The sequence below is a fragment of the Sander vitreus genome, chromosome 7 (assembly GCF_031162955.1).
Source record: "Sander vitreus isolate 19-12246 chromosome 7, sanVit1, whole genome shotgun sequence".
Taxonomy (NCBI): domain Eukaryota; kingdom Metazoa; phylum Chordata; class Actinopteri; order Perciformes; family Percidae; genus Sander; species Sander vitreus.
In genome coordinates, this window is record NC_135861.1 from 3,633,351 (window position 1) to 3,705,439 (window position 72,089).

Below are 72,089 nucleotides of genomic sequence, written 5' to 3' on the forward strand. Positions count from 1 at the left end.
TTCTACCAGCCAGCCCTCAAATATATTAGCACCTGTGATATTATGTGTGCAGTAGGGGTGTCACGATTACGATTCCAAATCGAAAATCAATCGAAATGAGGTTCCAATTTCTATCATCAAAATTAAAAGCAGGATTAGCGGTTCTCCTACTATTCTTTTTAAATAAGAATTTGAAAATGTAAATGAATCAAGACTTTATAGTATAACAATGGCATAGCTGTCAGTGCTAACATTTAAAACAAAAAATCAAATCAAATCATGACCTTAAAGGCATAATACGAAGTGAGTATCACTAACTGTTTAAAAACACACAGCGTTCAAAGTTGGCCCCTCCTCCCTCAACAGCCAGAGAAAAAAAGTGTGCAGCAGGAAAGCCGAAAAAAGCAATGAATCAGGAATAAAAGCTATTTCACAGAGGTTATGATTGTTTCTGATTGTTTCACGGCAGTTATGTTCTGCCGGAGAGTGCAGCATTGTTGGATTATGCAGAGCTTCTTCCTGTCTGTTTCTGTGTCAGTTAAACTTGTGCGTCAATATGAGACGCTGAGGGGCAAAGAGACGTTTGGTAATGAGAACACTGTCATTGGCTGGGGGTTACCCATCCACGTTGGGCCCAAAGGTTCTTTGCTGACGCCCATAAACGTCCCGTACTCACAAAAATAAAAATAAAAGAGAGAATCCAGGCAGAGGGCAGGGTCTCTGCAGATACAGACACCACCCCACACTTCTAGTGAGTCATAAGTGATGATTGAGAGGGATTGCTTTTGTATTAGTGTATAATAATACTAATTTTGTCAAATTCTTCATATTATACCTTTAACATTTAAAGTCAAATCGAATCATAGATTTGGAGAATCGTGACACCCCTAGTCTCCAGACAGCCAAGAGAACTTATTTGACTTTTATACTGTAAAAGAAATTCAAGACTTTTTAATACCTTTGGAGGATTTCTTGAGGAAAGTGAATTCAATGCTTTTTAAAACTGTTCAAGACCAGCAGATACCGTGTCTTTGTACCGATTAAACTAACAAAATTGAATATGGTAATTAGTAAGCTTTAGAGGTGCTGTTCGAGGTGCAGGTTTTTTTGGGTTCCTTTAACGTACCCCAGTCAACTAATTGAATATCATGATGATGGGGAATGCACTGTGTTTTGACACATGGACATGACACATAAGCTCTCATTGGTCGGACCTGATTGAGTGGGCTTTGGGCCTAAAGCTAAAACTGAACACTGACATAAGACATGTGCCTCATAGCTCGAATGGTTAGTTTTTTTTTTTAACATCAAACAGTGATTTCTTTTTTCTCCTTTCTGTAAAAATTAAAATGAAACAATCTCTTTGTCCACAAAACTCATGGAGAGGGCACTGGTACATGATGGAGACGACCCAATGGCATTTGAGCAGGAGCGGGTTTGAAGTGAGTGCATGTAAGTCTTAAAGGGCCATCGCCTGTGCATTGTGTGTTTGATGGCATTTAAAGGGTTAATGCTTCCAAAACAAAAAAAGCTGACACACACACACACACACACACACACACACACACACACACACACACACACACACAAACCAACACCAACGAAAGACCAGAAGGGTCAAGACAAGACAAAGTGAGCAAAGGAAACAACAAAAATGGTTTGAGGAACAGCAAGAGAGAAGATGATGCAACACATAACAGAAATTAAGTGGAAAGGACTTCACCCATGGGCTCGGCCCATAAATATTACTAATATATACTCATCAGTTCATCAACATGGCAGGAGGCTGTTAGTCCTGTATGGGGCTAATGTGTGTATCCATGTATTCATCACATTTAATGTGAGATCCCACACACTGTATCCTCTCATAGCAGGGTGGACAATATTACAGATAACAGCTCATTTGGATTTTATGGGGCGGCATTCAGGGATTGGGCAGGTTGGGCTGGAGAAAGAACAGTGATTAACATGACGAGTTCTGTGCTGTCGCTTCCCAAACATTCAAATTATATATACATATACATATACTGTATATATATGTATTCCTCCCCCACCTTTAGTTGTTTTTTTTGCAGCCATACTATTGACTATTAGGTTTAAATGAACAGTATCTTTGTTTGCAATTTCTATTTTTGTTATGTTTTTGTCATTTTTTTTCAGAAGAGACAAGACAATACACATACACACACTGAAAGAGAGAGAGGAATGAAAGAAAAGAAAATGTTTGGATCGGCTGTAGATTCCAGCTAGATGAGTGATGGTGGCGGTGACTATGGTGCTATGGCAGGTAGGTAGGTCGGTAGGTGGGAAATGACAACAACACTAATGATGAACACCAATAGAAACAGAGCCCTGACATGGTCCTGTTCTGCTGAAGCGTTGAAGGATGTGTCGTGTTTTTTTTTGTTTTTTTTGGATGTCCGTCCCCTTCCCTCCCCAACCCACCGTCACTCAGGACAACGCAGCGAGAGCAGACCTGTGCGTGTGGGTGACACGTGTGCAGTCAGGCAGGGTGGGGTGGGCAGGATCTTCAGGTAGGGCGGACGGGATGTGCCGGTGGATTTCGAGGGTGGAGGGTGGGGGGGGGGGGGGTGTTGTCAGCGGGTCAGATTGAGAGGGCTGGAGCAAGGGTAAAACGAGGGAAAGTCGCAAATGTTCTCAGGGAGTTGCGAACAGAAGTCTCCAGCCATTGTCCCTCCCCCGTCCTTTGCTCCCTCCTGTTAGCTTGGAGATTGGATGGAAATGTCATGTGTGAGTCCTCAGCCCTCTCTTCCGCTCCCCTTTTCCTCCCAAAGACTCCCCCGTCCCCCTTCTCCTCTCCCCCTGACCCACGTTCAGCTCAGTTATACGGAGGTCTCCACGCAGTAGAGATGGGCCAGGTGAGGGGCAGAGGGTTTCCCCGGCCTGTCCCTGCCATGATGGATGTGGTGGTGTTGGTGGTGGTGATGGGGGCTCCGGTTGCTGGGGGTAACTGCGTTGCTGCTGTTTCTGTTGCTGTGGGTGTCTGTTGAGCTGCTGCTGCTGCTGCTGCTGCTGTTGTTGTTGTTGTTTCGGTTGCACGGGGTCACCGGGAGGCTGTACTGGCGGTAGGGGCGGGTGGGGTGGGTGCGGACGGGGGGGGGGGGCTGAGCAGGAGGGGGTGGCGGCTTGCGGAGGGCCGGGTGCAGGTGCTGGTATCTGCTGAGCTCTGATTCGTCGTCCACGTCAGTGTCGTCGATCAGCGGGATGTTGTGGATGAGGTCGTTGATGAGGAACTCCGGGTGGGCCATGAAGTTGTGGATGGAGTTGCGGGATTCCGGTTTCTCCCGGCCCTCGTACAGGTTACTACGGAATGCTTTCACCACTCGCATCTGCCAAAAGAAAGGAAGACGAGGGAGAGACCACAAGAAAGACAGAGGTGATAGTTAGACATAACAAAAAGGTAAAATAGGGACAAGGGAAACCCAGCAGACAGACAGACTTGTGTCCTCCAGCAGACAAACAGAGTGACAGACGGACGGACGGACGGACTCAGGGCCAGGTGGCTACAGTCAGTAGTTTATACAAGATAACTTATTTTGGTCACATTAGTGTTTCAGTTAATTTTCTATAAACATTTTGACTGAGCTGAAAATACTGAAAAATAATCTCATTGGCTGGATTAAACCAAAATGGGCGGGTTAAGTTAAAAGACTATTTTGACATTTGGGAAAAACGCTTATTTGCTTCTAAGAGTTAGATTAGAAAGATTGATACCACTCTCATGTCTGTGTGCTAAATATGAAACTATAGCCACTAACCAGTTTTTCTTAGCTGAGGGTAAAGACTGGAAACAGCTGTCTTGGCTTTGTCTGAAAGTAACAAAATGTCATATCTCTTGGTTTAATGTGGAAAAGAAATTGAGGTTTTACAGACTACGTCTAGACTAGATTACAAATGTATCTACAAACATTTCTTCAATGGGAGTATTGACTCCCTGAAGTCTCCAGAATTGTAATGTCTTAACTGTTAACGCTTTATGGTGCGTTTACTGCATCTGAACTGCTTGTCGGATTTGTCAAATAGCTTTGGAAACCCACTCCCCCTTTACAACATCCAATTAGTGTTGCCTGTGTCCGACAGTTTCTGAAACCGACAATCCCACATTCACACTTCATGCTGGGATTGGCCAGCTGTGTGGCGGTGAGAAAGTAAGCAGGGTTTGTTCAAACTCAAACTCTCCTTTTTTCATGTTTTTTTAATAATTACTTTAATTACTTTTCATGTGAGAGCCAGTTTCCTGAGTTATGGCGTTGAATAACGACCAGAAAAGTGTTTTTGCAGAACATTATCATGTCGCAGTGAAGTTGACCTTTGGGATATAAAATGTCATCACTTCATCATTTTATCCTGTTAGATATTTGTGTGAAATGTCATAATTAGCGTAGGCATTCTGTGAGGTCACAGTGACATTGACCTTTGACCTACAACATCTAATCAGTTCATCCTTGAAGAGGATTGTTGTTCCAAATTTGAAGAAATTCCCTCCAGGGGGTCCCGAAATATCGCATTCACAATAATGGGATGGAAGGACGGACAACCTGAAAACATTATGCCTCCTGCTGTCGCCATAGGCATGAAAAGCAGAAAGGCGCACTCATCCACTGGCAGTGGGAAAGGAGTAGCCTAGTTTAAGTTTAAAGTTTAAAACACCTGCATATACAAGATCATTTTGGTAGAAAACAGGTATTGGAGGTGCCAGTACGTGGATTTTGTTGCCTTTGGACAGAGCCAGGCTTGCTGTTTTCGCCTGCTAACCGGCTGACATCTGGCAAATCTAAATGCCAAAGACTGACAGTTCTGAAACACAAACACCGTAAAGAGTGTCCTTCTCACCATAAGGGTTATGTGTTATTAGGCAAGACAGCTTTGGACAAGTATCTGATGTATCTGGTAATGAATAAACAAAACGTTTTGGCATGAGTTTGAAACTGTCACCAAATTTAAGGGCAAGTGTATTCACAACCTCACTTTCAACATCAAGATGCTGTCTATTTTTTAGTCACGTCTCCTCCGTGTTATTCTTTCAGGAGGGACATTTCATCAGTCCTCACTTATTTTGTGCAGAGTGCATGATTTCATTGCAAGATATCAAAGTAACTTATACAACTTTGAAATGATATTGCACTGTAACTTTAGGAACACAAATATCTCGACTAATTCAGTATCAACAGGGCGTCCACCTGATCCTGTCCGTCTCCACCAGACAAAAAAAAAAAAAAAAGAATTAAAAATGAGTTGGCTAATGACATATATTTTTGTCAGTTCTCACACACCAATCAAACCTCACGAGACTAGAGCATTCAGTAGCCACCATCACAAACACCAGAAACACTGCAGACGCTTCACATTAAACACACATGGCATATATGTGTGTGTGCATGTGTGGTGAAAACACTCATACCTCAGCACACACTGGATCACATGCATTCACACACACAAATAAGGGAGGTTATTAGGCACAGATGGAGAAAAAAAGCAGGAATGGTGAGTTTGTTGTACAACATAAAATAAATAATGGCAAGAACCTATAGCAGTGACCACACAGACACACACGAACAAACACACGCAAACGTCCATGCAGCAGCAGTGTAACTGAGTGAGCCAACAGTTCAGTTGTTTCCGCATCGTGCGGCTTGGAGGTTGACATCTGCATGCATCGGACAGTTGTCAATCATGGGTGCTGTTTTTTTAAAGTGAGCTGGTTTATACATGCAAACGCATCGACAGTCAGACACACACACACACACACACACACACACGGACATGTGCAAAATGTACTGCAGCCATGCAGCAGTGAGGGACAGAGAAGAGCAGAGTGATTGAAATGCTGATGCTGATTGTGAAGTTGCTGCAGGATAGGAAAAAAAAACAAAACAAGTCTTGCAAAACAGAAAGATGACATCACAGAAAATCAGCAGGTTAGAACAGTATGTGATTGGTTATATTACTAGAAACAGAAGATGATTGGTTCAAAGGCCAGAGAGATGCTTGGGCGTCAGCCCTGTCGCAAAGAGAGAGGCAGCCAGGTCATGCTGAATCACATCTTTGTCACTTACACTCCCTTTCTTTCTCTCTCTCTCTCTCTCTCTCTCTCTCTCTCTCTCTCACACACACACACACACACACACACACACACACACACACACACACACACACACACACACATAAAAGTGAGGTCTATGAGTGTACTTGAAGGTGCATTATGCAGTGTATGCGTGCGTAAACACATTCCTTTGCCATGGCAGTTGGTCCATGCACCCTCCTCCCAAGCCCAAACAGAGGAAAAGAAGCAGCATGAGCTCAAAAGAAACAGATACAGTTCTATGCAAATACACTGACAGGCACAGGCAGAGTCCTACATAGAGACAGTTTGGGCCGAATGAGATCAACAGAGAAGAAGCTGCAACACCAACTAGAGTCCAAACTGTGATTATGAGTGGTGGATGGTCAGACAGCTGAATGGAGATCGGTGCTGCAGTCGGCCAAACTAAGAGGAGTCTCTATATATGACTCTGCCATATATGATAGACTGACTGACTGACAGACAGACGTACAGACAGACGGTCAAGCAGTAGGTTCAGTGCTTTGTGTGTTTTTCCAAAGAGCCTGTCAGACAGTAGAAAAACACCTCATGCAGACTGAGAAGGTGTCAGAATGTTACTTTCTCACTTTGTCAGCGCTTGGTTTGTTTTCATTTTGTCTCCATGGAAAAAGTAAACTTTCGAGTATATAATGTCCCCAGTGTGACCAGAGCGGCCTGGAGGTCAGGGCACTTCTGTGTTACTCATGTCTTTCACTTTCTTTCTTTCTCTCTTTTTTTTCCTTTCTCTCTCTCTCTCTCACTGTCGGCTCTTTCAGCAGTGCTTAATGGAAAAACAAGGATGGTTAAAGTACGAGAAGGAAATAGGCGCTGGAAGGTAGAGAGGCTGCTGAGTGCAAAACAATTGCTCATGAGAAGAAACTGCAACATAAATACAGGGAAAAGCTGTGAGGTAGATGACTTGTTAATGGCTCCCATTTCCCACAGTGTGGTCTGACTCTGAGTAGCACCCACCCTTTGATATGACTGACTGAGCTCTAATCCAAGCATCGCCTCAGCAGCACCTTCCTCAATTCAATGCATCTTCTCTTCATGTCTCCTACTCGTGTCCTATTTAAGGAGCAAAAACTGAGAAGGGAGGCTTCTTTTGTTTTTAATATGAAAGATCTTTAGCAAAGAATTGAGGAGCTGAGGATGGATTTAACATTTAGCCTAAACATCCCATCATTCCCCTTAACGTGTCCTGACCAACGCAGACCTTCATATTCATCTGTTTTCTTAACCTAAGTGTAATTGCCAGTCTGAAATGAAAACAAACTGGATCCATAGATCGGTTCTGAAGATCCAGATGGATCACTAAAGGTCCAGCACAGCTCAGGTGGATGAAAGCATGAAACAGAGACATCTACTTACAGCATTTTGATATCTCAATTTAATATTTGAGATGTTTTTTCTCAGATATCGCTAGGCTCTTTTCTTAGCCAGTGATGATAGCTTTGGCTGTAAAAGTCAGGGAGGTGATGGTGTCGACGTCAGAACTTACGCACATCATACTGCAACGGGGCACAGTGCCAAGTCTGAGGGCTGGGTCTGCTTTGCAAAGACCAATGTAGTAAAATAATGACCCTGAAGCCGAAGGGACAGGTCATTCTGTCTTGATAACACATAGGCAATCATTTGTAGTGTGTGTTTGTTGCTCTGGGATTCCCATATCAGACCATTTCATCAGGCTTTAGGCGATCGGAAGAAAGTACTGAAAGTAGTACTACGACAAACTGTGACTTTCTTTACTTGCAAATTTATCTTTTAAATTGATTGTGATTTATGGCTCAAATGGTCCACCGGAAGGGGAGGGACTTCACCTCTCTATACTTTCTTTTTTTTTGTGATCAACTTTTTATTAGCACCTTCAGACATACAAAATAAATTCCACAATGTGTGACAGGTAATATCAGATGGTGCACACCTCTCTATACTTCCTGACTTCCCTACCTGTACCTGTATGTGGCTACCAGCCCTAAGCTCATTGGTTCCTACTGAAGATGGAAATCTTCCAAAACGGGTCATCCCAATATAGGTCATTACATATCTCGATAACGATATATATCATGATTTATTACACGGCCTTGTTGAATACTCAATTCTGATTGGTCAATCACGGCATTGGACAGAGTTTGGATCATAGAGTCTGGCGGACCATTTTAAATCAATAAAAATCGCTTTTGAATCAATATTTGTGCTCATACAGCTGATCAGCGGATCACAAAGGGAGAGAGAGGGTGGAGGAAACAGGGAGCGCTGACAGCGTTAACGGCTGCAGAGCAAACAAAGCCTTAGTTAGCTCCATGTTTAGCTCACTCACTGGGTCGACCTGGCTTCTCGACCGGTACGCAGGTGTCATCAGCGGTAAAGTTAACCATATTGCTGTAACCAGTTAGGCCGCTGGTTTGTCAACATCGCGATAGAAAGGATATAGAAAAATATATATGGTAGACATTTTTATATCGTTTTGACGATACAATTTTATTTTCTCTAATATGACCAAATATTACCTACACAATGACATTCCCATCAGCCTCAGTTGTACTTTGAATTTAATGTTTATAAGCAAATTAGCATGCTAATGCACTAAACTAAGATGGCGAACATGGTAAACATTAAACCTGCCAAGAATCCGCATGTTAGCATGTTGACATTAGCATGTAGCTTAAAGCACTACTGTGTCTAAGTACAGCCTCACAGAGCTGCTTTAGCTAGATACTCTTTAATAGCTTTTGGACAACAAAGAAGCTCTGTGACCAGAGGAATAACGATACTTGTTAGGAGGATCAATTCATACTTTTCTGTCGCTGGAAGTGTATTTGACACGATCTGAATTTGGCTTTTTGAATAAACTTCATCCTAAAAGCGCAAGCAAAAGGGAACAATTGTACTTTTAATTTGACACGGGCTGCCTACATACAACGTGAAGTGATTGAGAGAAGCAAACCTAAATCACATTCAACTTTAAGTTCATGCTTGCTTCTTCACATTTCCTCCTTGTCAAATTCATTTGGTTTCAGGAAATGAACCACAAGGGGATGACTTCAAAATGTGAGTGTGTGTCATACGTTGGACACAACAAGCTCTTCAAATGACGGAAAAAGAATTGGAAAAAGAATTGGAAAAAGCAAGCAATGAGCTAGCAGTGGCCGGACCTGAACCCTAGTTCCATAATTTGACTGTATTTTGTATTTTACTTTTAGTATTTTGTAATTTAGTTGTTTTTTCTATCAGGCAGCAAATGTTGCAGCAATGTCCAACTCTGAATAATAATATAATACATTGTATTCCTTATTATTATGATGATGTTGCAAAGTGATGGTGAGAAGTATGTTTTTCCACAGTACTTAAACAAAGCCCAGGTAAAGTTCTAGTGTCTGTTCAGGATATGATCACAACAATGCGGTGTCAGCGGCGCCTCTCTGTATCTATACCTACAGGTGATGGAGCAGCGTGGGGAGGAAGGCAGCGTGGAATGGAAGGAAGGATGGACTAAAGGGAGCAAGAAAGGTAAGGAGAAGCAACTGAGAAGACGGATGAAGACAATCAAATGAAGAGACCGCACAGCCACACACATGCACGCACAAACTCTCATACACAAGCACACTCGCACACTGACAAAGAAACACACACAAGTCAAACTACGGCTCTCAGATATGTCAGCAAATGCACACACATAAACACACTTGCAAACAGACACGTGCGGAACTGACATACAAAGAAATTAAGAGAAAACATGAAGAGTGGACGCTACTCCAGTAAGGAGATGGGAGGATGACAAAAAGGGATGAGGTAAAGGACAAAGTAAGATTTTTTTTTTATTTAAATGGAGAGAAAACCTACTAAAGAAATCTTATCAGTATGCTTTACAAGAGCCCGTATTTAGATCTGGTAAAAATCTAAATACCTCGACAAAAGAACAACTCTACTTATGAAGAACAATTAGAATACATTTCACAGAATATTTCTGCAAACAGGGAACCTGTAATATCTCATAAATATAGAAGAAAAAGGAGAGAACTTTGATGGAGAGAGAGAGACAGAGAGAGAGAGAGAGAGAGAGAGAGAGAGAGAGAGAGAGAGAGAGAGAGAGAGAGAGAGAGAGAGAGAGAGAGAGAGAGAGAGAGAGAGAGGAAAAAAACAGACTGCACAGAGAGAAAAATCCGGACTTTTTGGAGACATCGGGGGGCCAAACTTGTGGCGTCGGAGCTGGAAATACTGTTACAGAAACAACCAGTTGACAACAATTGCAGCACCGGACATAAGTGAGAGGAGCAAAAGAAGGAGAAAGAAAGCAATAGTAATAGAGAAAGAGGGAACTTATTTTTCTTTACTGTCGTCTTGGAAACAGCAGAGTGTTATGGGGCTTTTATACTCGAAGGTTTACAGTTTAGAGACTTGAAGAAGCCATATGAAAGCCATTTGGTAATGAGCATGAATTCTATGGCAGTGAAATCTAATCGTAGCATTTTCTACGAATAATAGAAGTCACAGAATTGTTACAGCAACACTATATATTCTCTTGTTTTGTTTAGAAAAAATAAATGACACCGCTCCTTTACATTAGCGATGTTCACAGCAGGGCTACCACAGTAACCACGCTTGACCTCATTCACAGACAGGAAATAACACATGGTGCAGGAGGAGCAGCCATTTGCTCTCTGAACTTAAGGATGCGTCCGTGCCTTGTCGGAGTAATTTAAACTGTGTACGCGGATTCAATCTCTTCTTTTAGTTCTTTTAAAAATCGCTTTCTTTCTTTATGAAGAATGCTGCTCCATTTCTGCCGGGACACCTCAGACAGAGAGAGAACAGCAAGCCGCCTCCTGCACCGACCAACACTCAACGACAAAAAAAGACTCTGGACTGGGACCGGGAGTGGATTTGGACCAGACCAGATCAGACCAGAACTACACAGCCGGTCAGGACTGGGTGCTGAAAGGGGGAATAAGAGAAAAGAATAGAGGAGACATTGCACACACACGAGCAGCGAGCGAGCCGGAGGGGACACAACCAGAGAGAGTAAAAATACTGCAGTCCACGTGCCGTGCAGCAGTGTGTACGAATGAGTGTGAGAGGGAGAGAAGGTGACTGCAAGTATGTTTGCAGGTATACGTGTGTGTGTGTGTGTGTGTTTGTGTATGTGTGTGTGTATGTGTGTACATGCGTTCGGCGGACTCACTCCCAGGGGCTGGGCTGGTATTGGCTGTTGCGGTGGAGAGAGCTACGTGAGAGGGGGTAGAGATAGTGTTTACGTCGTGGAGCTGACTGAGCACGGAGGAACGCCGTCTCACCGCTCCCTGAAACGAACCGCTTCGCTTGAACGTGCTCACTACCTCCATCTGCAGGACAGAGACAAAACAGCAGCACTCAGTGAGGGCAGGAGGCCAGTCTGAGTGTATGTGTTTTCGTGTCATGTTTGTGTGTTTCATCATTTCCTCACAGCAGAAATGATAGAAACAGCATTCAAATTTCCTTTGATGTTCCTGACCAATAGGGCTGCAACTACTGATTATATTCATTGTCGATTCATCTGTAGATTCATATGTTGATTAATCGATTAGTTGTTTGGTCTATAAAATGTCAGATGTAGTGAAAAATGTCGATCAGTGTTTTTCAAAGCTCAGGACGACATCCTCAAATGTCTTGTTTATATATATATATATATATATATATATTATTTTTTATTTTATTTTATTTTTTTCATTTTACTGTCTTAGGGGAGTGAAGAAACTACAAAATATTCACATTTCAGAAGCTGAAATGTTTTCCATAAAAAATAACTCAAACCAATCGAATATCAAAATAGTTGCTAATAGTTGTTAATTTAATAGTTGACAACTAATCGATTAATTGATTAACCTTTGCAGCTCTACTAACCAACAATAATTCTAAATGATGACCGTACATGTATATGTGGTTGTGTGTGTGTGTGTGTGTGTGTGTGTGTGTGTGTGTGTGTGTGTGTGTGTGCGTGTGCGTGTGTTTGCATGGGCATTTGTTGTCTGCACACTCAAACCCTCTTAATGAAAAATTGACCACTTTACGCCAAGGCACTTAAGCAGAGACTCTTGCCTGGATCTCTAACACTGCTTAGAAGGCTGTTAGCAGCTTGTTGTTCATGTTGATGCTGTTTTGCTGTCTCAATGTACATTCTCACACAAAGCAGTGCAAGAAACAATCAATTAAAGTAATCAAGCAAGTCAAAAGCCTGTCTACTTAGCATTAGCCTCTATACAATGTGTAAACACTCACACACACACGCATAACAAGTGCCGCTGCAGCGATATACACACACACACACACACACACACAATCACAGCATTTATCCTCTATCGTGATGTTTATCAGCCTCTAAAATGCCACTTCCAAGTTAGATAAAGCCATTTCATGAGGTTTGAGCAGAACAGAAAAGTTAGCTGTGTAGGAGAGAAACAACTGGAATTATTATGTTTGGCACAAGTCAGAAGAAAATCACAGACAGGATGAGATAAAGACTGACTATTGATGAGTAAGAACAAAACAGATACAGTGTTTAAACTTAACTTAAATTGTATATCTGTCATAGAAGAGTCAATATTGCAGTAGATCTCTTAAAGGACTTTCTTTCCAAAAGTCTGTTATGTTAGTATGTAACGGCCATGATACTGGCAGTTTATTTAGGCAGTGATACTAAACAATTTAGGAACAATATAACCCCAAATTGATTTACATTTAATCATAAAGCACTTCATTAAAAAAGTGCAAACATTAGGCATTCAAATTCAGATTCCTACTTTCTTTGTGATACATCATTTTGTCTTTTGGTTTTCATCATACTTAGGGGTAGATTCCCCATTTATCTCTAATTCACCTTAAACAAACTGCTTGTGTGTCATGACCAAGCGAAGCTTCTGGTTGAGGTGTTGTGTGTCTATTTCTGTGAAAGAGGTTGGTTAAGGTTTATTTTGGTGGTCTGGTCAAACAGTACCTGGGTCTGGATGCGGTTGAGGCCTCTGAACCAGAGGATCTGTCCACGGCGCAGCTCTCTCTCAGCACAGTCAATCTCCTCCTCATCCTCTGCCATCTCCTCACCTTCCTCTTCCCCAGGCTCGTGGCCCATCCCCGCCTCCTTCAGGCATGGCAGCCGCGCTGTCGGCACCGTGGCAATCACCTGGAAGCCACGTTTCTTAAATTGTTATTTACCAGAAGACGCTAGTATGGCGTTAAACTGAGCAGCTGTGAGATTTACCAACCATCTAACACAGATGATGGATCAGATAATGCCAGATTATTCCAACAGAATTAAGTAGAGGGTAGAATAGATCAGAGGTGTTATCTAAGTCAGTGTGAAAATGTTTGCACACTAGAGGATGTTCAAATCTTAACAGATTTTAAAAATCATCTGTGGGAGACCACAGATGTAATAACAGATTTAAAGCTGCAGTTGGTAACTTTTATTAAAACTATATCACAGTACTACATGAAGCAAATCATCTATGAAAAAATCACATTCCTCTGACTCTTCCTGGTGCTCCTTATGGCATAAGAAAACAAATCTGTTGTTGATCTAAAATTAAGACAGATTCAGCAACAGGCATAGCCTAAAATAAGCCTAAAATAAGCCTAAAATAAGTGAAATTAGCCAAACAAGTCGCCATGTTGTTTTTGTTTTTTTTAAATCTGGGAGCAGACAGTCCACGAGTGAAACGTTCGTCCAATCAGGTGTAGCCATCGCAGTTGTAGAAGGCTGTAGTCTGTTTTCTTTGCTTATCAGTGGTCATTGAAGAGAAACTGATAACTGCTAGTTGCAAGCCCATCAACCGTCTAATGCTGGAAAGCAGGGCAATCCCTCCTGACAAAAAACGCCACGGTGGACACACACCGAGAACGCACATCCCCGGACAATTCAGTTAAGATGCAGGACCAAACACTTGGCATTCTCCTGAACAAATTAAAGCGTGGCAATTCCAGGGACTTGGGATCTCACAGAAACCTGCATGATCAAACTGTTGCTGTCAGATGGTAGCACTTGTGTGTGACATTTTTTGCACCGAAAAACAAACAAAACTAGAAAATGCATTTCCTGCAGAAAATGCTTGTGAATAAAAAAAAAGCTCAATTGCTAAAACTATACTGGATTGCTGGCATAATTGAGTGTTAATTGAGAATAATTGAAGTTGTGAGAATAGTTGGAAAAGAGGGAATGGTTTCAATTTGTATGAATTTCATTGAAATGTTGAAAAATACGAATAATGTATGTACAAAAGTGGAATATTTTAAGTTACAAAAAAAATGAAAAGTGTATGTCGAAAAGTCATAGTATAGCATATGGGAAAAATGGAAGGTATAGCACGTCGACAAAAGTGATGAAGTCCAAGTATAGTATGTCGAAAAAAGTCATAGGATAGTATGTCGAAAAAAGTGATAAAAAGTCACAGTATAGTATGTCGAAAAAAGTCAAAGTATAGTATGTTGAAAAAAGTGATGAAGTCATAGTATAGTATGTTGAAAAAGTGATGAAAAAGTCATAGTATAGTATGTCGGAAAAGTCATTAAAAAGTCATAGTATAGTATGTCGAAAAAAGTCATAGTATAGTATGTCGAAAAAGTGATGAAAAAGTCATAGTATAGTATGTCGAAAAAGTCATTAAAAAGTCATAGTATAGCATGTCAAAAAAAGTGATAAAAAGTCATAGTGTAGTATGTCAAAAAAAGTCATAGTATAGTATGTTGAAAAAAGTCATAGTATAGTGTGTCGAAAAAAGTGATAAAAAAGTCATAGTATAGTATGTTGAAAAAAGTGATAAAAAAGTCATAGTATAGTATGTTGAAAAAAGTGATAAAAGTCATAGTATAGTATGTTGAAAAAAGGGAAAAAAAAGTCATAGTATAGTATGTCGAAAAAAGTGATAAAAAAAACATAGTATAGTATGTGGAAAAAAGTCATAGCATAATATGTCGAAAAAAGTGATAAAAAGTCATAGTGTAGTATGTCGAAAAAAGTAATAAAAAAGTCATAGTATAATACATTACTTTTCTTTTCATATATTTTAATTCGTCATTCCTGTAAAGTAGGTTTTGAAAATAATTGCACCCTATAAGATTAGAACACTCTGTCTTTCAATCAGGCGCTCATCACCCTAGGCAATCTGACTTCACAGAAAAGTTTATGTTTTCGGCCTATTTGTCTCTTTCACTTAGCATATTGGACCTCAAAACTTATAAAGGATTCAACCACTCAACCTTCTGTCTTCCAATTAGACAGACAAGTAAAACAAGTCATAGTATAGCATGTTGAAAAAAGTGATAAAAAGGCATAGTATGTCGACAAAAAGTGATAAAAAGTCACTGAGCAGCCCTTAAAAATGCAGAAAATGCCTACAGAAGCACTAAACTTAAACAGTGATCACACAAAAACTGTAAAAGATGTCAAAAAGCTGAATAATTTTCCAATAGCTGAAGGTTTTGTGAATAGTTTAAAGTTTGAATAACGTCTGTAGGTGAAAGTATGTGGGAGGAGTAGCATTTAGAAGTGGGAAAAGCCTGAACAGGATTTAAAGATTGCTCCATGACTTTCAATGTAAAAAGAAAATTTTATATTTTAAAAAGTATATATGGTGGAGAAAAGTTGAATACAAGCACAAATGTCAGTAAAGAGGTGAACATTTTAATATTTTAAAGTTTTTTCTAGCTGAAAGTATGCAGATGTAGTAGGCGACCGAAAATCGTACGAAAGAATCGAATAACAATTTTGTGACAAAAACTGTCCACCTGGCTCGGGAGACAAAAATTATATTCCTGCTGTTTGCAGCCGTGTTTCTGTTCTACACAAGTATGCAACATCCGGCTGGTGACGCTTCCCAGTCAGCTCGCTCTCATTGCTGTTGCAGGTTTCTGCTCAATATTCCATAGCGGTTCCTTTCAGACTATCATATGATTTGGGCAGATAATCTGTTCAGACCAGCCTCGAATCGGGAACACCCATTCGATTGTTGGGAATGGTAAATCAGACCCCAAATCTGCCCATTTATCCTCGAGTTTGGGGCTAGCATTAGCCTCCCCTCAGAGAAAACTCTAGGTAAACCAGGCCTGATAGTCTACATTTCAGCTTAGTAAGGTTTGACTCAGCAGGCTGAAGAGCTGCTTACCTGCCCCCAGAGAAGCTCTCCAACTCCCACGAACAGACACCAGAGCCACTGCTCCACGTTGAGAGGGGCACAGCTGAAGGGCGTCCCTCCCCACTGCACAATCACGATCTGCAGCAGAAACACAGCGAGGGACATCATTATTGTCACACATACAAACACAGTGTTGAGGGAGAAACCGGTACTGCAAAAAACCTAAAATAATGCCAGTATGTGTCAACATTCAACACCTCTATCTTCTAGTCTGTCACAATTTCAAGTAGGAAAGTACAAGGTGGCATTTTCACTGTAATCCCTGCTGCATCGAATAAACATCAAACCAAGATGTGTAATAACACATGCAGACATTTAGTGTTTGAGTATTGTATTTAATTATTCATGAGGTATAGCTTACCCTGAATGGCTATGAAGATCATGAAACGTCCTTTCACAATCTGACCTGACCAACATCAGGTCATGGAAATGTATCTGTGTGTATTTCAACCTTATGTCTATCTTTCTGAATGAGGGATATGGTGTGATAAAAAAACCTGCAGTTCTTTCCAATGTTCTCTGTGTCTCTGGGGCTCAGCCGTCCACAGAGAGCTGCAAAATCTGCTCTACTTCCGTACACTAGTGACGTCACTGGTGTCTCCAAAGAAGGATTCTTTCATCTTACGCTGTGAACTAAAGATTTATTCCTACAAAAACAGTTGCTGATTGTTGGAACAGTGGAAAGACTAATTAAGATGGATTCTGTGAAGTTTATTCAGTTCAATTGAATAAGTGTGTTGTACAATGAGCAAGGGTAATTCATCTCGTCTCGTCTCAACTCAGAAGGTGTACGGTTTGTATTTTCCAAGTTGAGGTGTAAGAATATTACCTTTGTTGACAGTTTGCAAGTTTATTTTGTTATCTAAAAAATCTACGAGAGCTTAGCAAAGTCACCACTCGTGTGCAATGCATCCTGGTACATGTAGGCACAGCTGACACAGCTCCTGCGAGCAGAATAACTCACTTTTTCAGTCAATATAGCACACACTGCGGAATTTATTTCTTTAATGGACTACATGTACCATAAGTACTGATTGGGAATCCACATTAAAGGTGGCTGGTTTCCTGTCTGCGTTTTCATAGGTGGATCACAGTAACACCATGCTCCTATAGGTCTATTTGCCTCAGTGGATGTAGCGACAGTATTTTAAATAGCAACATGATCATTTACAACAAGAGTGAGGTTTATCAGAGTGACACTATCATCTTGACACCAAACTGCACAGTCATAAATCTCACTGGGATCACATACAGTAATAATATCTTTCTACAGGGAGGGAAGAAACATCTTTCTTACTTATCTCTCTCTTTCATGTCTCTCAAGATGCCTCCAGTCTTCAGCTTTCTCTCATCTCTAATTTTCCATATCCCTCTGAACTGTCTCTTCATCGCTCTCACACTCCAAATCACTGTCACCTCCTCAAGCTCTCTCTCTCTTCTCTTGGTTCTCCCCAGAGTAACACCCAGCACTAAAGAGCTTTGGAAAATATCCCTCTTTTTCTCTCTCTCCGTCCCTCACTCTGTTTTTGCTTACTTGTCTGCGTCTTTGTGTCTGCTCACTGCATTTGTTTTGTATTCATTGTGAGTCAATTTAACAAAACCCTCCTTTTGTTGGTTTGTTGGGACGGGTTACAAAGTGAAAGAAAATGTGGCGATTGACAAGCTGTCAAGGCCTTAAAATCACATTCATTTGCTTTACTTTTAGAGACTAAGAAGTTGACCAAGACAGCACAGGACATCAGTGAAACGCAGCGCCCATCTGTTGAAGACATTCAAGTTTGTATTGCATTAGAAGTATAGTACAGTCACCCAATAACCACAATCACCTTTGGAACGGACACAGAAGTACTGAGTTTGTATTACTGCAACAGCATAATTCAGTAACAAAAATGTAACATGGCAAATGGGAGCAGATCAAGAAAGAAGCAAGATTTTAGACTAAAACATGAATTTACCAAATATACTTATCAAACAGTAAATTAGACATTACAGACCTGTCTAATAACTACATACAAGCCCAATAAACATACCACACGGCAAGATCAATTTTGTTGATCCTAAAAGTCACTACCTTAAACAATCTGGTCTGTTATTGTAGCCAAATATACTTTTTAACTTTAACTAAAATCTTTTTAACTTTCAAAATGTTTAGTCGGGTTGAGTTTATGTACAACTAAATTACAACAAGATACCACAAATCACAGGGCATCTGGTAGCTGAGTGGCCAATGTACCCGGTTCAATTCCAGTCAGGAAATCTCTACATCTCTCCCTCCCTGCATTTCCTGTCTGTATCTCTACTATTACAACCGAATAAAGGCAAAATGCCCAAAAAATAATCTAAACAAAACTCCAAACGTTCTCTACCAAACAGTAGAGGGTTAACCTCACCTGCACGGCGAAGGTCCCCAGAACAATGGCGCAGAAGATGGGGTTGGCAAATATGCCGTCAAAGACATTTCTCTCTCCGTGGATCTTGCGAGCGTTGATCTCGTTGAAAAGTTGCATCAGGACGAAGGTGTTGAAGATGATGGTGTAGTGCTCAGAGGGAGGGGAGTGGAGGGGAGCATTGCGGCCACTGTCAATGTTAAAAATGCGCTCGCCTGGAGGGTTAAGAAAGGATGAAGAGGAGATGAGAGGTGTGAAAAAAAGAAAAATGATCAGCTCTGTTCATCAGGAGGAGTGTTTGGTCTGCTGCAAGACAAATAAACAGTTAACACTGCAGCTGCTAGGGCACCTGTTTAACTCACCTGGTAGAGCGGGTACCCATATATAGAGAGTCAATCCTCAATGCCACGGGTTCAACTCCAACCTGCAGCCCTTTGCTGCATGTCATTCCTCTCTCTCCTTTCAAGTCTAAGCTGTCCTATACAAATAAAGACCTAAAATGCCCCACAAAAAACTGTAGCTGCTAAGGTGGCTGTGTATTTTTATGTGTATCCACCAAAGTGCCAACGGTGGAAGAAGTATTCAGATCATTTACTTAAGTAAAAGTACTAATACCAAACTGTAAAAATACTCTACTCTCCTATCATCAGGAAAATGTACTTAAAGTATTAAAGTAGTAAGTACTCAATGCAGTAAAATCCTCCCATTTTAGAAACTGGAAACAATCCAAACAGTTCTGTCAATCAACTCAGTGTTTAATTGGCTAATCATTTCAGGTGGACTTGTAGGCAGTTATAGTGTTGCGTATCATATTTTAAAAACTAAATGTGTTTTGTGTGCAAAAATCTCAGTTAGTAAAATAACTAAAGCTGTCAGATGAATGTAGTGGAGTAAAAATAACAATATTTCTCTCTGAAATGTAGTGGAGTAGAAGTAGAAAGTGGCATGAAAAGAAAAGACTCAAGTAAAGTACAAGTACCTCAAATTTGTACTTAAGTACAGTACTTGAGTAAATGTACCTAGTTACATTCCACCACTGCAAAGTGAAATTTTTGTTCTTTCTTGTCTTGGAATTTTGGTTAAAAGCATCCTGAAATAAAGCCTGATCACCCTAATTTCACAAGAAATCTATTGATGAAAGCCAGCTACTTAGGCTGATTCAATAGTAGATGAAATTGCATTCCCGGTTGTCTGTGTGTGTGTGTGTGTGTGTGTGTGTGTGTGTGTGTGTGTGTGTGTGTGTGTGTGTGTGTGTGCGCGCGTGCGTGCGTGCATGCGTACATGCGGTGCATGCGTGTGTGTGTACCTATGAACAGTAGGGTGAAGATGATGATCAGCTGGTACACTCCATGGCCCAGGATGTTCTTCATCATGGTCAGTGAGATGAGTGGGTTGTTCCGACCATAGGGTTTCCGTAACAACAGGTCCTCAGTGGGGGGCTCGGTGGCCAGGGCCAGAGAAGCAAACGTGTCCATGATGAGGTTCACCCACAGCATCTGCACCGCCTTCAGAGGAGAGTCCTGCAGAGAGATTTGCAACGATTATTTTCATTGTCGATTAATCTGTCGATTATTTTCTTAATCAATCGATTATTTTCTTAATCAATCGATTATTTTCTTAATCAATCGATTAGTTGTTTGGTCTATAAAATGTCAGAAAATAGGTGGTGAAAAATGTGGATCAGTGTTTCCCAAAGCCCGAGATGATGTCCTCAAATGTCTTGTTTGTCCACAACTCAAAGATATTCAGTTAACTGTCACAGAGGAGTGAAGAAACTAGAAAATATTTACATTTAAGAAGCTGAAATTACAGACTTTTTACTTTTTTTCATAAAAAATTAATTGATTGAATAGTTTGCGATTAATTTAATAGTTGACAACTAATCAATTAATCTTTGCAGCTCTAGTCACGGACCATCTTCAGATGAGTCTGGCTTCACTGACACAGACACTGGTGACACGGTTGCTCCGCTCCTTTTTCACAAGACCCTGAGTGCCACATTTTAATGTATGTAAAAAAATACTTTTATGATTAATATTTTGTTAACATGGCTTTCCTACATAAAATGTTTTATAAAAAAACTCTGAAAGGGGCCGGAAGCGCATCTACTCTTTCTCCCTCATTGAGAAATTATGGATCTGGCCTGGCCCCGCCCCCTATCGCTGCTCGTACCTGCATTATGTTACTCATGTGGTGACTACATTTTAGCATCTGGTTGACCGGCGAAAGAGAAGTGTGCATCAAGATCGCTAGAACAGTGGTGGGATTAAGCCATGGTCTACATGTTTGAGCCTCACGCCTGGGTTATACAGGAGGCGGCTAGAGCCCCTTTTTTATGTTTTATCTGATAGTGTTCTGGGTGGGGAGGTGATTACTTTACTCTATTACTCGATTACTTTATTCCTTGCATATCAAATATATGTCACTGTTTCCATGTGTGTCAGGATGGCTCTGCTTATATAAGCTTGATGTGAAAAATGCATAAAAAGCATTTTAGCATTTGCTTTGTCATAGCAGATAATGGGTGAGTGATATTTACAGCAGTGACGTCTTTGCGTCTGTTATAGTGTGTGTGTGTGTGTGTGTGTGTGTGTGTGTGTGTGTGTGTGTGTGTGTCAGCATGTATGTGTATTAATAAATCTGTCAACCTGAGTGATGCAGGCCCCGGTGAAGGCCACTATGACAGCCACTACGTTGACCGTGAGCTGGAACTGCAGAAACTTGGAGATGCTATCATAGACGTTTCGTCCCCACATCACCGCCTTGACAATGCTGCTGAAGTTGTCATCAGTCAGGATGATGTCAGACGCTTCTTTAGCCACGTCTGTACCCGCAATACCCTGACACAGATTGAGACAGAGTGAGGACGAGGCAGAGACTCATGGCATGAAAATGCAAGCATTCAAGCAACAACAATGATGCTGCTGTCTCAATATCGTGCTACTACGCAAAAGCTGTGACCAAAATCAAAAGCACGCTATTCAAAAAAGAATTATTCTAAATAAAATACAATATATTCAAACGTTTTTAAAAAAAAATATATTGGTAATGCATTTATTATTCATAGGAAGAGAACATATTAAAATCCCTCATGAACATACCTACTTCGATGTGATTATATTATTATATATTGTCGCTGTAGAAAGATTTTAACACTGAATAAACATTAATGGTGAATAATATATCCTGTTACCATGGCAAAGCCCACATCAGCCTTCTTCAAAGCCGGTCCGTCATTGGTTCCATCTCCTGTTACTGCGACAACCTGCCTCTGTTCTAGGACGGTGCTGTCGATGATGCCTGGACACAAACAGAAAGGAAAAATAGGCTCTGAATCTGTGTTGATGAATGTGCATGTGTGTGTGGGTTAATAAACTTGAGACTCACCTTTGACCAGTGTGTGTTTGTCGGTTGGCGAGGATCGAGCCAACACGCGAAGTTTGGGCCAGATTTTGTCAATACGTTCCTGTTCAATCTGTGAGCCAGATGGAGAGAAAATAGGGGAAAAGGAGTGTGTGAAAATAAAAAACACCATAGTGAACCTATTAGCTATCATCTTCTTTCACTAGATGTCACTATTGATCCAGAGCCTTGGATAGAGCATGAAGCATCAAAGATGCATTGTGAAATTGGCTCTTACATAGAATCAGAATATAAAATGGCATCACTGCATCATTTTATCCTATTAGACATTTGTGTGAAATGTTAAATGATAATTAGTATCGGAATTCTTGAGTTATTGGGATCATAGTGACCTTGATCTTTGATCTATGACCTCCTAAATCTAATTGAGTCCAAGTGGACATTTGTGCCAAATTTGAAGAAATTCCCTCAAGGCATTCCTGAGATATTGCATTCACAAGAATGGGACGGACCGACTGACGACCCGAAAAAACATAATAAAAAGGAAAGATTGTAAGTAAATGTTAGGTGGAAACCTGAGTTAGGAATAGAGCTAAAACTTTCAGTCAATTATGTAATTAGTTGTGCAACAGAATAACAACAAAACAATCAACAACTTTTTGATAACTGATTAATCGTTTCAGTCATAAGTGCCAAATACTGCCTGGTTCCCACTTCCTCAAATGAGAGGATATGCAGCTTTTTCATATATCATTATATCATCAGACTAAACGATTAATAAAAAAATTTAAAAAACAGCAGATTAATTGATGATGAAAACAATCGTTAGTTGCAGTTCTAATTACAAACACATCACACGTCTAATGAAAAGTCATGACAACGTCAGCGTAGAGCCTCATGTGAGGCAGACGTTACATAGCCGAGCTTGTGTAGTGGTAGGAAAACAAGACAGGCTTAAGTGTTTGGTGTTTTTCCAAAGAGAAATGATTCAGCATTTAAAGCAATACTATGTAACTTTTCCCACTTTGGTCCCCCTACAGGTTGTCTCATTGAAACTACAGCTCGCGTGGCTGTAGTTCCAATGAGACAACCTGTAGGGGGACCAAAGAGGGAAAAGTTACATAGTGTTGCTTTAAATAAAAGCAGTTATGTTAGTGGGGTTATCAAACAGGCTCCTCCCACCACAGATCATTTGTTAACATCCATTTTTAATTCATTTTTATTTGATACAGCAACCGAAAACATCAGGAACTATTTTTAAAATGCCATGTAAGTTTACTCTGCCCTTACTGTAACCCTATTTTAAGACCTCCAACTCACCTCTCCTTTCTCGTTCCTGATTCGTCGGTTGAAGTCTTTGCCCTCTAGACAAATGAAATCATCCCCAGGGTGAATGATGCCACATTTAGCAGCAATGGCCCTCGCTGTGTTAATGTTATCACCAGTCACCATCCGCACCGTGATGCCTGCACGCTGACACTTACGGATGGCGTCAGGCACCTAAGAGAAACAGGCATAACACAAAGCCATTTACTTTTAAAATACAGGTTAGAATCTGTGCCTGAAATGGGCTGATACTCACCAGCACTGAGTGCAGTATTATTAATAGGCTGATATTCATACCAAAATAGGCTATATATCAAGATTAATTAGTAAAAAACAAGCAATTTTATGTAAAATCAGACATTCAGGACCCCCATATAGCCCGAATGGAATGATCCTGTTTCATTAACACATTTTCAGACACTGCGTCAATCTAAGGAGTAGGGCTGAACGATTTTTGAAAATAATCTAATTGCGATTATTTTCAAAAATATTGCGATTGCGATTCAATATGCGATTGTTTTTTAAGCTCTTTGTCTTCTGTATTATTCAACAAAGACAAGCAATAAATCATTGTATAGTATTAACAACACAAGATTAGACAGATTAAACAAACTGTTCTTTCCTGGAGGCCAGGCCTGGATGTGATAATTAAATTAGGTGAGGCATGAATTTATATGAATGACATCTTTTATTGAACTACTTCAGTCCCAGTAGTATATTGAGCACTGACCGCCTGGTGTAAACATTCATATGGAAGTCAGAAACAAATCACACTCAAGTGCCGATTGCAGAAATATAAAAACAAATATGTGGCTTTACCACACTTAGTAGTATTTAGATTATTTAGTTGATTGCACATTTTAAATACTGTCTTTGAACTAGACAGTTAAATAAGTAAAAAATATATATGAAACTGTGTATTTTTTACAGCACACAGATGCGCTGCCTCCAGCCCCTCCCTCCCCTCATGAAGGTACGTGCCTGTATGCATGACAGCGTCACAACGTTGCACTTTCATTACGTTAGTAGTAGCATGTTGCTAGTGTTCTCGCCGTGGGATTAACTGTACTAATAAAACCGTTGAAACAACGCGGCCGCGCTGCTGTGAAAGCTCCCCGAACGTCATTTATCAGAGTCTGGTTGTTACCCCTCTCCTCTACTCCATAGATTTATAACGGAGCTAGCTAACTGGAGCTAACCGCTAATCAGAGCTAATCGTTGCTAACCGTTGCTAACCGAGCCTTTAGTTCTGCGTGCCTTTATCCATTACTGCATGTATGGACTCGAGCCCGAATAAAACCCTTCATTTTATTAAAATGGCTGTAAACGTTTTAAACTACAACTCAAAGTTGTTGTAAGGTACGGCGTAGCGTTAGCGTGCTAAGTTGATGCTTTCTCTGCGGAGTGCAGACTGATTTGCTCTCGCGAGTCACGTGACCAAATCGCAGCCTTTGCGATTAGGAAGTTGCGTTTTAACATATCGCGATATAATTGCAAATGCAATTAATCGTTCAGCCCTACTAAGGAGCCTGATTCGACTGCCAATCTCACAGTCGAATCAGGCCCCTTAGATCGAATCGTCGACTATTCGTTTTCACACCTACAAGATATACGTATGAATTAGGGCTTTCAAAATGAATGCGATAATAACAAGTTAAAGCAAATTCATTTTAACGCCACAATTTTTCTGTGATTTGGGCCTCTGCCCACTCCGTAGTTTGGATCAGGAAATCAGGAATCGCTGCAGCGCTGCACTCACCGGAGACTAATCACAGTTACCTCTGGGTCACAGCACAGTGTTTTATTCCACAGTGGGAACTTCGGTCGCATGCTTTGACTGTTAAGAAGATAGAGGAGAGGCTGTGACTGAGACGTCTCGACTGTGAGATTGTCAATTGAATCAGGCTCCATAAGGACAAATTGTCGACTATTCTGGTTCACCCCTACAAGATATACGTATGAATATAAATTAGGGCGGTCAGCGTTAACGCGTTAATCGCGATGCAATTAAGGGCCGACGCGACGGGCATTCATTTTTTTTAATCGCATGCCGGCATTTATTAATTTATTTTACACTTCACTCGGCTTTGAGTCGTGCCTAACAGGCTACTATTTTGACCCTTTGCGGCACCGTTACATATCATCAAGCTGCCACTTCCTCCTAACACATCCTGCTGCTGCAGGCTGCAGGCATGATGGAGAAACACAGCAGCAATAACTCTGAATGGAGCTTTTTATTTTCCAAAACTCCCGGACGGCTCGTAGACAAGTCGAAAGCCATATGCAGATTGTGTAAAGCCGAATTAAAATATCACCGAAGCACGTCAAGCTTGAGCTACCACCTACGGAGCTAAGCGTAGTAATACAGTTAACGTGATGCTACCCGCTAGCGAGCTAAACGGGTGGCAACTAACTGCAGACCTGTCAGCATCGTAGAGGACTCGGGTCTTAAAGACGTACTACGGTTGACCTGTCTCGTTGCCGTCGAGGGAGACAGTAGTTTCACCATACACATACCACACGGAATAGGCAGCCACACTGGAACTGCTGCAAGGTGCTGCAAACGCTGTCTCATTCACAGCGACTGGACATCAGTGAGTAATCAACATTATTTAGGAGTTAATAAACACTATATTGACTCTGGTAAGGATAGGGATTTTTTGTTTTTTAGTTAGGTACTTGGAGGAATTGTGCAATAATGACAGATTCACACATTTTTCTTTTGTTTACAGTAAATAAATAATTACAAATCTTAAAATCAAGTTCATAAAGTAACTTTCTTTGCATTCATTTGATTCCCAATCAAGATACACTGGTAAGAATTGCTTTCCATTGTTAATATGTACTTAAAAACAGTTCTGAAATGCAAAATAATAGAATTTTAATCATGTGATAAAATATGCGATTAATTGCGATTAACTATAGAAATTCAGCGATTAATCGCGATTAAAAATGTTTAATCGTTTGACAGCCCTAATATCAATATATCCAAGACACATGCGATGATCATTTCATCGCATGTGAACCATCACTGAACTGCTGAACCAGGGCACTGCCGCCTTTATTGGTCCAATTCAGGCACTGGTTAGAATCACACATTATGGATTGCAGAAAGTCACACTACCAGCTGAAACTAAAACTAAACACACACACATACTCCACGGCACCCTACCTCGGGCCGCACAGGGTCCTCTATCCCAACCACGGTGATGCAGGTCAACTCCGTCATAATGTCTGCTTCGTTCTCCCAATCTGGCTCTGGATTACCCGGAAGGTCACGGTAAGCAATGCAGATGGTCCTCAACCCCTCACACGCCATTGGCTCGATCACCTTTTAATCAGAAATTATTACAACTACGGTCAGGAAGAGGTCAGCAGAATCTCACCACCCTTCACACTACAGACTGCTTAACTTACTGTGCATAAATGTATTTTACATTCTAATATCTGATGCATAAAAACTGGATTAAAGTGCTTGCATACAGTTTAGTAACTCGATTAATAAATACATTTACGTACTGTACCTAACTACAATGTTATGGTACTTATATACTTACGTATATAAGCCGCTTTATAATTATACTCTTTATGAGAATCGTTACAGATCGTTACAGATCAAACTAGTGGTTTCCAACCATCTTTGGCTTGTGACTCCTTATAATAACTAAAAATAATAATAATAATTTCATAAGAAAAGCAAAGATTTGAGTACAAAAAATGAAAATACAGATGTGTGTATCATTTGAAACCCTTTCTGTAAATAACTTAGTTTTTCTTCTTATCAAACCCATTCATTATCTCTCAACCCGTGAGATTAATCCTGTGACCCTTTGGAGGGGCCCGACCCCTAGGTTGGAAACCACAAGATTTGAAATGCATCTGTAATAACTGTATTGCATTGTTAAGTAGCTCCACCTCGCTCAGCTACAACAGTAAAATTTGACTTCCTTATTATTGCATCAGCATATATAACAATAAACTAGAATTAGCACCTTGTGGTTGTATGTCTCCGCCAACCAGTCAAATTGCAGTTTACATCCATGTCTCTCCAAACGGATATAATGTATGTAGTGAAGACTTTAAAGCAATTTAATAAAGGTATGAAGTATATTCTTTCCTCAACCCCTCTTCAACCTATTTATCAGTCATGATTAAAACTATGGTCAGGAAGAGGTCCGCAGAATCTCACCATCCATCAAACTACAGACTGCTTAACTGTGCACAAAAATGTATTTTACATTCTAATATCTGATGCATAAAAACTGGATTAAACTGCTTGCATAAAGTATATCAAATGACTTTTTGAGTACCTTTGTGTGAACGCTCTGTCACACAGCTGAGCCTACCGCACACAGCAGAGGGAAGACAATATGATGCAAAGAGGAGGGGACACAAAGCTGCTATAATGTAAACTGAACAACTGAACTGGAATAAAGTTATGTGTGGAGGAGGGTTATTTTTCTCTCGGCACAAGCTGTGTTCTCTGGAGCCAAATTTAGGTCAGTCAGCGACAGCGTGTCAGTCAATGAAACAATGCTCGCATAGCCTGCATAGGCTAATCTACTGTATGTAGAACATAGAGTGTTTTGCTGCTAAATATTTTAGGTACAACTAGACTGATCTAACAAAACAGTTTTATGCTTGAGTTTTCTTGCTGAGAGTTAGATGAGAAGCAAGAACGTGTATGTGTATTTCCTGAAATGTTAGACTATTCCTTTCATTATTTTTGCCTTCATGAGACAGACAGCTGACAGGAAATAAGGGGAGAGCGAGATAGGAGATGACATGTAACAAAGGTCCCTGGCTCAGGGGATGTTGCAATGACATGGTCAACATCTTAAATCACAAGATGAAATGAAATTAGAATGGCATATTGAAGACACTATTCTGCACATCAGAGTTTTAAGTAATCAAGTCTCACCTGTTTGACCATCTCATCTCTGTCACGTGGGCGGAAAGTGCGCGCTTCTCCATTGGCATCTAGGATGAAGGAACACCTGGAGAGAGAGATGAATAATAGACGATAGTGAGAGAGAGGAAAAAGACTTATGAGTAGAACATCTTTTCTCTCTTACGTTCAAACCGTCTAACCCAGTTCCCTATGAACTATTGTTGCCTCTATTTATTCACACAATCTAATGTCACCCCAGACCACATCCGCCTGCAGCTCCAACATCCTCCTCCAAAACTCACTTCTTTAGCATGATTTCAGAGGCTCCTTTGCTGTAGAGGCGGAAGGATCCGTCAGGCAGCTTGATCACCGTACACATGGATTTACGCACTGAGTTGAATGTATACACCTGAGAGAGAGAGAGAGAGAGAGAGAGAGAGAGAGAGAGAGATAGATGTATGATTTACAATAGTCAAATTTGAGTTAAACTAGTCTGGATCAACAGAAGTACATTTCTTGAGTACATAATTGCCTAGTCTCGCTTTGCCAGACCCTCCTCCAAAGTGCTTTATTGATTATAAACCCTGTAAGATCCTATGTGGGTTTAGTAGATACTTGTTTGGTACAATTAACACTCATATTTCCTTATATTGGTTAGTGTGGAACATGTAGTGACTCTATATCTAAAGATATCTTGGCATGTGTGGTCCTTGTGCACTATACAATAGTTAGACGCCCTACATCATCACAAGTGCAACAGACTCGATTATGTATTCTGACCCACTGCGTCTGCAAGTGTGCCAAGATACCATTTGAGCTCCAAGCTGTGATAGCAAATCAGGTTCACGTTACTTTATTTGTACCCCTAGGTCGATTTTTTTTTGCAGCAAGAATATGACATCCATTATGACACATGAAACTATAAAAACATACTAAAAACGGATACAAGTACTCAAGGTTCCACCAATCAGGACATAAAAGAGAGAGAAATATAAATAAGTGAAATAAAAATCAAAAAAATCAAGATAAAAGCAGGTTTGAAAATGAACTGAATAATGCTCCTGTCATGTGTGCAAATATCACTACAGCTCAGCTCAGTGATAGCAGCAGGAACAAAGTTATTTTTGTGCTGCTTTGTTTGACACCTTGGGACTAAAAATGTGCCTGCAAAGCACATTGCCAAAATATGTATTTCTTCTACTACTGTCTTTTGTTTATTTATTCATCGATTTAAGGAAATACGTACGCAGGGTGAATATCTAATAGGGCTGCACAATATACCTTTTTTTAATCCTCATCGTGATATCAACTGGCGCAATAAACACATCGTGAAAGGCTGTGACATATCGCGAAAGACACTGCACTTTAAAATGTTACTGTCATTCTATTTTAAAAAATATAAAATTATAAATTCAACAAGCAATTTGTTGTATATTAGCAGAATAATGAAAGCAGCAGAAATGCAGAATTGAGAACACTTTAATATCTGTTTATTTATCACAAGTAATATAGCTATTGTGATATTCAACAACATTATCGCATATCGCATATTTTCCTCATATCGTGCAGCCCTAATATCAAATACCTCTATATTTGTCTTATAAACTATAACTAGTAAAGGTGGATGTGGTGCATGGTTCCCTACCTTGTACAGCTTCTCCTCTGGGATCTGCTCTCTGACAGGGGCGTAGTCCTGCTGTAGGTCTAATACAAATCCCAGCAGACCACACTCCGTCTTGTTGCCCACCTGCTTAGCCAGACCCCCCTCCACATCAGGCGGCTGATACAGAGTAAGATTGAAGCAAGTTGGGGTGGTAGATTGGGGCAGTGAGAAAGTCAGGAAGGGAGACAGAGAAGGAGACAAGAGGTGGATGAGGCATGAGGAAACCAAAAAGGATGACATTAAAACAAAAGCACGGAAATTGACTAACATTAACTAAGGACTACTGAAGGTTCTGCAGAAAAAAAGAACAAAGCCAGAACAGCGGTATCTCTGTGTGTGCATGACTCACTAAGATCTTGGAGGTGTAGGCGCTGTTAATAGAGATAGCATTGACTAATAGATCCAGTGTCCGGGGGTTGATCTGTCCAGGGTCCGGGATCGCACGGTGATGCACGTCACCTGGGGAACAACAATCTAACTTTAATACAAATCAATTAGAATGTCTGTACATTCAGCCTACATGCTATCTCCATCTGCTCTCTGTTCCTCTGTCATAAGTCATATATGTATAGACCATGATCAGTATATGTGGACACATTTCTGCATATTTATTCTCCCATCTGTGACCTGAAAATGGAAATAGCTAGCAATAAATAAACAGCTTGCCTGCCATTAAAATTAAGTGTAGTTTTATTGGTTTCAGTTTTATGTTTTAAGGGGTATAACGGCCTAGCCTGGATGCCAGCCGAACTTAGCCCCGCCCACAACATTTGAGGTTGGGAAGTTCGGTCTGGACTTGATTTGTTGTGGAGCAACTATGCTCAAACTAGAGCTGTTCGGACCAATCAAATTGTCAGGCCGGGCTTTATACGATGATAGATCAACAGTAACGTAATCAACCACATCACCAAAGAGCGCTTGGGTTGAATTCGTTTACAACAAAGATGGCTGCCATCGTGTCTCTTATAGAAGATATCAACAGCGCATTCATTTTAAAAGAGGAACAGAGAACCGCGATCACGTATGTATACACATTGCCACACCCGTCCGCACGACACGGAAACTGCCGCCTCTGCCTTTGCTCTGTCGAAGCCTGCCTTTGACTTGCAGCTTCTGTGACGTCTGTCTCCGTTGCTCTGATTGGTTGGAGGTCTATCCAATTGAGTGCAGAGGCATATTCTGACTAGAATCTGAGTATGACGACGTCAGGCTAATAACGGCCTATAGGACAAGGAAAAGGTACTGGGAATCAGGGTTATTATAATAAACTAAAACGAAATTGAAAATAAGCAGTGAAAACTAGTTTTAGTAAACTGAAACAAAAAAACTAATACCTTCAATAAAAACTAAAACTAAACTACTGTATATTGCCAGGTTAAAAAACTAATGAAAGTACCTCATACAGCCGCTCTTCAAAAAATCCAAACTATCCCTTTAAGGCACACTAAGCTGCCACTGATCTAATCATAGTTAAGTAAAAGTTGGGCCACATGACTTCTTAATTCACCTAAGCAGTGAGGATGTTTTGGAAAACGTGACCTTTAATTCTCAACATTAGTTCAATCTTAGCATTACGTTGTGTTTTCATTTAAGGGAATCCCAGACAGCACAGATAATCAATAAAGCCATGCTTGGTGAATTGTCTTTATTTAATATTATTTATGAATTTTTGCTTTTCACTCACCTATGTGAGACTGGACCACAGTCATGCGGTTGGTGGTGAGGGTGCCGGTCTTGTCGGAGCAGATGGCCGTGGCGTTGCCCATGGTCTCGCAAGCATCCAGGTGGCGTACAAGGTTGTTGTCCTTCATCATTTTCTACAAATGAGATAGTGATGGAGAGCAGAGGGATGTGTGAGGGGTGTGATGGAAGGGTGGGAAGGGAGTGAAAGAGGGAGGGCAGAAGGACAGAGGCAGAGAGAAATGGATTGATGGAAGAAAGGCGAGAGGGAGGCAGAGTAAAAACAGTAAGTGTGAAAATTAGGGGGCAGAAAAAATACTTTTTTTCATTCAAGATATGTTTTATGAATAAGATTGATATTGACTTGGTGTGTGTAAAGAATTGTGTGAATTTGTAAAGTGGATTTACTACCTTATACCGCAGTTTGCTGAAATTATCACACTCTGATTAAACATCTGAATGATAATTGTTTTTCAGTTCTATTATTATCAGATCTAAGTGCTGCCTTTGACACAGTTGACAAAACATTGTCCCTAGGGGGACAATAAAGTATATCGTATTGTATTGTACAATACGATACTACTGGGAGAGCCCTTAACAGCTCCTACATTTCCATTTGCTAAGCACGCAGCATGACCAAGTAATGGGTGAGTGTACCTTGACAGAGTAAGCCAGAGAGATGGTGACAGCGAGAGGTAAGCCTTCTGGGACAGCCACTACCAGCACAGTGACTCCAATGATGAAGAACTTGACAAAGTACTGGATGTAGACCGGAGTACACTCTGTCAACCACGTGTGACCTGCAACACAAACCATACTACATATTCCCGGCAAACAAACTTACTACTTTAAAGAGTGAGTCATACTCAGCAGAGTGGTAAATATTGAACACAATGGGGAAAAGAGTAAATTGTGCCAGGAAGTGAAAGAGGTGCATCCTGGGATAGTATGTGTGTGTTTTTTTATGGGAAGTTTTATACACACGGACCTTCAACGACAAACGTGTTGATGACAAAGTACAACACCAGAATGATGACGGTGATGGCTGACATCACCAAACCTGCAGGGAGATTCAAAGAAAGGAATCAGTGTCTCACTCAGACTTTTTTTCGATCTCTATGTTGTTGTTTTTTCATGGCTCTGAAGTAATGCATGCCTGTCAGTTTATAGCACTTTTACGTCTGTTATTATGCAGTAATGAAACATAATTCTAAGTAGCCTCTTTTCTCTAAATGTTAAACTGTTTTTTGTATATGTTTGCTTCTGTATTTATTGTTTATTTCATTATAATATTTAATATGTTTATGTATGCACCAACCACCTAGGTAAATTCCTCGTAAGTGTTACTTTCTTGGCAATAAATCCTTTTCTGAGTCTAAGTATGAAACTTCACCTTAAGTGCAAAGTTTCACACAACTCCCACAACTGATGTCTCATATTCAGAAAGAACTTTTCTCTACGTCATTGCCCCAGAAGCTCTGTGGGACTGACGGCTACAGAATTGAGTCTGTGTGTTAATTTTTTGCGTAAAAAGTTACATTACAACTGCTAATAGAGTCCCAAGACTCCCAAGCCAAGAGTAGATATGAGACAGTTCTTTACCTGCTTTGCCAATTTGAACAGCGAGTTTGGTGAGCTTGCCCTGCAACACACTCTTCTCTTTTTTCGGAACGCTGGTCTTCTTCTTCTCTCTGTCCTCTACCTCTCCTCCCTCTGCACTTTTCAGGGGTTGCATCTCCATGGCAACACCCCCGTCCTGCTTCTTGGCTGAAACACAGACACGCACAAAAATCATATAATCATATACACTCTCTTCAGCGCTGTACCTGCAGATGAAGTAGAAGCAAGTAAGTAAGAAGTAAGAAGGTGAAGTAAGCTCATCCCACATCCAAACCAAGCTTTACACACACATACACACACACACACACACACACACACACACACACACACACACACACACACACACACACACACACACACGTACATACATACATATATACACGCGTCATTAGCTTTTACCTTTGTTCTGATTGTTCTCCACAGCTCCATCAGGTTGTTTTCCTGAGAGAAAGGGAGGGTGATTTAGACAAAGGTACATATAAAGATACGGGAATAGAAAGACAAACATATGAAAGAAAAGTGTTCACATGTGTGCATAATCAGAGTCACCAACAGTTCATTTTTCTGATCTTAGGACAGCCAAAGACACACTTCCAGAAACAGAAAAACCACAAAGAAACAATACTAAAGGGAAGAATAATAAAGGTACACACATCTTCATACACTGGGTCAAGAGACTGAGAGACATTTTCATATGTATAAGTCCATCATAGGTCACTGTCACTTTCACTGCACTGTGTGCTGGGGTCCATTCATTGGCTGAGGAAAGGAGCGGGACAGGCGGACAACGTTATGCTCACATACCATTGGTGACTGTGCTGAAACTGGCATCTGTAGAGATGAGCAACTGAGTACTGTCCTCTGTTTGGGGGAATTTGTGAGGAAAGAAAGGTTTCGGGGCATGTGAGAAGATTTGGCAAAAAGGGAAAACAAAAGAGAGCAAAGAGGGAAGAATAAAAAACTCAAGTAGTAAATGTGTTCGCACGCACAACTCTACCAGTAGTTTGTAGACGGCTAAATAGACAAAAATTAATTGACTATAACCCCAATCTCAAATGAGAGACGATTCAAAGAGAACAGAGTATAAAGCCCCATAGCAAACCCACATTGCATGAGGAAAAACTAGTTAACAAGTTATGGCATTTGTAGAAGTCTTATGAATAATTTATTAGCTCCAGTAAATGTTTGTCTGAATGATCTAGCCCACAGAGGCTGCAGCACTCAAATGCAAATAACACTTTGGAAAAAACACGCAATACGAAATAGAATAAGCATCATCAGCTGATTTGTTGCTATCCATTTCTGCATTCCAGGATGCCAACAGTTCTACACACATACCCGTGCATAAATGGGAACTGCAGTGGTAGAGGCATGGATGAGTGCACTGGTAATGATATTAACCTTGAGTGCTTCTGAAAGTATGGGTACCCTCTGTTGTTATCTGCAGCTCTGCTCTGACTGCAGGGCCCTTCCAAAACAAATTTGAGCGCAGACTAATGCTTCATGCATTGGCCAACCAACACTCTTCCCTGAATCTCACTGGCGCACTTGCTCTCCCCTGCTCTTTCAATAATTGATTCAATCTGAAGCCTCTCTCTCTCTCAGATTAAAGGAGGGAGGGAAAAACAGGGGAAAGCAAAAGGGAAAGATAGGAAAGTGAAAGAGGGCACAGCAGTGGGGTAAACAAGAGACCAAATGAGAAAAATAGAGAAAAATGGAAAGGCAGAGAGATAGAGAGGGGGAGCGGGAGAACGAGAGAGATGGAGAGGATGTGGGCTAAATTATGGATGGGGTTAAACTGGTGTGTTTCCTCTTAAAGCTCTTAGCTGAAATCAGTTAGGCACCCAACTAACTCTACACACACACACGCACGCACACACGCACACACGCGCACACACACACACACACATTGCGATGTGTGAGCATGGACGGATTATGAGACAATGGGCCCCTGGGCACAGACATGTGAAAGCCCCCATCTTTGTAGTCGTCTTTTTGTAGTCATTTTGCGTTTCTTTGTGGTCGTTCTCTGAGGTTGTTTTGCATGTCTTTGTGGTTGTTTTGTGTGTCTGTGGTGTCATTGTGAGTCTCTTTGTAGTCATTTCACATCTCTGTAGTTGTTTTGTGTGTCTTTGTGCTTGTTTTGAGTGTCTTTTTTTGTTTATCTTTTTAGTCCTTTGATTGACTTTCCACTTTGTCACTTTAAACTGAGGTTCTGGGGCCCAAAGGGGTCCGGGGCACCTGGGCCTGTGCCTGGTAGACCCCGTTCAGTAATCCCTCCATGTGTGTGAGTACATGTTAACTGACTTGAGAGCAGTTCGAGGTATTCATATATGGATATGGTGGAGATGTATGAGAGAGACTTTCTACTTTCCTGGGTTTTGTTAGCATCTGTTTACTTCTTTACTGGTTTGCATATGTTCCATGAACAAAACCATTTCGGCTTCTGTGGTTTCACTAAATATTAAGTCTGTTCATCTTGCGACATGAGTTGATAAAACTACTAAAAAGGTGCAATGCATGTTCAACAACATTATCGCTACCTTTCTATCATTACAGTCCACAAACATTCCAGCAAATGTTGTGTCTCTTTACTGGTTCGTCTCCTTCACTTACCTTTCTTGTCCTTCCCTTCTTCCTCCAGCTCTCCAGCACCCAGCAGGGTGAAGATGATGCCCGTCTGCGAGTTGACACCGACAGCTGTCACCAGCATCTTGCCCGAGCCCTCCATCACATGGGTACCTTAACGTCCAAATAGATTACTGGATTAGATTCAATTAAGAGACCAGTTGTGCTTGCAAAGTGGCATCCACAAGTGGTCACAGATATGAAACGACAACTTGTGATCTTGCACATTTTTGTAAGGGTCTTTCTCAATGTAGTTAATGCACAACATACATTATGAAAGATGATCTGAGCTGCTCTCTCTACTTGGCAGGGAAGAAGTGCTGAAAGCTAAGCTTAACACGATGCATCATCATTCAGGCAGAGGAAAAAACTAATTTGATAAAGATAAAGCCCTTTGGAGTGTATGGTACCTAAAGCATAGTTCTGGCAAGTGGGTCAGACTTTAAGTAGTTCTCAAAGAGTTTTGTAGAGGGCTAGTCTGCTTGAGTAAGTTTTGGTATTGACAGAAAAAGAAGCCAAACCTGGTTGTCTTAAAGTTGTCATTTCACCATACAGTGTTTTTTTTTTCTGAAGTCATGGTGATCTTACTAGTTAAGGCTGGAAATGTTTGTCCGCGAGTGAGTCCGTCCAGCTGTCTCACAAATGTGGTGTATGCGAAATACGTCACACGCAGCACGCTGTTGTGCGGCCACGGAAGTCAGCCGTAAGCCGTCTGCAGCGAGCTACGGGCTTCTATTTGGAAATTAGTACCACTGCTGTGTTACCATTTCACTATGTGTGTTTTTCAGCGTGGATGCTGGATTTACCAACAACTGAACTCTTCTTCATTCAGCTAAAGTCAACGAGCACGAGCGGATATCCTACAGGAACACCGTTGCAACTCAAATTGTTGAAGTTTGTCATACTACCTTATGACCAGACCCAAACGGAATCTACGGATTTTTTCGACGTTTTTCAGCAGTGATCCAGAAAGAAAATTTAGTGGAGATGTGTTAACATTGAGTTTTATTTTTATTTTTTAAATTTGTTTGAAATCTGTGGAGAGTTCTGCAAAATTCTGCAGCCGCAGTTTCCGTGTGGGCCGGCCTATGACACTAATAACGCTACCTCCGCAAATTAAATCAACATTATGTAACTGTTAAGGTTGTAAGTGACAACCTTATCGGTTTTTGCGAGACTAGACCGACAGGAAAAAATCTGGGTGGGGAAAGTGTAAGAGCAGCGCTTGTCCCTCCCTCATCACCACCACTGAGGTGCCCTTGAGCAAGGCCCTTAACCCCAACCGCTCCAGTGGAGCTGCTCAGTGGCCAGCAGATCAGACTGGGGTTGTACTGGGCAGCTTCCAGGTATGAATGTGGAACTGTGTGAATGTGACAGGTTGTCGTTGAAAATGAGAAGTTGTTCTCAATCGACTTACCTGGATAAAGAAAGGTTAAACAAAAATAATTAAGAAGAAGACTGAATTAAGAATATTATTAACATAATACTGGGCTTCTCTACCCATACTCTATGGGTGTCTTCTACTGCACTGCACAGTAACTTCTGAGCAATGTATCACTTTACAGAGATAGAACTAAACAGAATGATCAGCTCCCCTACACCCAACATCTCAGACCTGAACAATGGAGCCATCACACGCCTTGCCCTCACCATTGTCAATGACACCAATCACCCTCTATATCCAGGACTCTGAGGTGTAGAAGGACTTGGACTTTGGCAGAAGTTTTGTCGCTTCTGCCATGGCACTACTGAACAAACTATTTGTATAGATCTGGTGTCGTCGTTGTAAATGTGGGTTTCTATGTGTCTATTTACCTGTATATTGCCATGTGCATGAAAACAAATCTCCTTCATGGGACAATATCTATCTATCTATCTACCTATCTACCTACCTACCTATCTACCTATCTACCTACCTACCTACTTACCTACCTACCTACCTATCTATCTATCTATCTATCTATCTATCTATCTACCTATCTACCTATCTACCTACCTACCTACTTACCTACCTATCTATCTATCTATCTATCTATCTATCTATCTATCTATCTATCTACCTACCTACCTATCTACCTACCTACCTACCTACCTATCTATCTATCTATCTATCTATCTATCGATCCCAAAAAATAAATCATCATTTGGTTACTATTCAATACAGCTCAAGACAAAGTGTGAAAACAAACCTGAGAGCAGCATGGGGTCCTTCTCCACAGACTTGCGTACGTGGTCAGACTCTCCTGTAAGAGAGCTCTCATCTAGCTTCAGATCGTTGCCTTGGACCAAGATACCATCAGCTGGCAGCAGGTCCCCTGAACACAGACAGGCAGGCACAGATCAGTGTTTGACTCCCCTTGTAGTTTAAGGTTGGTTGGTTAGGGACATGTCAACAGGGACATTTATGTATCAGTATCTCTTGTGGACATATTAGGTAATACATACAACTACATATTATGGAGATAAATAGTACAGTTATAGCAGGCATAGTCAACATTGTAGGAAAAGGTTTTTATTGCTGAGAGTTAGATGAGAAGGTCGATACCACTATTGTGTCTTTGCGCTAAATATGAAGCTACGTACAAGAAAGTGAATAAGCCTATTTCCCAAAATGTCAAACTATTCTTTTAAGGATATGGAGGAAGTACGCAATGTTGGGACATTACTGTATTATAATTTTTTGAAGCACAAAAGCCAAAAAAAAAAAAACAGACAGAAACGTTATACTTAAATGGATTAATCGCCAGTGAAAATGTTTGTACTTTTACTCTGTAAGGTTCCTGTTTGACTTTGTTTACCCAGTTTTACCATTTTAAGTCAATGGTGAAAAGAGTGCTCAAATGAGGAGGTGTTTCAAAAACACACTAATTTCACTTTAATACAGTTAATTTACTGTAAGTATATATCATTTCTGTCAGAGACATTTGTTGAAATCATGGTCATCAGTATAACTGTAGAAGTTGTTTCAAATGTGAAAAATTTGCATTCTTTTGACTGTTTCCCAGCTGGTCTTAAAAACCCCCGCAATTTTAACACATCAGTTTTGTATCTTGTAACTTGTGCTTTTTTAAGTTATTATATAATGTGAACAATTAATCATTCAATTAAAAAAATATATAAATTGATCAACCCTCTGAGGGCGAAGGACGCGCCGGTGTGGACAACTGACAACACTCCTACTCAAAAAAAGCGGTATTACAAAATTTGATTTTAGACATTTATTATACATTTTTACAGTTTTATTCATACTGTATATTACACTACTTTTGTGAACCTAAGACTTTGGTAAACTCATTTCAAGCACCAAAACAATTCGTCCACATAAGTAAAGGTGTAAATGTTTTCACAAGTGATTTGAGGAATTCCAAAAAGCTAACATCAATGTTTCAGCTTTAGGGCCAAATTATCTCTTTACACATTGCTCTGGGACAAATTTGGTTATAACTGTACAGAAAGCTGAGTTTGTTCTGAACATTTTGATATGAAACAAATGGGAATCGGGTTGTATTCAAAAACCCTTAAAAGGTGAATTTAAGAAGATATTTACAAATCAAGAAAATGGCCTTAGACCTCAGAGGGTTAATCGATAGTGAAAATATTTGCTGCCCTTTATACAATAAGCGTTTGTGATAGCTTCTTACCGTATTTGATCTGCGCCACGTCCCCCACCACCATGTCAGCCACCGGGATCTGGATGACATTTCCTTTACGCACGACTGTGACCCTCTGTTCTTGTTCGATCCGACTCTGTAGACCGCGGAACTGCTTCTCTTTGGACCAGTCGTTAAACGCCGTCACCAGGACGACACACACAACAGACAGCAGGATGGCCGCGCCCTCGATCCAGCCGGTGTCGCCCTCGCCTTCATCCTCTGACGCCCCCGACACAACCCCACATGCTGGAGAGACGGGAAAGTTTGGTTGGATATTAGAATTCATGATATCGCAACTGAATCAAAGAGTACTTAAAGCACCCATATTATGCTCATTTTCAGGTTCATAATTGTATTTTAAGGTTGTACCAGAATAGGTTTACATGGTTTCATTTTCAAAAAACACCATATTTTTGTTGTACTGCACAGCTCTCTCTCACTGCTGCAGATCCTCTTTTCACCTGGTCTCTGTTTTAGCTACAGAGTGAGACCTCTTTTCTTCTTCTTCTGTACTATCTTTGATTGCACTCGCACATGCGCAGTAGCTCAGATGTAGATCATGTCAGCTAGCTAGCTCCATAGACAGTAAAAGAAAGGCTGTTTCTCCAACTTCGGTCAGTTACAAGGCAGGATTAGCTGGGAGACTTCTAAATGAGGGCGCACATTGAAGTAGTTCTTTTGTAGATTATGGTGAACTTGTGTGTGTTGTAGCAGTGCTTTGCTATTGAGAACGAGGTAGCATGCTAGCGTTAGCATTAGCGTTAGCATGCTAACGCTAATGGCTGCAGTTAGCCAGCTCGTTTCGGCTTGTGACGTCACAAGCCGTGCCGATTTTGACCAGCTCACCCAGAGACTGAAGGCAGGACACATTCAGAAACCGTATCTCACTCAGAACAGCATTGATGGATTTCTTTCAAAGTTTGTATGTGTGTGGAAGCACCAGAGACACAAAAGAACACCCCAAATCCCAGAAAAAGTGTTTTTTTCATAATATGGGCACTTTAACCCACCTGAAGTAACAGCTGGTTGGTGGTATGGATAGTTTGGTTAGGGTCACTATTTATTTTATTATTGTTCAAGATATCAAACGTAAGAATGAAAGCAAAGTTGAAGGGACAATCTGTGATCCAAATGTAAATAAATGGGTCATCCACAATCAAAACTGAAAGATGACAGACTGACTGTTTATGGTGAGCCACGCTAAGACATTTATGTATGAGCTAATGGATCCATTTGAACAGAATTTACATGTTCCCAGTCAGAAATTTCAAAAGATGCTATTTTTTGGTTCAATGTATGTCCCTTCTCTACTTGTGTTACCACAAGTTACACTACATAAGCTTGTTTTAATACTCTGTTTCATCCTTCTCCTCTTTACTTTCGCTCTCACTTTGCTCTATGAAGAGCCAAAACTCTTCAACCTCCTAAATGTATTCCTTTCTTGTCTTCCTACAACCTGAGTTTCCTCCATGTCTTTGACCAGGATACTAGTGATAGGGCGATACTGTCTGCTGATGATGAATCATCTTCTTTCTCACCTCTCTATAGCTGTGTTCAAAACCGTTCCCTATCACGGAAATAGTGCACTATATAGTGTGTTCGCCATTTTGTAGTGGCTTTCGAATTTCGAAAATCCACGGTTAATTTCATTCATTATATAGTCGATCCACTATAAAATACCCACAATGTACTGCTAATTTGAGTGTACTGTACATCATTGTCAAGCAGAAGCACCCGCGAAAACTGAAAAGGAAAAATGGAGCGGGCTTTCGTTTCTAAACAGTGGAAATGTAACATGCAACATGTATACAACCTTATACTATTCTCCTGAGTGCTCGCTTTGTTTCAGGGACGTATTGGAAGTAATTTAGTTTCGGTTTGTTTACATGATGAGGGAACAGTTTCGAACACAGCTCATGTCTCTCCCCTTCTATTGCCCTTACTGCCCGACTTACTCTCACACCCTCCCAAACCATCCTCCCCAGCCCCCCTCTGGCCCCAGCCTCACCTTCGGTATCCCCCCCAGGAGGCTGGTAGAAAGAGAGGCCGAGGGAGATGATGGCGGCCGCCTCCAAGATGATAAGTGTGACGTCCTGTAAGGCCTCCCACACGAGCTCCAGGAAAGTCTTGGCCTTCTTCGGGGGGATGAAGTTTTGGCCGAATATTTGGCCCCGGCGCTCCAGGTCTGCCGGATCCCCACTGAGACCTGAGAGACGGAGACAGAGGATGGGACAGAGAGAAAGACACCGGGAGAAAAAGAGGGGGGAAAAAGAAAGGCTGAGATGTTAGCAAATTTATTTTTGTGAAAAAGAAAAGAAAAGCGAACTTCACATGCCAGGAGTGATTAAAAAAAACTAACAAAAAAAACATACCTGCCCACACAGTGGCAAATTCCCAATTCAAGTAACTTTCATGCTGATTTAAATAATAAATAATAAAATAAATAATTTTATAAAATTAGTATCGAAAAAAGTATCGTTCAGGAACCGATATCGAAGTAACAGTATCAGTATCGCTACCGGTATTGAAAATGTTTAAAAAATACCCAGTGATAATTTTAAATAAGGTTTATTTAATATCAGTAGGAATTCTGTGAAACAGTGACCATTTCAGTGGTTCCAGTTTCATCGTCATTTATAAAAGTGTTGATAAAATTCCATATAGCAGTGTTTGGCAGGTAGTAGTTTAATACTAAGAAACACTTAATCTGCAAAATCAGCACAAAGAACAGTGGTGGAAGAAGTTATTCAGATCCTTTAAGTAAAAGTACTAATACCACACTGTAAAACATACTCCACTAAATGTAAAAGTCCTGCATTTAAAAACATCACTTAAGTAAAAGTATGTAAGTAAAATCAGGAAAATGTATTAAAAGTAAAAGTACTCATTTGAAAACGCTGCAAACATGAATTTTCTTTTCATGAAAAATAGTTCTCATGTCAGCTGAACTTGTAGGCCTATGTATTGTTGGGTATATTTTATAAACACTTCATATGTTTTGTATGCAACAATTTCAGTTTGTAATTACAAAGTAACTAGTTTATAGATAAATGTAGTGCAGTAAAAGGCCCAATATATACCTCTGAAATGTTGTGGAGTAGAAGTAGAAAGTGGCATGAAAAGAAAAGACTCCCGTAAAGTACAAGTACCTCAAAATTGTACTTTTAGATAGTTTTTAAAATGTTACTGATGGTCTATAAACCACAGAATAGTTGTGTACCAAAATACATGCTAGATTTCATGTATAGCCTTCTGAAGCATCCAGACCCCTTAGGTTGTCTGGGACAGGTTTGTTGTGTGTTCCCAGAACTAGGACCAAACAAAGTGAAGCGGCATTTAGTTATTATCCCCCTCACCTGGGGAACTCAAACAGCTCATTTAAATCAGGGCTGAAAACATTATTATTTACTGCAACTTTCTCATAAATGTGATACATCATTTTAATTCTTACCTATTCATTCTTGTCCTTAAATGTACTCTTACTGGCTTATTTGAATGGCTTTAATGTCTATTTTATTATGTTTTAATTTAAACTATTCTGTCTTTTGTCTCTTGAATGTACTTTTATGTTTATGTTTACAATGTGTTGAGTTGCCTTGTGTATGAATTGTGCTATACAAATGAACTGGCCTTGCCTTGCCTAGACACACTTAAAATAATTGAAAACAGTTGAAAACACATCAAACATAGTGAAATCTATGACTTATGGCTGCTAACTCCAACTTTACTTTCCTCCCACCAAACTTTGATTCTCTCATCTCCAGCCTCTCTCCTTCAACCTCACCCTTAAGTAATTCAGTTTCCATGGTGACCATGATATCATGTCTAGGGCTTCCTGTCTCTAATAGGTTTCTGCCCAGCAACAGGTGATGTCATTCCTCCAATGTGCTAGGTTTGGAGCGGAGCATTCTTTCTTTTCTTTTCTTTTTTGATTGGCTGGGGAGGGGCTGAATGGCAATTTGTGCCCTGTGGTTGGCCAAGATCGGTGACTATCTTTGTGTCCATTGTGTGCCTGTCTGTGTGTTCGGAGACATCCTGGTCCACTGTGCTTGCTGCAGGGAGTCATATGTAGCTCCCAGCCTGCTGAAGTGTTGTGTAGCAATATGACACTCAACAGGGTTCAGGCTAATGCGAGGCACACAGAGACCGAGAGAGAGAAAAAACAGGTGACCTTATGCTGAGTAATCGTAGTGAGCTGCATCCTCCCTCCATTTCTCATCCATCCCATCATTCTTCCCTTCCTCCGCATCCTCTCCCATGCACAGCCTCCCTCGTTGGCTCTCCTCCTCTCTTTTTCTCCCTCTCTCAATCTCTCCTTGATGTGTCCTTGACAATGCGGCAAGATGTTCTAGCTTTTCCTCCTCACCAATCCCCCCCCCCACACACACACACACACACACACACACACACACACACACACACTCTTTCTCTCATTCCATCTTTCTCCAGCACCTTTCACACTGTTGGACTGTTGGCGCCTTTGAGCCGCCTGTGTAAAAGTTACGAAGATGGAATTGGGGGGGACAGAGTTGTGGCGTCTTTGAGCCGGCATCGGAGTTATAGTCACAGAGCCTTAACAGAGCCAAATCGACGTCTGTGTGAAAGGGACCGCCGGCATGGCGGGACTACACGCAGTACGATGCGCGAGTCGACCCACAGGAGGGTCAAAAGGTGACAAAGCAGCGTTCAGAGTAGCTGTAAGTTAATAATAACGGACAGAAACATTGCAATTGTCAATAGTCCACCTTCTCACACTCTCTCACACACACACACACACACACACACACACACACACACACACACACACACATCTTGTCCTTCTCTCGGTCGGGTTCAGGTGGTTGATTAACGGTGCGGATCGGCTCACAAATACTAGACGCCGACACTGTTGTGTTACACGCCACGCCTCTTTTGCTCCCGAAATCACACACTGGGGCGTGTTTGGTGTGTGTGTGTGTGTGTGTGTGTGTGTGTGTCATACACTATCAATATAGAACTGTTGCAAAATGTGCATTTCTGTTGGCATGAGAATCTCTCTACTGTATATATACCCATATTTTCCCATCTGTCTGTCTGATCTGCCAATTCCTCCTCTGTAATCAGCATTGTATTCATCCTAAAAAGAGGCAGCAGCTTTTGTTGTACAGTCAAACGCCTCAGATCAGAGGGGAGTACTACGGAGCCAGTTTGACAGAGCCAGGCTTTCTTTGCATTAGCTGACTCGACAAAACCTAAAACCCCAATCAGAGATAATGAGTGTCATGACGGTTGTTATCAACCAACCATTCCTTATAAAAGGGGGCATTTAGGATCATTTGACTCTTCTACTGCACAAAATGGACTGATCGCACACCTGACACTGTCCCATAATAAGGGATACGTGGAAATGATTTTAGTTTTTGGCCAAAGTAAAATGAATTTATTATTTGTGATGAACACCAATAGCCTAATACATTTACATACTTCAGCAAATTAGGACCAAGCATAAAAACATTATCCAAAGTGGTATCATCATCATCACTCTTTTTGTGTATGGATGACATGCTGTGTACAATTTTAACAGTTTTTACTGTATTACCTGATACAAACAGGAGGCACGTGTAGCATGCATGTACATTATCCTGGCTCAGATTTTCTGAATCACCACCTGAATGCATGTAAGTTCTGTGACAAAAAAAAATGCAACGTATACAGTTTGTGCTACTCTAATTGCACAACTTCGTTCGGTGGCATTACTAGCGTACGGCTCAACAAGTTAGCATATATAATATTGCATTATATAACATATATATTTTGTAGAGCTGCAAAGATTAATCGATTAGTTGTCAACTATTAAATGAATCAAATTTAACTATTTTGAAACTCGATTAATCAGTTTGAGTCATTTACTAAACTGAATATCTTTGAGTTGTGGACAAAACAAGACATTTGAGGACGTCATCTTTGGCTGAAACACCGATCAACATTTTTCACAATTTTTTTGACATTTTAGACCAAACACTCACAAGTCTCTGAGCTAGAGTCCAAGTCAAGTCTCAAGTCTCTGGTGGTTATAATGAGTGTTGTATCACCTTCTGTGTTCCATCTCGGCTGCTTAGAACACTGCATAGCTATGTATAAGGAATTGCATTGCAGCCAGCGGGATGTAAATTGTTACATAGATCTACTACCACAAGTTTGGCAAACAAACAAACCCTCATTCATCTTTTCCTAACATCTAGCGAACGACAGTCAGAGTTTACCTCCCGTAGGTCATGGCTAAAGCAAGAAGCAAGCTAACGTTAGATGGCCAATGCTGAGCTAAACATGTTTGTTAGCCTCAGGGTGCATTTTCAGATGCCTGATAAATTTAGATATGGTTTAGCCAGAATCCTTTATCTTGATACCACGTATTTTGCATTCAAACATTTTTTAGTTTGGGCCTCGATGAAGTTTTTAAAGCTAAAGCTTCTGATGAATGGCACAGCAGCTGCCAGTGCGGTCGACATGTTTGCTGTCCTCTCTCACGTGCAGCAGCAGATATGTTACGTATTACGTGTTATAGGTTATAGGTTACGGAGGGAGGGGAATACTATTCAGCTCATCAGACGCTTCCTAAAAATAAAGATTTTTCACAAGTCCCGCATCCCACAAAGTCTTTTGAGGACGATTCTCAAGTCAAGTCTGAAGTCACTGTGTGTGTGACTTAAGTGCGACTCGAGTCCGAGTCTCAAGGTCGATTCCCCATCTCTGCAAATCGATTAATCATGAAAATATCTATCGATTAATCAAGAAAATATCTACAGGTGAATCGACAATAAAAACAATCGTTAGTTGCAGCCCTAGCATTTTGCAAGAAAGGTGGGGCCATTTCCAAAAGAGTTGATTAGTGGACAGGTGGCTCCTTTTTATAGCCAGTTTCAATCTGAAACTCTGAACATAACCTCCTCCGGAGCCAGTCGGGTGTGCAGCATAAGTTATCATGGTGTTCTAACCAGGTTAAAAGAGAAAAAACTCAGACTTTAGGCTCAACATACCCCGCTAACCCACTCATCTTACCTCGTGGTACACCCCTCTGGAGCATAAAACACCTGAATGAGCCGTTTCGAATAATGACATTAGATTTCGACAAGGTGGGAAACATCGTTCTTCATCCGTGTTTTGTACTGGCTGGTTTGTCACGCCAGATGAATTTGTGAAAGTCAGCACAGTGCAAAAGAAGCCTGTCCAAGTGTATGGAGAGCAGCGTTAGTGTTTGTGTCTGTTGTTTAGCCAACTGTGCTTTGTAAGAACAACTGCAGATACACGACTCTGTGTGTATGCTGGGTTTGTTGGGACCTGCTGCACTGAATCCTGACCAGCTCACAGTATCAAATTAGCAACACTCAACACAGACTTACTGTAACTTAACACCCACCAACTCTCTCACTTTGTTTCCATCTCCATATCTCTCTCACACACACACACACACACACACTCTTCTTCCTCAAATTCAGCGTCTCACCATCTCACAGTTCTCCGTCATCTTTCTCTCTCTTGCTGACTTTCGCAGCCAACTTCTCTCTACTGTTGTGTTGCTAGGTTACAAACTAGTTGAAGGAGTGGGCGTAGTGTGGTACCACACCCCTGTTAGAACATACAAGTGGGCGCATGCATGTAGGCCTACTCACACTAAAACACTGAAACACAAATTATACCCTCAGTAGTTATTACAAATCTTTGATTGGCATAATTATATCAACTTGTTCTTTTTGTGTGTGTGTGTGTGTGTGTGTGTGTGTGTGTGTGTGTGTGTGTGTGTGTGTGTGTGTGTGTGTGTGTGCGTGTGTGTGTTCGTGCGTGCGTGCGTGCGTGCGTACGTGCGTGCGTGTGAGAGAGAGAGAGTGTGTGTTTAAAGATACTATTAGATAGTTTACAGTCAACTCATTAAGTAAATATACCATTTAGTAAGCAATTTCAAGATACGCTTCGGGGGGGTCAAACTAACGATTATTTCCATTATATATTCATCAATTGATTATTTTTTTTACAATTAATGTTCAGAATGTTTGCCATTTTTTCAGTCGATTGATTAATTAATTAATAATTTCAGTTCTAGTTATTATTCCTTATTTGTCCTTTAAAATACACTAATACACTACATTTTCCAAGCAGAAATTTGCTGGTTCCTGGTTGTCAAATGTGAGGATTTACAGCTTTATACGTTTGGCAGCTAAATCAACAATGAGAATAATCCATTCCAACAGTCCTAACATAATTCATTGATTAATTGAAAGAATAATGAAAATAGTTGCAGTGCTATACATGGACCCGTAGTTACAGACACTGTGTCTGCAATATTTGAGATCCTCGTCAATCCTTGCATACTTTTACTCCATTCATCCATTTATGGATTTAAAATGTATTTATCATCGTTCCTTCATCCATTAGAGTCCCATCATCCATTCACCAATCAATTTATCCAGGAATCCATCCCAGCCAGGATTACACTCCATGAATAAAATCAGTTTTTACTGTTTGATGTAAGCGCTTTCATTTCATTCTGTATCCTTCCGTCTGAAATGTACTGCGGTGAAATTGTTGCATTTTTTTAAATTCAGTCTACGCGCGTAGTGATAATGCGTGAGGAAAATAAAATGAATGTTGTCTTGGTCAGTTTCTGTCATCAAAACATGCTGGTGATGCAACAAAGTTTGATCTTGTTATAGAATGATTGATGACATTAATCTGCTTCATTTGTTTGAGCCAAATGATGATGGCGTAGAAATCAGACAGATGATTTGGACAGTTTGCAGCACCACCACTCATGCAGTTGTGTTTATGAGTTACCCACCCAAGACTCAAAATCATCTATCCTTCTACTTCTTTTAATTCATCTCAGTGTACCAAATTCATCTCACTGTTAACCCATCTCCATTTCATCTACTCTACAAATTCATCCATCCATCCAGCCAGCCGGCAATCTATTCACTAGAGCTACAAAGATTAACCGATTAGTTGTCAACTATTAAATTAATCGGCGACTATTTTTGATAACCGATTCATTGGTTTGAGTCCTTTTTTAAGAAAAAAAATAAATAATTTCAGCTTCTTAAAGGGGCGCTATGCAGTTTTGGCAATTTCTTCGCTGTTTTCTCTCTTTTTGCTCGCAGGGTTCTCTACAGAGCTCCCCCTACAGCTTCAGAATAGATATTTGTCAGCTCCTATGTTTATTTGTGTCTGAGTTCTCGCTCGGTCAGTCTGCCGTTTCCTCTTTCTCTGTTCCTCCGACAATGTTTTCCTAGCTTTCTGCTTCTTTTTTGCTGGCTCAGCCATGACGATAGTGTGAAAAACTCCATCGCTACCTTGTTAGCCAGTTCCTGAATAGGCGTATGTGTGCAGTACCGTGAAGCAATTTGATACATCGCGAGACCTGATATCACGCGATACTTCCTGACACTGAGGCTGCGAAGTTGCAAGGGTGGTTTTTCCGCCCACAGGCACTAGGGGGAAGCGAGGTGACCACCATTCAACTTGAAAAAAGTCATATAACCATTCCAATGACTCCGAAGCTGTTCAATTAAGGTACATTAAGCTAAAAGTGCATAGTTGCCCTTTAAATGTGAATATTTTCTAGTTTCATCACTCCTCTGTGACAGTAAACTGAATATCTTTGAGTTGTGGACGAAACATTAATTGATTAACCAAGAAAACTAATTAACAGATTAATCAACAAAGAAAATAATCAATACTAGCAGCCCTATTATTCACCCATTCATGTTCAGTACCAGTTCCAAGGTTTGGACACACTTTCCCAATCACTTCAATGAGAAAGTGTGTCCAAACTTGTGACTGGTACATAGGGCGGCGCGATATGGAGAAAATCAGATATCACGATAATCTTGACCAAATCATTGATACATCATCAAACATCGATATTGATATTGCGACGATATTGTAGGGTTGACAATTGGTGCTTTCACAAAATATTTTTTATAATGAGATTTTAGATAAATAATCATCAATAATGTTATAAACAGTGAAATTCAAGTGAAATTATATATATAAAAAAATAAAAAAAAATAAAAAGATGTTCCAGCTATACACTGACTATGTTTACATGCTAGGAATGGGTCGGTATACGATTCTGACGTTATGATAACCTTCAGCAAAAATATCACAGTTTCACGGTATTGCGGTATTACAATCACAGTTTTAAAATGTATTTTTTTTAAATGTCTGGGTAAAAAAAAAGATAAATGGATTACTAAACTGCTCTTTCTGTCCTTGACCACTCATAAAAAAAGGCTTATACCGCAGGAACGGCATGACACAAAATTTTAGTGGTTTTGAAACCTTTACTTTTTCAAACCGCAGTATACCTTAAAACCGGTAACCGGCCCATGGCTATTACATGCGTGTACAAAGAAAGTGTGATGTTAAAACAAATCTGCAATTCTTCAAATGATATTCCCTCAAAATGTTTCACAACAGATTTTTTCTGAGAAAATTGAGTTAGTATGTGCTTTTTAGACTTTTTAGACATTAGATTTAGACAACGTAATTGTATATCACAACATCTCGATATATGATTCCATTGAAGGACGATAAATGATCCTATTGAATTAATGCCCAGTCCTACTGGTACTGTATATACTCAACCACCCAACCGTTCCTTTCATCAGTCTTTTCATACATGTGCTATCATCCATTCATCCATCTACTCCTCCATTATTCATATATCCACCGCTCTACTTTTTCAACAGTTCAACCATTCTGCCACCCATGCCTGCTCACCATCAGTCTTGCTGGTCTGTAGTCTCTGGCAGAGCCCATCTGCGTCTCCGTAGCTCTCCTGGATCTTCTGAATGGCATCGGCCCCTCGGAGCTCCATCAGCTCCGATAGCTCCGCCACCGTGACCCCAAAGTCTCCCCCTGCATGGCTACCATCTGCCCTTCCTGCTCCGCCCACACCTCTTGTCCCTTTGGGATAAAACTCCACCGCGCTGTTTGCCATTTCACCCATAGTGGCTGTTGTTGACATGTCAGTAAGGGTTTCTTTTCTGTTTTTTGGTCCTCCTTTCTCTCTGTAGTCTGTCCTCAACTCAATTCCCCTTTCGCTTGGTTGGTGGAGGGTTGTTCATGTGCTCAGCAGCCAATATCTTGGTTCGGACTTGATTTCTTTCTTAAAGAATCTGTAATTATAATGATACACCTAAACACTTTTTTTCATTTCATTTCAAAAACAATGAAGGGGCATTGGTTGATTATTTATTTTTTCCTCCTCACTATCTTGGCCTAGCCTCCCACTGCTCCTTTAATTCTCCATAACAGGAGGAGGAGGAGGGTGAGGGGGATCAAGGACAGCAAGCCGGGGCACTTCAGAAGCTTGATGACTGAATGAATCCAGCTTTCTTTTCCTTCGTCTCCTCTGCGACGCCGCTCTTTCCTCTTTTCTGTCCCCCTCCCTCCAGGGTCACGGCCAGTCCATGGACAGACGGACGGATGGGCTGACAGACTTACAGAGACGGGGATGGGAGGATGATGGACGGATGGAGAGAGGGGCGAGCAAGGCAAAGGCGGTTGATAAATCAGAGACGGAAAGTGGATCCAGTTCAGAGGTAGCTACTACTGCACCACCAGGACCTGAGAGAGAGCAAGAAAGAGATACAACATTACCACTCTGTTCTATTGATCTCACTCACTATCATCATTATATTATTATTACACAAGAAGGTGTGTTTTGAAGTGTACAGTCGTGTTAGAAAATGGTTAAAAATATGATACATGTGATTATCTAAAAAGGTAAGATCATATTGGTCTAGCCCTGTAAGCATACCTAAACCTTTGCTCAGTTTTTCCGCACATTAAGCTTTGTAAAGCTAAAGCTTTTTATCCATTTGGGGGCAGCACAACAAGCTGTAAACACAAAACTGACATGTTATTACTTTATAAAGTGGATATGGCTAATAAACAGTGGCTTATTTACACATCCTGCTGCCACTGAGTAACATTAGGATTCATTTGGAGCTGCCTTTCTGGCCACATGACAAATGTAAGTCTAATATTCACTCCACCAACTCCTGAGAAAAAATATCTAGCTGCAAAATGCTCTACTATGTTCACCAGCTAGCCGCTTAACTTTGTCTGTCTGTTGTTTAGTGCTGTGTAGAAAGCGTACATTTGTTTTGTTTTTTAGATTTTTAGCTGGAAACAGCTGCCTCCTGCGTCTGCCAAAAAACACTCCTGAGAGCCATGAGACTAAACCAAAACAGTGAAGTTGCACTCCATGAATCCAAAACAATGAATTAAAAGACGCTAAAATGCGCCGAAGAGGTCAAAGGAGCTGCAGAGTTGGGTTCATCACTACGAGGGACACCGCACGTACTATACAACAGTAGTAGTCTAGTCATTTCATCCATTGTTCATATAAAAACCCTTTAAATATCCTCAAAGAAGGAACAAATGGAGTGCAAACTAAGTCTTAGATTGAGATTTGCATCATTGTATTCAACCAAACCTGTTTTCAACAAGCTCCAAAAATCAAAAAACAGCTTTCGTCCACAAAGAATTAAATAAGTGCAATAAAGCTATAACATTTTTCATCCGATATTAACTGTAGAGGTTAAAGTGGGCCGGTACGATCCGGAATGGCGTTCCGGCACCTTCTATTAACAAGCAAATTAATCTAATTGGCCGTTTCATCAGTGTTTTCCCGTTCTTTTGCAAGTGAATGTAGCACTGGTGTGTTTTTATGTGGACTGACTGTGTCTGACTCTGTTTAAAAATAGCTTTTGCAATGTGGTAATTTAGGAGTCAATTTGGCCTTGTATGAGCTGATTAATTTGGCATGCAGTTATCACACCAGTCATAATTATGTTTTAAAGAAAACTCCACTCCTGGCTGTTTTGGAAGGAGGAAATAACGAGATTAACAGGTGAACTAGCTGTAAAAGTGAGTTTGCTTTAAGTGCTGTGTAGTGGATAGAGACTTTATTAAAGTAGTGGTGTGTTAAATGCAAATTGAAAAAATTGGAGAATGGAATTTTGGGGGCAATCGGAGGGTGAGTGAGTTTTGCTTCTGCGACGTTATCAGTGGTAACCTCTGTATGAGCGGCACTGATCTTTCGCGTAGGTAGTGTGCCACGCAGAGCGGCAGCGATTAGGGGAGGCGGGGGGAAGAAACAAGGAGTAGGGCTGCACAATATGAGGATTCAATATGATTCACAAAATTGGAGGGAAAGATCATTTTTGTATCATTATTCTCATTTTCATTGAAGATTTTTCAAATTGAACTAAAAAATGATTTAGACTGTAGAATACGATTTGTAGGCTGGGATGTCTCTGCAGTACCACAATACTTAATTTACAATGGTTTGACACATATTTTGCCTTTTACAAATATTGCGCGATTTGGATGTTGCACTAGTCCAAATTGCGATTTTGATAAAATTGCGATTAATTGGTCGGCCCTTACGGGGAGGGCCAACAGCTTCAAAGGGAGGCACTCAGATGCCTGCGCCACCAGCCTGGCTTACCAAACCAATAAAACAGAGAAGCTCAGATCCCAACACACACAGAGGGAGTTTGACTTCATTCTCTGCTCAGGACGCCATTATCCCACTACATCTTTACATAGCAAATAGTTGTTTGCTGCTATATTCGTGTTCTGAATATCATTTATAATTTAGTATTGTCGGTTTTGGTTTTTTCATGGGATTTTTTGATAATAATAACAAGTAAAGATTTTTACCATCATGCTCCTTTATGTTAACCCAGGTACTGTAATGCTACTTCAAACCAGGTACGTCCTTTGTCACAAATCATGCCATGCCTGGACACATCCACATGCCTTGCAGGTGCGATTACTTCACATTTAATTGGTTCAGTCTAATAAAAGGCTTGTGAGGCCCGAAAGAGGGAATTTTCCGGAAGTGAGCTGCTCTTGTTGAATCCCCTGAAACAAACAATTTCCTAATCACTGATTTAACATTTCGGCCCATCGCTGGAACTGATTTAATTACAATAAATCTGACACCGATAGCGTTCAGTAACCGCCTAGTAGAACAGCAACTTTAGCCACACTGAGTGAGACCAAGCAAGCTTCTTCCTACACGAGCAATTAGCGCTGCCTGTAACTAAATATTCTCAGCATCACAAATGGCACAACATGTTGTGCTTGCCCTATCAGGGTATTTTACATAAGGATAAGCATGAAAGAAGAACTGAATCTCATCATTACTTCCTTTTCTCCTCCCTCCTCTCCACTCTTCACTCTCCCTTAGCTCTGTCTGCCTTTTGCATCTTCTCCCTCCCTTTATTTCCTCTCGACCTACCATGCCTCTATCCTGACTGAGAGTGTTAGTTCATGACTGAGTCACCCTGCTCTGCCTTCCCCTGCTCTGCTTCCTCTCGCTCCATCTTTTCTTATTTACCTGGTCTCCCATCTATCTATCTATCTTTTTTTTTTACATGCCTAGTTTGTGTTGTGTCATTGCTTGTTATTATTTTACCGTCTTCTTTTTCCTCTCTTCTGACTCCCTTATTTTGTCGCTATCCTTGTCTATCTGCTCCCTGCTACTGCAATCATTTATTTAATCAGCCAGTGTGCATTTTCTTCCCTGCCCGGTCTCTTACTCACAGATTCTGTCTGATTTTATAACGCTCACGCAGGAAAAAGCACTTCTGTTAAGCCTCCCAACTATTGCAACTAACTCTGACCGTGTCTTTCTGTTTGTCTTAGAGCTTTGATGTGCACAGTGCACATGTGTATGCGCACATGTGAGCCTGTGTTATGTAATTGCACAAAAAACTTTGTTACTCAATTTGTTATGCCTTCCTAACTCACACACACACACACACACACATGCACACAAATACAGTCCCCTTTAGCCACAGCATACCATCATCACAAATGTATAGTACACAAAAAGACACTAACACTGATGCCCAGAGACATCACTTGAATGATCGCTGACATGACACACACAACATGAAAAGATTCATACAAAAGGTCACCACAATCACCAGTGACCTGCCCAGTTATCCTGAATGCTAGCCCTGCTTCTCAGCACACCATCCCTCAGGGGGTCGATGCAATTTGATAGTTTTTTTGTTTTGTTTTTTTAAGTGCCCACTTTTTTTCCCTCTGGGGTTTCCTCTTTATCACAGAAGTAAGAAAGTTAACAAGGGTACAGAGCAGGGAACACACAGGAGAGAAGGTCCTCACGGGATTTGATTTTAGGCCAGCAGGGCCTTGTATGCTTTGTGACTGTGTGTGTGTGTGTGTGTGTGTGTGTGTGTGTGTGTGTGTGTATTACATACATGCACACTTGAGCACATGTGACTTAACAAGTATGTGTGCATTCATGTGTTCCGGTCTGTACTTCTTGTGCACACAATTGTCATCATAGGTGAGTGTTCCTTTACTGCTCTGTGTGTGTGTGTGTGTGTGTGTGTGTGTGTGTGTGTGTGTGTGTGTGTGTGTGTGTGCGTGCGTGCGCGTGCGTGCGCGTGCCTGCGTGCGCGTACCTGCGTGTGTGTGTGTGTGTGTGTGTGTGTCAATAAGAGGGGGAAGAGTGTATAAATGTCTGTTTGTATACCATCATGTGTTTATTACCGTGGACCAAAGATGAACTCCGTTCTCCTCCCCGTAGTTTTATGGCTTAGTTGTGTCAGGTTCATTATACCTGTCCCTGTTGTCTACATGTTATCTAGTTAGCTTAACTTGTCAGTATTTCATCCCCCCGCCTACACTAGTTAGCCTGCGGTCCACCTGTGCACCTGCAGTCCTACTTTTCGGCAGGTATCTGAAGGGTCACCTCTGGCAGGGCCCTTGTATCTGGGCTGCTGCCTGCCATCGCTGGCTCGGCGCCAGTAACACACTTCTGTAATGCCCAGCGGGAATAGCACACTTACAAGAGCCAACAGGGCACAGATATCTGCATTTACTGTGTAGAGCACATTAAAGCAACTGGATGATACTGAAGATGACGAGGATGATGATGGTAACAGTTTGACAAAGGGAGGGGCATCAATTGGACTTAGAAAGAAAGAAAGAAACAAAAAAACAAAGAAAGAAACAAAGAAAGAAAGGGAAAAAGTCAGAGTTAAGACTGACCACAGATACATCCATCTCTCTTCCATCTCACACACATGCACAGACACACACACTCTCACGATCACAGTGTCCCGTGTCTATCCCACATGAGCCACTATCCACCTCCACCCTAAGCAACACTCACACACACACACATGCACGCACGCGCGCACACGCACGCGCGCACGCACACACACACACACACACACACACACACACACACTTAATTCTTGCAATTGCCAGCAAGACTGTGCAGCACTTGTTTGCAGGAATGGCCCCATGAAACAGTGTTCTTCCCATACAAAACGACCTTTCCTGGTCACCTTCAGACGTGCCTGAGCTTCATCCCTCTGCTCATCCTCATCCTCATCACATATATGGCAACAACAGGAGGTCCTGATCAATGCCGAGAAACTACACTGTGGGCCACTAAAGATGCAAGGAGAAAGAGAGTGATGGTGCGCCACACATGCCTACCCTATGTCCCTCCGCAAGGTTACCGGCCCGACCACCGCCGGCCCGCTCTGCCCAACTCAAACCGAGCCTGAACAGGACGACTTATGAAAGTCCCTCCGGCCATAGATCATTACCAGATCAAATCGACACCCCCGCAGCTCAGCGCTGCAGGTGCGACGTACCGTAACCGAGACAAACAACGCAATTGATACCTAATACCTTATAGCCTGATACATAGCGCCCCGGCGCCCGGGAAAAGCAAGCGGAAAGCGGCACCGCATCATCAACTGACACAGGACACGAATAGATGGACGGACGGATGGATGGATATGTATCATTAGCTCAACGCAAGCACATCCACACGTACACGCGCGCACACGCATACACACATACACCTTCATAATGTCATAGCGCTGTTTGCCATGCAGGGAATTATGGTATGCCCTATACTGTATAGGCTCTTATTATAGCTGTGTAAGGCCTGTGATGAGAAATACCACATTAGGGCCTGTTGTACATTCTGCAGTTAAACAAACATCAATGATACATGCTATAAATGAATCACAGCGCATCTTCTCTAATAAAAACGACGCTCGGGCGCCCGGGGGTAAATAACAGTCACGCACGCGGGCACGCACGGACTCACCGACTCACCGTGCAGGCCGAGCTCAAGGACATCAGCATCAGCGCGCGAGCGGGGAGGCAGAATCCCCGTTAATCTGCGTGTGCGTGGAGCGGAGAATGTCCCAAACCGGATGAGAGCGTACAGGGGGGACCGGGGCTGCGGCAGCTCCGGTTGCCTGGAGTCTGAAAGGAGTGGAGGGATGAAAGACGACGACGGTGCTGATGAATATTCCGCTCCGCGCGGTCACCTGACGGTTTGTCGGCGAAGTTCTGCGGCGATTGAGGAGCGAGCGAGAGAGAGAGAGAGAGAGAGAGAGAGAGAGAGAGAGAGAGAGAGAGAGAGAGGATGCGCCGGGTAGAGGGGTTTAAACACCTCCGTTGTAGGGAGAGGGGGCAGTCCGTGCGACTAGACGAGGGCTAGCTAGCTGCTCCCGGCGGCGAGAGTTGCTAATTTGACAGAATTAGGCTAACTGTTAAGGGCACTGGGAGAAAAAGAAAAGAAAAAAAGAAATGAGAAGCCGTTGTGAGAGGAGAAGCTCATGCGACATCTTGGGAGGAGGAGGAGGGGTTGAGCCACTGCTGCGAGAGCCCGCGCGCACAGGAGCTCGGTCTCAGCATCCACGAGAAAAACCGAGTGAGGGAAGGGTGGGGGCGGTGGGGGCTGCTGTATAGCCTACGTCAACCCCCACCTACTCGGCAGCGTGATGACGACACCAGACACACCGCAGTGTACGATTTCTGTATGGAAGTAGGCCTATCAGTTGGTATTTTTGGTATTTCGACATCTTTTTAAAACACTAATAACACCGACATGCAAATGATCCCAAACAAGCCTTTTGTGCTGTAGCTCATACAGCATCACAGCATTACTATTAAAGACACCACACTCACTTTGTGATGTTCTTTTAAATTGAAAAACAGACAGACAGACAGATAGATAGACAGATAGACAGATAGATAGATAGATAGATAGATAGATAGATAGATAGATAGAAGGATAGATAGATAGATAGATAGATAGATAGATAGATAGATAGATAGATATGAAAGAAATTCCTTCATATCTAATATTCTTTCAAAGAAAGAAAACGCATGGGAAAACTGCATTGTAAAACATCATAGAGGAATTTAGTGGAATCAACTAGGCCTAATCTTTTCCGATACACATGAGTTCACCTGACTTTAAGTCTTTTGACTGTATCCTACTGCATTGAGTTCAATCATCTCACGAAATTAAGATTCGAAAGAAACATGATCAGCATATAGCAGACTTCCCAGCATGCATTGTTTGAGAGTTTAAACTCCTCATTTTTTGTAGTTGAGATAAATGGCAAACACATCTGGAGAGACTGGGATTTTATAATGTAGATAGAGGAGGTGTGTTCGATAAGATCTGGAGAAAAAAAAACACTCTGGGTTGTTTCTGGTTTGTAAATCTTTACAATCATTCCCCGAAAGAACCGAGCTGACCTGCCTTGTTGCACGATCCAAATTTTCTTCAAAACTTTCAATTTTCAGCGTTTCACGTTTGTTGTTGTTTCCCGAAGCGAACAGTTTGACAACAGCAACACACTGAGAGCTGAAGGTGAGGGACATCTGGCGCCAGATGTCAGGCAATTATGGACTTGCGTTAATCCAGACTATGTTCAATGTAAAGCATTGATCATGATATTTTTTTGACTATGTATATACACTTTTGTACTACTTTTGTGTATTTTTTTAAGATTATTTTTGGGCATTTAAGGACTTTATTTGTATAGGACAGCTGAAGACATGAAAGGGGAGAGAGAGGGGGAATGACATGCAGCAAAGGGCCGCAGGTCGGAGTCAAACCTGCGGCTGCTGAGTCGAGGAGTAAACCTTCTACAAATGGGTGCACGCTCTACCAGGTGAGATACCCAGGGGCCCACTTTTGTACTTGCTTTGTATTTAATTTAATTGTGATGACATATGATGGAAACGTGTGTCTTTAATGCATGTCATGGTTATTTTGTTCTTCATAATAAAACATTGCGAATTATGATGACGGTTAGTATTGAACATTGTCCCTAGCTCTGTACAATGAAACTTTCAAGCCCAGCTCCACAGGGTATTTAATAGGGGTGAGAGGCCTCACAATACAATATCATTGCGATTTAAAACAATTTGCAATATTCTGCGATGAATTGCAATTTATTACCTTCTTCCAACTTTAAAATGTTCATAGTTTCAATTTATGTCCCCAAAAGGAAACTTTGTTAACATCTGTTTTATCTAAAAACAATACATTTCTGATTAAGTATTACATTTCATTTAGCTGACGCTTTCATCCAAAGCAACTTACAATTGCTATATATAGTATGTCAGAGGTCACACGCATCTGGAGGTTAAGTGTCTTGCTCAGGGACACATTGGTTGATATATCACAGTGGGAATCAAACCTGGGTCTCCCACACCAAAGGCATGTATCATATCCACAGCACCATCTCACTTCTATTTTATTGCTGCAAAATGGGATTGTCAAGCAGACAAACTGACCAACACATATATAATAAAAGATCGATACTTGGCATCTGTGTATCAATACGGCATTGCCAAAAATCGCGATACTATGCTGTATCGATTTTTCGATATCAATGCCAGTACAGAGTAACTCCAAAAAGAACAACTGACTCTTGAAACTGAGGAAAATGAATTAACGCACATTTTTAAAGCAGCAAGGAAACAGCTTAGTGTAAAATGATTTAGAGTGTCCCACTGTTCAGCAGGTGGGTAATAAGACACGGTATAACCTCTAATTAAAACTTGTCATCTTTATAAACAAGGTGAAAGAACACCAAACATTTACTTAAAGGAGAAATCCGGCGCAAAATAAACCTAGGGGTTAATAACACGTGTACCGAGTTCGACCGTTCTCTGGGATATGTTTTCATGCTAATCGAATGTGACCAGTTTTAGTGCAAACCGCTAATTAGCTTATAATGCTAGTTGTCGGTAGCCTCGTGAGACCGTCGTGATCTCGCGAGCTCCAGTTTTCCACTCGCAGATCAGTCTGGCATCTTGAGATAGAGAAAATTTGGAGCCGTTCGCCAAACGACCGACCAATCAGCGTTGGTTTTGAGGCGGGTTTAGGTGTAACGCAACAGGAAGCGACTGTTCAGTCTAAAAAACATGGCGGCTTCCACGGATGAGATGAGCGTAGCTATCGCACAAGTTTTATCCAAATTAGAAAGTATTCCTTCATTGAAAGAAGAGCAAAAACGGAACTGGAGGCTGTTCTCGGAGGAAAAGATGTTTTTGCTCTCTCCCCGACTGGTTTCAGCAAGAGTTAGATATATCAACTGGCTCCACTAGTCATGAAGAAGGTGGTGATAGACAGATGGTTTATCCAATCAGCTAACCAGTATTTTCGCCCCTTCCCAAAAGTTCTCCAACGGAAAGTTCCCAGATGGATATACCGAGCAAATGCGAAGCAATCCATCTGGCGGAGTCAGGTTAAGTCGTCGGGGCACTGGTAAAGTAAAAAGAAATCACTATTTCTATACCACTAACAAGGCTCAAAATAGCACCACACTTCAACGGTAGCATAATGAGGGTCCCTACATGTAAACTGAAGCATTGAGAACTTTGTAAGTGTACAGACAGTTTATTAAAAAGATAGTTTATAAAGATTGTACCGTTCGTGTATACAGGCCTGCCTGTATACATGAACGGTACAGTCTTTATAAACTATCTTTTTTAATAAACAACCATGTAAAAATACTTAGACGTTAAAGTCCCTCACCCAAAATCCTACTTGTAAAAAGTAGGCTATCAATGTATCAAAGGTACTGGTGATGCATTAAAGTGAAACCAGCACATGGAGAAGGAGGGGAAGTTAGTTTTTATTACTTTGTATACAGTTATGTAGCTCAGTATTTCCCAACCTGGGGGTTAAGCCCCCTTAAAGGGTCACAGAGTAAATCTAAGGGGTCTAGAGATGATTAATGTATGATTAAACAACCCGTTCTCACTCCAAACTCGTAAAATACGGACGTCTGGACAGTGGCTGTCAGCGTCTGAAGCGACGAAAAAAGCGCCCATCAGCGTGTTTGTAGAACGTACCGGGGAGAGCAGCATCTGCACGGGGTTTAGCGAGTAGTATGTAAGGGGGAAAATCCGCGTAGGGAGGTTGGTCGGTGTGGTGGATGGGTCAAACACAGGACTTTCACCCAGGAGACCGGGGTTTGTGTCCCACGTGTGTCTTTAACCGTCCCAATCTTCCCGCGAGTCACAGAAACGTAAGCCAACCCACGAGCTTTTCCTTAACCTAACTGCGTCAAAAGGGACGCCAATAGTCCCGACCAAGCGCGTTTAGTTAAAGCGCGTTATATGGCGCTAAAGGAGACTTTTAGCATCAATAACAATGACAAAGGCACCTGACCAAGCGTCCGTATATTACGAGATGGGAGTGAGAATGTGTTGGATTAAAAAACTTTATATAAAATATAAAAACTGCTACACAAATTTGCATTCATTATTTTAAGCTGTAGACTTTTTCTTAGACTTTTTTGTGAAATATTGGATAATTATATCTCTTTTCCTGAAGCGAGTCTGACTTACTGCGGGTTCTCTGCAGTAAGTGGACTGTTCAGGCGTGGCCTCCCGCCAGGGCTCAAGCTTTGTCACCAATCCTGTTTGTAGTATTTATGGACAGGATGTCGGCGTAGTCGGGGTGGAGAGGGGTTAGTTCGATTGGGCTGGGGATCTCATCGCCTTTTTGCAGATGATGTGGTCTGATGGCATCATCGGCCTGTGACCTTCAGCACTCACTGGATCGGGTTCGCAGCCGAGTGTGAGCGGCTGGGATGAGGATCAGCACCTCATCCCGGAGGCCATGGTTCTCAGCGAAGCCGATAGTGCCTTCTCCAGGTAGGGCGGGTCCCTTACCCCAAGTGAGTTCAAGTACCTTGGGTCTTGTTCGCGAGTGAGGGACAATGGAGCGGGAGATTGGTCGGAGAATCGGCTGCAGTGCGGTATTACATTCAATTTATCGCTCGTTGTGAAGCTGAGCCAGAAGGCAAGCTCTCAATCTACCAGTCAGTTTTTGTTCCTACCACTCACCTATGGTCATGAAGGCTAGACCATGTGACCGAAAGAACAAGATCAGGAGTACAAGCAGCCGAGATGGGTTTCCTCAGGAGGGTAGCTGGCGTCTCCCTTAGAGATAGGGTGGCTCAGTTATCCGTGAGGAGCTCGGAGTAAACCGCTGCTCAGCTGCGTCGAAGGAGCCAGTTAAGGAATTAGTTCGGGCATCTGGTAGAGATGCCCCCTGGGCGCCGCCTCCCTAGGGAGGTGTTCAGGCACGTCAACTGGAGGAGAGGCCTGAGGGCAGGACTGGAGTGGAGGATTATATCTCTCTAACCTGGCCTGGGAACGCCTCGGATCCCCAGTCGGAGCTGGTTAATGTGGCCCGGAAAGGGAAGCTGGGGTCCCCTGCTGGAGCTGCTACCCCCGCGACCCGACCCGGATAAGTGGATGAAGATGGATGGATGGATGGATAATTATATCTCTTTTGACCTCGACCAGTTGTTTAAATGAAACAGTTTAGAGGGGAAATGTTTCGTTGGTGAAACTGCTAACAAGTCATAGACATCTGAAACTAGGACACTGCTCTTCTATAAGGCCACTGGTTTAATCTTTCTTATCATATGTCTTTATGTAAAATGTTAAAAAGTAACTGAATGTGTGAATTAAAAATTAAAATATTTCCCTCATAAATGTAGTAGAGTAGAAGTATAGACGAAGAAGCACACATGAGTAAACTGTCTTTATGCACTTTATGCCTTTGTGTTAACTTCTAGTAAGTCATAGTAAAATTCAAACCTGCAACATTTATATGTACATTATATATTGATTGAAGAACACATTTGTGATACAACATGTATCCAGTTAACAAAAGCTTTTCCATTTGTTGTTATGAGTTGTAGTTCTAGGAGAAGTCCTCTGGGGCACAAGAGGAGATGAGTTTTACATTTCTGGATACATAGTTTGGTTGACAAGTGAACTCTGTGAAGTGCAGTTCAAAAACGGCACATTTACTATACCTGGGGACCAGGGCCTGAAGTTTACTTTTTTTGGCCATCAGCCACTGTGGCAGGTGGGTTTTAAAATCCACCTGCCACACTTTTTACCAGCCAATTTTTTTTTTTCCCTCATAAAGGCTTTTTGATGACGTGGTCCTTAATTGCTTATCACTTTAAGTTTTCAGTCCCAATCATAAAATGATTTAACCGTGCTTGCTCTGAGCTATACACATGACAGTCACTGCAGTACATTTGTTCTGTACTGCGGTTGTAAATCAGACACAAACCTTGCCGTTAGCGCCAACTCAACTGTCCATTTGATATTAAAACGTCTTCTTTTACTTTTCTTTGAGTCATCCTCATCCTTTTTGTTGGTTGCCAGTAATGTGCCGCCACATTTTTTTAGCTCAAATCCAAGGAAATGGCGGACTTGGTTGAAATGTGAAAGAACAACAGTGCCAAAAAATAACTAATGAATCATTCAATTCTCATTGGCTCCCCACCAACGTGGCAGATAGATTGACAGTTTCACCTGCCAAAGGCAAAATGTACTTGCATTTGGTACGTTCGGTTGTTAATTTTGGGCCCTGCTGGGGACACCGTGAAGCGTACTCAAGAGCACTGGAGAATTGGGTCCCCACTTTGGGAGGTAATTGTCTGCTCCACAGCTCATGGGTCTGGGGGAATTAGTCTCGCATTGCCAGATCTCCACAGCACTGTGGAGTAAGGTCTGGCTACACCATACATACATTCCAGCATAGGAGAAAAACACACTCTGGGTTGTTTGCATTTCTTTAAACCAATCACAATCGTCTTGGGCAGCGCTGGTCTCCGCACGTGCCTGTGGCTCTGCAACATAGTCTCTGGAAGGAACTTGTTTTGGTGGAACATTTGCACCCTGCAAAAGAAAATGCCACATCCTAATATTAAATGAAGTTAACTGTTGACGCAATACAGTTACGTGAGTTATTTTAATTAGCTGGATACATGGTTAAACATAATTTGCTCCTAAAATTGTATCACTGGGTATATTTCGTCCACAGCAATCCCACCAATTGGTCAAAACATCCCAGTTAGAGAGTAAATGCCGTAAACATATTCTTTTTAAATCTTCATAATCATTCCCCGAAAGAACCAAGCAGGCCTGCCTTGTTGCACGATCCAGATTTTCTTCAAAACTTTTGAAAGCTGAACATTTTCAGCGTGTAGCTTGAAACGAAGGTTGTTGTTGTTGTTTCCTGAAATGAACAGGGATCGAGAACGACAACACACAGAGAGCGGAAAGTGAGGGACGTCTGGCGTGTGAGCCACGCGCAGGATGCAGCAATAATTATCCTGGAAATGTACTTCCGTTGATGCAGACCAGGGAGAATAAACCCAGTGTTGACCAAAGTGTTTAGCAGCAGCAGACCCTTCCTTCTCTTCTCTGTACGACCAAACAAGCAGAGGCCCGAGGCGCTGTCCGCTGTGCTGAAAGCTAGCACACCTTAGTGCTGAAGAACAAATAATCATACGTTCATTTCTTGCAGGCCCCGCCAACGCGCACACACACACACACACACACACACACATATACACACACCAGCCCCCCCGCCCCCCTCATCCGTATGCATGACTTTACCCAACTCACTACTGTCAAAGCTTGTTATGCAGTGAGCCAGTGTGAGGAGAGAGAGGAGAAATGTATTTAAAGATGAATCAGATTAACTTATTAATAGATATCTTCTACACGCAGGGAGATGGACCACAGACTTGCCTGTCCATGCAGGCACACACACACACACACACACACACACACACACACACACACACACACACACACACACACACACACACACACACACACACACACACACACACACACACACACACACACACACACACACACCTTGATCTTGATGAAAAGCTTTGTTGCTGATTTTATCTTTCCCTCTCTTATCTTTACTTGTTTTACACCATCTCCCAGAGGACCATTAACGGAAAATCGTTCTTTGTGGATGAGCACTAATCTATTTTATTATTTCTACAAATATAGACAACAATGTCCTCCTTCTCCTTATAAACACCTCATCTGGAAAGAAGTAGAATCTTGAGTGTAGAAGTAGAGTGGCCAACTTATATATAAATGTGCTGAGTGAAGGGACATTACGTCTGTTTAAGACACACTTAACTGGCATTTTAAACCAGTCTAACACAAACTGAAACTGCTTTCACATGCTTACCTTAAAATCATCATCATCAATTATTTGTTACTTGTTTTTTTTGGCAGATAAACGTAACTACCACAAATGAACGAAACACGATAAGAAACCTCATAACATAACCAGACTACATGACATGATCTAGCCATTTTTTTATTTTTTTTATTTTACCTTTATTTTATCTTTATTTTACCAGGGAAAAGAATCACATTAAGATTACAATCTCTTTTACAAGTGAGCCCTGGCCAAGAAGGTAGCACATAAAGGATACACTTTAACAGACAACAAATAACAGACAAACAGGGATGGACTGCAAAAATAAATAAGAAATAAAAACAGAACACATTTTAAAAACAAGCGCAGACATGTTGATATATTTGATTTAAGTAGGACTTGAATTCAGTATGTGAAATAAAAATCTGCAGTTTTAGCTTATTTTGCAAGTCATTCCATGAAGTTGGAGCACTGTAGCTAAAAGCATGCTAGATATCAAACACTAAAATAACCAAATAATGTTCACCATCACTGTTTGGCATGTTAGCACGCTAAAATCTGCTAATTAGAGCTAAACCTATCAACAAACAATACAGCTGAGGCTGATGGAAGTGTCATTAGTTTTGGTATTTGGTTATTTGGACAATTAATTGTATAGAACATTCTCTCTGAAGAAGCCAATCAGAGTACCTTTTTTTCATGGTTCCAATCCTACATTACCACCAACACCCTCACTGACATCACTGCAGTGTTCAGGGTGGAGGGAGCTCAGTGCTGGTGAAGTAATAATGGCAAAGGTTGATTTTGAGTCAATGACCCACCAGTCCTCTCATGCTACTACTGTATACCAGACTACTAACTACAAGCAAAGGTGGAAGAAGTATTCAGATCCTTTACTTAAGGCGAAAATGCAACCTAGGGTCTTTTTGTGAATGTACCCGAGTCAAACTTTAGTTTAAAAGCATATTTAGGACGGAATCCCCACTTTTAAGATTTACCGTATTCTCGTTTTTCGGTCAAATGGCCTTTTGAATGGGAGTGCTAGAGGCACTGCTATGCTAGCCTCAAAATAGCTATTTTTAAAACACTAAGAAGGCTCGACACAACATGAAACTTTGCTTGAAGTATCGCCAGGGGCGCTACACCTTAACGAAAGCATTGAGAACATTGTTTGTGTACCCAGAGTTTACTAAAAAGAAAGGTTTTGAGCAACTCATGTTAGCACTTGTTTACGCTATCCGCCATTTTCTCAGTCAAAAATAGGCAATCTCCGAATGCAAATGAACGGACTCCAAAGGTGGAAATGTCATTCTTATATGAGGCTACTTTTTCAACTACAAGGTCAATATTGTGCTTCACTAAAGACAAAACAAAGAATTATCCGTACATCTATATGGAACTAAGCTTTAGGAGCTTTCCATCTTTACTCTCCTCCCTCTAGACTATTTTTGACTGGCTCGATAGACGGCGACCGGAAGAACAACAGCTACAGTGAGTTGCTCAAAACCTTTCTTTTTAGTAAACTCTGTGTACACAAACAATGTTGTCAATGCTGGAGTTCATGTGTAGAGCCCCTGGTCATACTTGAAGCAAAGTTTCATGTTGTGTCGAGCCTTCTTAGTGTTTTAAAAATAACTATTTTGAGGCTAGCATAAAAGGAAAAAAGGAAGGCCGAAAAACGAGAATACGGTAAATCTTAAAAGTGGCGATTCTGTCCTAAATATGCTTTTAAACGAAAGTTTGACTCGGGTACATTCACAAAAAGACCCTAGGTTGCATTTTGGCGAGAGTTACGCTTTAAGTAAAAGTATGCTAGTAATATCACACTGTAAAAATACTCTGTCACTGGTTACCAGTTGATTTTTAGAATTCATTTTATTCATTTTAATTCTGGTCCTTACTTTTAGAGCCTTGCACGGACCCTCCTTACATGTCTGACCTGATAACAGTGTCACACTTCTTCCTGGTGTCTGAGGTCATCAGGTCAGATGTTGTTAGTGGTCCCCCGCGCTCATTTTACAGTAAAACCAGAGGGGATCGATCTTTTCAGGCAGCTTAACTCAGCTTAGCTTTCTCAGGTTTTAACGTTGCAAGACTTGGCTATTCAAACAGGCTTTTAGTTAGAAGGGCTTTTATGGCCATCTGATTGTATGTACCTATGTTTTCCTTGTATTCTTATGTCTTCTATTTATCATATTCCAATTTATGTAAAGCACTTTGTGATTTTTAGCTGTGAAAAGTGCTATATAAATAAACGTTACTTACTTACTTACTCTGTTACAAGTCCTGCATTGAAAATGTTACTTAAGTAAAATTATATAAGTATCATCAGAAAAATGTACTTAAAGTATAAAAAGTAAAAGTACTCAATGCAGAAATATCCTCACATTTTAGAAACAGGAAACGAGCCAAACAGTTCTGTCAATCAACTCCGTGTTTAATCTGCTAATTATGTCAGCTGTACATCATATTTTAATAAACTACATGTGTTTTGTGTGCAAAAATATTAATTTGTAAAGTAACTAAAGCTGTCAGAGTAAGATAATAATAGTGGAGTAAAGAGTACAATATTTTGCTCTGAAATGTAGCGGAGCAGAATTAGAAAGTGGCATGAAAAGTACAAGTACCTCAAAATTGTAATTAAGTACAGTATTTGAGTAAAGTTACAGTCTACCACTGACTACAAGCATGTGCTTTCAGTTGTTTACAACAGCTTTCACTGTTAAAGACACTGACAGCAGCTGAGATTCTTGTTTTTTGTCACCTTGCTGCAGTGGCGTAGCAGTGTACTTCAGAGTCTGTCAGTGCATTGTGACATCACTGCTGGGTGTGGTTAAAGGACACTCCTGTATGAGGGGCCATTAGGGACATTATTCAGAATTACCATGCATATACATGTACTTTTCCTCTCACACACACATAAGAAACCAAACTCATTCACATACTGTACTGAAAATCTCACACGCATACAAGTGAAATGCTTTTACATACATCACTGAAATCTGGTTATTGGATGTTTAGACAAAGTTGTTTATGATGTTCATTTACAGTAGAGCTGATGTTTAACTTTTTCTATACCTCTATTCGTTTTTTTCCAATATCTATGTATTGTCACATCATAATCCACCTGTTGGTTTCTATTGGCCATCAGGCTGGGGTGGGTGTGGATTACCTGCATCATAGAGTCTGCAAAAGTGGAAATGAAGCAGATTCGAGAACTCAGTAAGAGCAGTGTTGCCAACTCTTTTCCAATGAAAGTAGCTAACACCAGCTCCAAAAGTCACTAAAAGTAGCTACATGACGTCATACCCTCATTTGCATATTTATGACATCATTACACAATCATTTGCATAAAGCTTAGTGGTTGTGTCAGCAAGGTACTAGATAGAAAGAAATAGAAATCTTTAGCCAAATAATCACAAATTCAATACAGGAATTTATTTTACCTTATAATTATTACTTAGGTAGCCTATCTTTGAAGTAAAAAAAGAAATTCTACAAACTAAGGGAGGGAAAAAGATCGATAAAGAATTCTCAAAGAAGGCTGGCTTGCCCAGGGCCAGGCCGCTGTCTCTCCTACCTACACCGGCCCCCGCACCCTGTCCCCCCTCCTCTTCTACCTGCCTGCACAGTGTGCACAGTGCTGCTGCACATCAGGAGAGAGGGGAGGGGCTGCTCCTCTGCTCCTCAGTCACAGAACAGAAGAGAGAGGAGACTGTTTTGGCGGCCACAGGAGGGACATACCTCACGTGAATACTGGCGACTTTTCTACAGAAAGTCGCTGTCTTTTCTACAGAAAGTCGCCAGATTTGTGGCTAGTCGCTTTTGTGAAAAAAAAGTCACTAAGGGGGTCTGAAAAGTTGCTAAATCTAGCGACAAAGTCGCAAAGTTGGCAACACTGAGTGAGAGACTGCTCAAGAGGATGGTGTTTTCTGACTTGCTGTGACGTTTCCCCACGGAGTTTGAGTTAAGGTTATATTCACATTTTGAATGTCAGCGTCAACGCTGTTTGACGTTGCGCCGACGGACGCCAGGTAGGCCTCTGACCCTTACCTTCAGTCGGGCGGCTAAGTGGTTAGTTATCCAGATTTCAAATGCACCAGTAAAACCAAACTCTGATATAATCCTAGACGTAGTCTATATCCACGACGTTCCACTTCCGGGATTGCTCCGGTGCCGCAGGAAATTCCACCGGATTCATATCTTTTCGCCGATGTCCGTTTCCTTTCACCCGATTTCTGAGGACTATGGTTACCTGCTCCTGGACTAGCCAGACCCTCCTCCGCAGCGCCTTGGAGGATGGTCTGGTAAAGCGAGACTATCCTAGACGTAACAAGAGTAATCAAGTTTCCCCAGGGATGGTTATGCCGTGACACAGGGCTGTAGTACTTGTACTTGTTGGCTCGGACTTGTCTCGGACTCGTTGGTATTTGGACTCGGCCATTGGACTCGCCAAATATTCTAGTTGGTCTCGACCGAGTCCAGCACTATATGCTTTTGTTCTAAAGTAACTTCCTCCTTTAAAACAAAACCATTGATGAAGTGTGCTCGTTCAGAAAACAGGTATTAGTTTAATTCAAAATCCATCTAGAACAGGCATCGAGATTGGTCGCCTGGTATACACCTGGCTGCATCATATACAGTAGGCTACCTCAATCATCAGGTAGCCATCATTTTCATTTTGGCCACAGACAAAATATCAGCGAGCACTTTGTTCTATGAATTCTTCAGGACAAGTGATAAGTTTAAGAATGGGAACATTTATATTTTATATTTTAAGTAAATAATATGGCCTAATTTGATCCTATAGTGTGTTACTCTGCACTTGCTTTTTGATTATTACCAATAATAAAGCAACATTTTCATCTTAAAATATAAGATATACTGTCTCTTACATCATATAAATTATGAACAGATAAGTAAGTGGTCTTGTAGAGGATTCTGTTTTTTCTGTCTGGGTATTGACTGTCTCTCATTTGGACTTGGTCATGACTTGGACTTGAACCTCTTTGGACTCGGTCTTGACTCGGTCTCGACTAGTCCTGGTCTTGGACTCAACAAAGGTGGACTTGACTACAGCCCTGCCGTGACAGTAGTTTTAAACGTTTTAACAATCTATATGAAATCGTGATCTCTCTATATTGTGTGAAACATAGTTTGTAATAATGATTGATGGTTTTTCATACCCCAACGGTGATACATGATTACCTAATCATCATCAGATGTGTGACAAAGGTGTGGCCTATATAACGTCAACGCATGAGTCCGTCTATGATTGTTGGTTTGAGGAAGACGTAGGGTACGTCCCAGATTCTTAAATTGCGGCGTTTGGTGTCTTAAGCCCCCAACGTCATCTTCCAGGCAGCGCTGCATGGAAGGCACTAGGATTAGGCAAGGGTTAAGGTTAGGGTTAGGTGCCTTGAAGTCGACAGTCGCAGCGCTGCATTGAAGTCGATGGTGGGGGCTTAAAACACCATTGAGCTTAAATTGCATCCACGTTTCCTTCACTTGCTTCCCTACCTCGCATCCTAGGCCGTCACCGTCACCGAGGAAGCATGGGAGCGATGCAAGGAAATCACGGGAGAAGAGAGGAATCGAGGAAATGTGTTTTTAGAGGGATGAAATGTGCTTTCCTCTGAAGCGTCATGTGAATTTGTCAGCTTTATGGGCGGAGTTAACAACCGCATTCAGCTGCACAGCTTCCGTGAAGGCTGCTCTTGTGTATCCTCGCTCATAGCTCCTCGGAGATCCCTCCTCCATCCTCAATGGTTGCTCCTTGGGACAGGATTTGGAAACAGGCATTGCTGTTGAATTCTTCAAATATATCTTTTTAACTCTTTGAACACCACAAGATGAGTGCCATAGTTCCATTATATTAGAGAGAAAGCAGACATCTCTACGGCCGATATGTCTAACACTGGGCAACTCACACCAAAACAGTTTAGACTGTTTTGAGAGTTTGCCCAGTCTAGACTCTTGACTGATAAATATCACTACAGGTAAGAGGATTTATTTTTTTATTTTTTTTTATTTTGGGGTGAACTGCCCCTTTAAGCTCTTAATTAATAATAACTAAATGTGTTTTTTTTAACGCCTCCAATGTAATCTCTAAAAGGAGATGTTTGTATTAATGTTGCCGGTAAAAAAAGATGCATTTTTAAAGGTCTTAATAGACTTTTGACTGATGGTTTGATGGCTTTGTCTGCTGACCCATCCATCGATCCATCTCCCTGTTCACATGGAATATGAATGATGTAAACTGCTCTTTGTGCTCCATGCCTCTATACTAAGAGCACACACACACACACACACACACGCTTTCCTAAATCTATTGTCTATGCATTAGCCATTTAGAGTGTTTAGGAGCGCTTGGTGGATGTCTAATAGGTCTAAGGCTGAAGGCTGCAGAGCTTTTATCAGTTCAAGGGCACTCAGCTCCTAGACTGCAGGCATGATACAACATTAACATCCCAAACTGTCATTTTGATATAAACACACACGGAGACGTAAAAACACACACACACACACACACACACACACACACACACACACACACACAGCTGGTCGTGTGTGTGACCTTCTGACTTCCCCTCAAGCCCAGAGTGAAGGCTGAAGTGATGCATAAGCAGACCAGAAGCAAACAGCGGAGAGGCGATCAGAGCAGTGCTGAAGTGTGATACAAAGATAAGCTCCCCTCCTTCACTTGCCATTTTTCCTCTTCACCAAACTGTTCACCTCACCCCTGCGTCCATCCTCGCCTTACCCTCTCCACCTCTCATCCATCCATGTCACTCTCTTTTTGCCCTACTCCTTTCCTCCGTACTCCTTCCCATCTGATTGTTAATTCATGAAGTCTGGCTGAACATGCACCCTCTCCATTATTAATATAACATTAGGGAGACAGAGGGAGGAGGAGAAAAAGGGAGAAGGGCGGAGACGAAGGAAGACAAGGAATTAGGGAGAGGGTGAGAAAGGGAGACAGGGAGATGGAAGGGAAAAGGAGATGCAGATGGAGACGGCAAGAAAAAAAAAAAAAGGTGGCGAGAGGATGACAGGAATGGAGCCAATGAGCAGCGTAGAGAAAGACAGCCAGATTTTTCCCCAGCAGCTACACGAGGGAGAGAAAAAAAAACTGGAGTTAGAGGAGAGTGACAGATGAGATGGAGAGAATGTGTCAGGAAGAGGAATATTGTATGACACATGATGATATTGGGATGCACGCAATGTCTCTTGTCCCGTGAAGAGAGGCTGCATGAGGAGG

At 41.3% G+C, this 72,089-nt stretch overlaps 1 protein-coding gene across 1 annotated transcript; it reads right to left on the reverse strand.

Moving 5' to 3' along the window:
• Positions 1-3,224: 3,224 nt before the first annotated feature.
• Positions 3,225-50,455, reverse strand: atp2b3b (ATPase plasma membrane Ca2+ transporting 3b). Its single transcript, XM_078253905.1, has 25 exons — positions 50,209-50,455; positions 41,462-41,659; positions 39,442-39,699; positions 37,990-38,115; positions 35,789-35,914; positions 33,572-33,613; positions 33,155-33,319; positions 32,541-32,612; positions 32,210-32,352; positions 31,557-31,689; positions 30,222-30,331; positions 29,855-29,989; positions 28,512-28,618; positions 28,240-28,315; positions 26,491-26,649; positions 23,313-23,492; positions 22,017-22,104; positions 21,823-21,929; positions 21,278-21,469; positions 19,936-20,149; positions 18,633-18,844; positions 16,213-16,320; positions 13,053-13,235; positions 11,265-11,424; positions 3,225-3,329 (listed from the first exon to the last, which is right to left on the reverse strand). Exons 1-25 carry the CDS (start codon positions 50,453-50,455, stop codon positions 3,304-3,306), a joined length of 3,567 nt encoding a protein of 1,188 aa, XP_078110031.1. The 3' UTR covers positions 3,225-3,303.
• Positions 50,456-72,089: the final 21,634 nt, after the last annotated feature.

Coding starts and splice junctions, on each gene's coding strand:
- atp2b3b (XM_078253905.1), bottom strand. CDS start 50,455: ATGTCAACAACAGCCACTATGGGTGAAATGGCAAACAGCGCGGTGGAG. Junction 39,700..41,461: donor TCCTGGGGGGGATACCGAAG/GTGAGGCTGGGG, acceptor CCGTCTCTCCAG/CATGTGGGGTTGTGTCGGGG. Junction 29,990..30,221: donor CCTACACCTCCAAGATCTTA/GTGAGTCATGCA, acceptor ACTCTGTATCAG/CCGCCTGATGTGGAGGGGGG.